At 35.6% G+C, this 72,089-nt stretch overlaps 5 protein-coding genes across 5 annotated transcripts in view; all 5 read right to left on the reverse strand.

Moving 5' to 3' along the window:
* LOC132298107 (F-box protein At3g07870-like) overlaps window positions 1-716 on the reverse strand; it is a 6,036-nt gene extending 5,320 nt beyond the window's left edge. Inside the window, exon 1 of the mRNA XM_059794955.1 lies at window positions 1-716. This exon is cut by the window's left edge and continues 1,266 nt beyond it. Coding sequence (XP_059650938.1) covers window positions 1-392 — 392 coding nt within the window. The 5' untranslated portion in view covers window positions 393-716.
* Window positions 717-34,375: 33,659 nt separating this feature from the next.
* LOC132272928 (uncharacterized) lies at window positions 34,376-35,563 on the reverse strand. Its single transcript, XM_059773993.1, has 2 exons — window positions 35,112-35,563; window positions 34,376-34,913 (listed from the first exon to the last, which is right to left on the reverse strand). The coding sequence occupies exons 1-2, from the start codon at window positions 35,561-35,563 to the stop codon at window positions 34,376-34,378; spliced, it is 990 nt and encodes a 329-aa protein (XP_059629976.1).
* Window positions 35,564-38,764: 3,201 nt separating this feature from the next.
* On the reverse strand, window positions 38,765-40,775 carry LOC132298123 (F-box/kelch-repeat protein At3g06240-like). Its single transcript, XM_059794957.1, has 2 exons — window positions 39,409-40,775; window positions 38,765-39,221 (listed from the first exon to the last, which is right to left on the reverse strand). The coding sequence occupies exons 1-2, from the start codon at window positions 40,406-40,408 to the stop codon at window positions 39,214-39,216; spliced, it is 1,008 nt and encodes a 335-aa protein (XP_059650940.1). The 5' UTR covers window positions 40,409-40,775; the 3' UTR covers window positions 38,765-39,213.
* Window positions 40,776-59,512: 18,737 nt separating this feature from the next.
* On the reverse strand, window positions 59,513-61,367 carry LOC132298627 (uncharacterized). Its single transcript, XM_059795056.1, has 3 exons — window positions 60,956-61,367; window positions 60,568-60,835; window positions 59,513-59,913 (listed from the first exon to the last, which is right to left on the reverse strand). The coding sequence occupies exons 1-3, from the start codon at window positions 60,971-60,973 to the stop codon at window positions 59,759-59,761; spliced, it is 441 nt and encodes a 146-aa protein (XP_059651039.1). The 5' UTR covers window positions 60,974-61,367; the 3' UTR covers window positions 59,513-59,758.
* Window positions 61,368-66,479: 5,112 nt separating this feature from the next.
* On the reverse strand, window positions 66,480-66,971 carry LOC132272938 (uncharacterized). The gene has a single exon (XM_059774001.1). The coding sequence runs from the start codon at window positions 66,969-66,971 to the stop codon at window positions 66,480-66,482; it is 492 nt and encodes a 163-aa protein (XP_059629984.1).
* Between the last annotated feature and the right edge of the window lie 5,118 nt (window positions 66,972-72,089).

The raw sequence follows: 72,089 nt of genomic DNA on the forward strand, positions 1-72,089 counted from the left end.
GTATTCTGAATTGATGGATTCCATAGATAAAGCTCCTCCTGAGAATTGTGCAAATCATTGTAAAGGCACACGAGCCCATTGCAGCAACCGATTATCCTCAAAAAAGGGTCGCTGTGGGTCTTCAGTGGAAGCTCAAGCTCTGCATAATCACAGAACATTTCGTTTTTGCAGAGTAGTAGCGAGTAATGCACTACATTGCCATCATCACCAGAGCGTCTTCGAATTAGAAGAAGGTTGTCGTTGTTGTCCGCATTGAGGTGTGTGGTGATGAAATTAGGGTTCGTGAGCAGAGAGTACCATGATTTGCAGACACAAGCGCAGCGGACGAGGGTTCTGATGGGTAGTCTAGTGAGGACGTCGATGAACACATCACGAGGCAAGAAATCTGACATTTTCGTCCGATTCGCCGCTTGAAACAAACAGAGATGGATTTGAACAAACAAAACCCTAATAACTACTTCAACAAGCAAAGTATTTCCCTCTCCTTTACTAAACCCTAGCAGGGTTTTAGCGAAGAATCAACCACCTCTTCGTCAGAACTTTGAAGACCCCGATTTACATATACAGTTATCACACTGTGTGTGTATATATAGATATATGTATGTGTGGATTGTATGAATGAAAAAATTGAATTTAAAACCATTTATTTGGCGATCAGTGGAGATGAAGGTGAGAATTGAGGGAGAGAGAACGTGTTGGGAACTTGGGAGAGAGAGCTTCACAGAATCAGTGAATTGGGGACGAAAACCGGTTAACCCGTTTAAAACGGGTCTAACCCATTTTAAAATTTAGAACACGTGTTGGCGTTTTGTTAGACCACATCACTTTAGACAAAACTCAAGTATTTTCCGTATTAGTTAATAATAGAATTTCTCTCCTTTTTAAAAAAAAAAAAAAATTAAAATTAAATTAAATTAAATTATTAAATATTTTATTATGTCAAATTAATTAGATATAAATAAGTATATCCCATCAAATGAATTTATTATATACCTTTCTACCCTATTACTTATTCATTGTCAATACATATTGTTATATTTGTTAAATGAATTATATTTGTGTTCCAAAATCCAATGTAATAAATGAATTAAGTGTTTATTGAATTAAATATATTTTATAGTGTAGTTTCAATATCATTTAAAATAAATTAGTGACTTCCTTTATTATTGAATCTTGAACACTTAACATCTAAAATAATTTTTTTTTTTTTTTTCACAATTTACAATTATCGCTTAAAACTTCAGCATTTAAATTCTAGTTCTTAAAATATTTAATTTTTTCAATACGAAATTCTCAATTTACAAATGCCTGCTTAAAACTTTTGTAGTCAAATTTCAGTTTTAAAATTTTTAGTCTTCTCTTGTTCACTTTTTCTTGTAGCCTATTATACAGTTTTTTCTTTTTATTACAAACTTGTTGATGAGAAAAAAATGTTTAAGAAATTCTCAATTTTAAGTTATTTGATTCTTGTTAGGTATAATAAATATGAATATGATATTTAGATTATCTGAAAAATTAAAAATTTTACAAAAAAAAGTAACATGCACAATGTATTACTACACCACCAGCAAGTGAGGTACTTATTCAATTTTTAATTATATTTTTTTTATTGAGTTAAAAAAAAATTACTTAGTTAATAATGTTCTAAACTTAACACAATAGGGCTCCGTTGACGTTGAGGTTAAGTTCGAGTCCATCGGATGGGGCATATAAAATAACTTGTTAAAATTTCATGGATAAGTTATTTTTATTAGATTTAAATAAATTTTTTTTTCTTGGTAAATATTTTACGACAACCAAACATAAAAAAATAAAAACGAGCCTAAATCACAAACTTGGATCCGATAGCAAATATACGCCCTGATACAATATAAAATTAATAAGATAAACACATAAAACATAGTCATTAATATTATTTTTTTCCGTAAGTAAGGATAAATAGAAAAAGAAAAATATACAATTGAAAAATGGGGCATACCCCATGCCCTTACAAGAGGCCCATAACCGGCCCAAAGGTTGCTCAGGCCAAGCCAAAAAACCAATCCACACAACCACGTACAAATAAAACAAAATACAAAGGCGAAAACCAAACATCGCCTTAGATTAAAAAAATAACGAACCCTAACCAGCAACTAACTCAAACTAGAGAGAAGGCATAATTATCAACAGAAAATGAAATATTTCCGACTACTAATGGGGAGGTGGTGGTGGGTGATGGTTTGTAGGAGGTTGGAGGAGGTTGCAGTGTGGTGTTTGTGGCAATGGAAGGATGTGGTTGAAGGTTTGGGAGGTTTGTGCTTTGTGAGAAAGGCCAAAAGGGATTCGTATGTGAAGTTTCATAGAAGGATAATGGAAGATTCCAGTCATTTGCAATGTTTTCTACGTAAGGGTAATCACATTTTTTGATTGAGAAAAGCTTGGTTCGTACAGTGTTAATCACTAAGTTTAGAATCTACAATGGAGGTAAAGTATTGCCTCTAAACATTCTGTTGTTTCTCTCCTTCCAAATGTGATAAATATAGTTGGCTAACACCAGCTTCAGGGTCAAAATTCAGCTCAATTTTAAATTTTATACAAGTCCATTCCTTCCATTTGTTGGTTGAATCATTAGAACATAAAGTCTATAGGTGTCTAAGGATGGATGCATTATTCCATTGCTAAAGATCATAGATGTCTTTGCCCTCCTGCCTTCTTTGAAATGCAAACATTTTCCCATTTGACCTTTGCTCTGAACTTGTTCATGGCAGGGCCATTCCATAGGAACTTCTGAAGAATTTGATTGATTTTTTCACATACTTTGGATGGAAGTATGAAGAGGTTTGTCCAGTAAATATGCATGCTGAAGAGAGTTGCTTGAATTAGTTGAAGTTTGCCAACAAATGATAGTCCTCTTGTTGTCTAATTTGTAACCTTTGAAAGCATTTTGTCCACAAGAGATTGACAGTCATTTGCTGTCAATCGAGAAGTGATGAGTGGGAATCCAATATACTTGACCGGAAGTGTGCTCAAGGGATAGCTAAGAAGGTTGCAAATGCTAGTTAATGTGGAAGTAGAAACACCACTAAGGAAAACTTGACTTTTATTTAGGTTGGGAGCAAGACCAGGGAGTGATGAGAAAGTAGAAATGACAGATTTGAGAGATTGAACAGAATCCAAATTACTATGACAAAACATAATGATATCATTAGCAAATGAGAGGTGTGAAATATTGATAGCATGGCATCTCTAATGATATTTAAACAAAGGATTTGACGAGATGAGCTTAGTGGTTATACTAGATAAAACATCCATTGCAATAATAAAAAGATAGAGGGATAGAGGATCCCCTTGTCTGAGCCCTTTAATATTTTTGAAAAAACCACACAATTCTTCATTCACAGAAACAGAGAAGAAGATAGTAGTGAAACAAGTTTTAATCCAAGAGATGAAAATTGGAGGAAAGTGAAGGAGCTCAAAAGTGTCAAATAAGAACTGCCAATGGAGGGAGTCAAAAGCTTTATGCAAATCAACTTTAAGAGTACATCTAGGGGATGATGAGTCCTTATGATATCCTCTTAAAAGTTCTTGCGCAAGAATAATGTTATCCCCAATTTTCTTCCTTTGATAAAAACATTTTGTGTTTTATCAATGAGGGAAGGTAGAATAGGTTTAATCTTATCTGCTATAAGCTTGGAAATGCATTTGTAGAGGACGTTGCAATATGAGATGGGCCTATAGTTAGCTGGGGATGAGGGGTTTGGTACTTTGGGAATTAAGGCAAGGTAAGTAGCATTAACTTGCTTGAGGATATTACCTGACTGAAAGAATTACTTAATGGCACAAGTGACTTCCTCACCTACAATAGACCAAGCTCTTTTGAAGAAAAATAAATTGAAACCATCAAGGCCAGGAGATTTGTTTGCTTGAATTAATGGAGAATAAACACCTTTTAATCTTATCATCAGTAGGAACGGAGCAAAGGTTAGGGATAAACTCATCATTGATAGTTTTTTAAACAAAAGGAGAGAGTGAGGAAATACGTGGTTAGTAATGAGGATTACTACCAATGAGATCATTGAAGTAAGTGATGAAACAATGCTTAATATCCTCTGGATCACTTGAGGTATTGCCATCTGCCAATGGAACACTAGTGATCATTTTCCTGTTAAGCCTGTTCTGAATACTTTTATGGAAATAACTTATATTGTGGTCTCCTAGAGCAAGCCACTTAACTCTTGCTTTTTGTTGAAAAAGTTGTTCCTAAATTTTATTGAGGCTTGAAAAGGCAGTGATGAGGCATCTCTCCTCATTTCTCAGTACAACATTGTTAGGATCATTGTAAAAGCTATTTTGACATTGGATGAGATTTTCCTTTTTAAGGTTAACCCTACTGGTTACATCACTGAAGGTGTTGTGGTTGAGTTTTTTCAGCTCAGCCTTGAGCCTTTTCAACTTTGTAACAACCCTATACATTGGAACACCTGCAACAGGAAAATTCCAAGCACTGACAATTATGCTCAAAAAATTAGGATGATCACACCAGAAGTTAAATAACCTGAAGGGACATTTCCTTTTTTGTAATAGATAGTCGAATTAATAATCATGGGAGAGCAATCAGAGCATAAGGGAGGTTTGAAAATACAATCAGAATTAGGGAATATGGTGAGCCAAATGGTGTTCACAAGAGCCCTATTAAATTTCTTAGCTATAGTAGCTTGGCCATGGGACTTGTTTGACCAAGTATGGAAGTAACCTGAGTATCTTAAGTCATCAAGGTCTGAGTTCATAAGACAATTATTGAGGTCATTCATAACAGGTGTCCATTAGTCTGTTCCTCCATGAGCCTCTCTAGGCCATCTAGTGGCATTAAAGTCACCTAAAAGAATCCAAGGGCATGTGGAGATATAGGTGGAGATCTCAGTGATAACATCTTAGAAAGGTTTTCTATCCTCTGGAGTGTTAGCTCCATAGATGAAAATGACAAAAAAAAAAAAAAGGGTTAAGATTAGATTGCATAGGGGTTACATGGCAATGGATGTACTAATCAGACATCTTGATACAACTGAAAGTAAAAACAATTGGATTCCAAAGAATCCAAATCCTACCAAAAGGAGAGTGAGCACTATTGGTGATAAGGTTCCAATGGGAAAGAACATTATGGACAAGAGATTCATTAAGAATCCTAATTTTTGTCGCCAAAAGGCAAATAAAATGAAGCTGGTTACCATGAATGAACTGCCTTGAGGGATTATTCATCCCTCTGGTATTCGAAGCAGTAAAGGTCATTTAGGTTGGGTTTGTAGGTCCTCAAAGAACCTATTGTAAGCCTCATTTGATGCAGCATAGGTTGCTTTCATAGCCCTTCTATCATCTTTTCTCATTTTCTTTCTTTACTTATGTGTGGTTCTGGGGTTAGGCATGGTGGTAGTAGGGGAATCACATAAGTGATTTGGTGTGTGTCGTCATGTGCACAGTGTGGCCAAGTTTGAATTTATAGATTGTCATTACTACTACTAATTACTAATATAGCTAGAGTAAGTAGGGATCGTCCTAAGGGAAAGTGAATGGTATTTTTGCTTGGAAACAATGTTAGATTAGTAGGTCGAGTGATCAAAAGATGGTTTATGGTTGAATTAAACTACGATTTAAACTAAGTAAATGCAATGTAAAATAACTAAAGTAAGTAAGGTGTAGAGAATATGAGAGAGGAGTCTTGGGTCATAGAGTTCACCACTAAGCATTACCTTCCTAGACATTCAATATTTGATGGATTAAGGGGGAATATATGTTGTAAATGAAAGTGTGTGCCATTGATTGAAATAATAGTATGGATGACCAAGTAAGTATACATTGTCTAGCCAATATAGTGAATAGCACAACATATCAAATTAAGCCATTAATCCTTAATACACTACTTGCATTTATAAGTATATCAAATACAGATTAGAAAAATACACTACTTGCATTTATAAGTATGGAACATCAAACAACAAGAATGGATTATCCACTTATCTAAGAAAGTAACACAACTACACTACAACTAAGCTAGTGACATGAAAATTAAACTAATTAAACTAAGGATGTGGCACAATCCATCAAGAAATAAGTATGAACCATCAAATAAACCACAAGAGTATTTCATTTAAGCACCATGCCTTGACCATTACTAGATTCATAATTTCAACACACATAGACATGTATTAATGTCACAAAATCTAGAGATAAACACATGAATATCCATTCTAGCATACATAGACATATAAATAGAATTAAATGATCAATTGGAAGTATTAAACTACACAAATCATTGTAGAAATAAGATTTATATATATCAAATATCTAGACAAGAAATACAACACTAATCCCCATTAATTACAAAATATCAAAGTCTAGGAGGCATGTTTAGGGCTATCTCTAGCCCTAAGAAGATGTTTAGCCACTCATTGATGTTATCATCCAACCCTCAAGGGCTATCTCCATGGTAGAAAATGATCTCATTCTTTTTGATAGAAACCCTAGATCAGAGGAAGAACTTTCCCAAAAATGTGTATGTCTCTCCTAATCTCTAGCCACTATTCTTTATCTCACCAACCTCTTTGCTCAAAATAGCCAAAATCCTTATATAGATAACTCAAATGTCACACCCAATGGTCAGCCCTCGTGCACTATGACCTCCAAAATGATTACACCACGAGTATACATTTAATTTAACTTGAAATCAACTTTTCACGCAACTTGAAGCAGTTCGATCGATCACGAGGTTGCTTGGATCGATCGAACCTTGGCAGCACCTTTTTGGATAAGATAAAGCTGAGATATTTTTTGGAAAAGCACAAAAGTGGTAGTGCGGATAAGATCAAAGGGGTTCGATTGATTGAAGGAAATGTTAGATTGATCGAAGAAGATATTTTCCTGAGGATACAAAAGGCTCGATCCACCATGGCATGGTTGGATCGATCACTGTGCGATCGATCGGAGCCTGGGTTTGATCGATCATGGAGAGCTTCTTTCACCACTTTGCTTCCACTTTGCTCCTTTCTTCCTTTAAGCTTGAGATTGCATCTTTTATGCTCTAATTCGACTGAATTAACTTATTTTGGGATAAGTGCCTGAAAAGGGAAATAACACGAAATTAGACTAAAATGAGAAAATAAAATAGATAAAGGTCCTAGAACACTAAGCTTAAGGGGTTTAAATGTGCATTTTTCAGCGCTTATGGTACCCCCAAACTTAAATATTGCTAGTTCCTAGTAATGAACTACAAAGGAAATAAAGAAATGAACAACTATACAAAAATAAACTAGAAATCAATAAATGGAAAACACCACTTTCATAGGGAACACGATTGCATTTAGCACAGGCAATAAGCCTTTTAAACCCCTAGGTTACCTCTAGTAGACACTCGACTTCCAGAAATGATACCCACAAACATTAAGCTCATTCTCACTAAAGAGGCACCAATATTCCAAACAAGCATTGGGAGAAAACTCCCTCAAGTATGGTAGTTTTTCAACCATTTTCAAGCAATTTCCCAAAATCTCAACATCAAGCAAGCAAGTATTGTCCTCCACACATTAAAAAAATGATCATGCAAATCAAAACAACTCTAGAATCCTTTTTAAGTGAACCAGCATAAAAAATGTTGCTATATAAACCAACTAAAGAAATGATCACATCCTTACCCTCAAATTAGCACACAAATCTAGCACCGATTATCAAGACAAAGAATGGACCTTTTAGGTGCGCTTATTTTTTTCACTCAATTTTTTTTTTTTTTTTTTTTTTTTTCCATCCCTAATGATCGAAAATGAAAGCATAGTGCAATGTATTGATCTATTAAGCTTTCTAGTGATCCATGAGCTCAAGCGTTAGGTCAATGACTCCTAAACCAGACGGCTTTAGGGCATTAGGTGTTTAAACACCCCTAAGGACTTACAAGCTCAAATTGATTACGCTAAAAATCAAAACAGCCTCCAGCTAATTATTTCACACTTCTCACCTTTTGGGAGAAGTCCTCACTTTTTTATTTGTTTTTGCAACAACTTTTCTCTTTCTTTTTTTTTTGGTCAAGTTATTAACCTAGAGTTTGGGCCCTCAACCTTTCGGTTCGAGAAATTCAGTATTTGATGAGGCTAGAATCTTGGCTACTCAATGAAAAGGGTTTGTTATCCACCTTTATCAAGAATGAAAGCTTTTAATACACTACTAGCTCAATTAGGATATAACCAAATCAATAATCAACAAAGCATATACCCTACAAATGAATGCTAGTGTGCGCCTGTGCTAGTATAGAATCCTAGAGTGAATCTCAAAACAATCACAAAATCAGGATGATGTGGACCACAAATGCAAGCATGATATCAATCTTTCAAAAAATTTACTCCTAAATAGCATCCACAAGGCAAATAAGGAGTATTGGACTCTTAAGTCAAGCAATTTTTAAATTCTAAGTAATATAGTCTTCAAAAGATCAAAATCATAGCTAGTTATGAACCAATCGTAGAAAATCTCTCAAATACACAAGTCATGCTCAAAATATTGAATTGAATGCAAAGAACACACATTACCCCCAAACTTAAATGGCACAATGTCCTCAATGAGCAAGGAGAACAAAAGAAAGAGGAAAGAATATACCAGTACAGCTATGGCTAGGGGTGACAATATTTGACATGATACGCTAACATGACACGAACACGACACGAGATAAGTAGGTTTGAGTTTGGGCTAATCGTGTTCGTGTCATAATCGTGTCGACACGGATTGACCCACTAACTAAATGTGTCGTGTTCATGTTTGACCCTGTAAACACGATTATGACACGATTAACCCGATTAACTGAACGTGTCAGATAAATGTGTCTTGTTCGTGTAAAAAATGACCCATTTAGCAAAACGTGTAGAATAAATGTCGTATTCATGTCAAAATGACTTAAATGTGTCTTTTTGTGTCGTGTCAAGTTTTGACCCATTTATTAAATAGGTTATACGTGTCGTGTCGTGTTACACATATAATAATCGTGTCGTGTTCGTGTCAAGGGTCTTAGACACGATTAATAATCGTGTCGTGTTCGTGTCAACCGTAATCATGTCCGTGTCGTAATTATGTCGACACAAACACGACACGCCAACACGAATTGCCACCCCTAGCTATGGCACACAAATATCTGAAGTGGGTGGTATAACCCCCCTAAACTTGAGATTAATTGTGGTCCTGCAAAAAATGTCACTGGGATAAAACCTTATCAGATAACAAATGGGATAATAATGGTGCTCAGTGGGCATCCTAGTCTAAGTGGGAAAGTAAATGAAATAAAGAGAGGGAGGAATAAGGGTGGTCCTGGAAAATTTGGGCTGCACTCTCTCACTGAAGTCACTGGAATGCACCTGATAATAGAGTTAGTTAGCAACAGATATATCAATATAAGAGCGAAACATCCAAAATAAGGTACATCACAGTATCGGGCCAACAGACTGGCCGCAAAAATATGATAACAGTATCAAAGTATCAGTCAAAGAACATATATATATATATGATAATGAGAGAAAGAGAGAAAGATATCAAGCAAATGAAGTCAGTCTAGCAGGGCGTGAACCCCGGATATCTCTGAAAATACTCTATAGCGCAGTCAGCACATCCATGCGGAGAGTAGTCACATCGGTGTTGAGAGAGACCGCATCTGCTCGGAGGGAGACTACCGCATTCTTTAGTGTCTGGATATACTCCCCCAAGCTGGCTGTCTGAGTTGGTATGGCGGGATCAGGAAACTGGTGCTCAGCCTGACTCTACTCCTGAGAGTGAATTGGTGACCCCTCGGGAGAGTGATGTGGTGACTCCGCTGGAGGCTCCTGCTCTAAGTCAATATCCATGAATGTGCCCTCAACCGCTGGGACGTCTGCCGCTGCCTCCTCTGCCTCTGCCTCTACCTCTACCTCTACCTCTACCTCTACCTCCTCTGCCTCTTCCAGATCCTCTGCTGTCTGGGCTACCTCCTTCTCTAGACTGTTAATAAGAGCATTGTAACTCTTATTCCAGTCCTTCTTTCCATAGTGGCAAGCCTCAAGTAACGCTGGTCCCGGAAGATCTGAGTAATCAAGTACGCAAAGGGGAGGAACTTGGCCCGCTTGGGCTTGCTCTTGCTGATGTAGTCTGTGTATAGCTTTATCATGACACTCCAATAGAGTATAGGAACTAAAAACCAATGGCTTGTGTAGAAGGCATAAAGAGCTGCCAGAAAATCTGCCCGCCTCTGAATCTTATGCCCTGCCATAAAAAGATTTCGGTATAAAACCAAATCAAAGAACCACGCGGTGTCGGGCAAATAGGTCCTGGTGGCAAAAGTGTTACCGACACTGGCAGGGCCATTAAGAGCTGTGGCCATGTCTGCATCGGATGGTCTCTGTAGAATCAGATAGTCTACATCTGGAGGGCAGACATGTCGGCACTGGGAAGCTGTAGCCAATGTCTTAACAGTAATGCGGATGAGATGACCTTCAATGGTGGTCCACAACTCCACCAGGTTACTCAAGGCCGGTCGGAGGTTCTGGTAGAACAACCGGATGAGCCTCGGGTAAATCGGATTGGCCACTGGGGCTAGGATAGAAGAGATGTTTCGCCGGTAGATATTGTTATATGCCCACTTGGTCAAGATCGACTGGGCAAAGAAGGTTTCATCAAAAACTGAATCATGCGCTACTAAAAGGCGCGAATATCTCAGCTCAACTCTGTCGCGGGCTATACCGGGCTGTGCCGGTAGTGGTACTGGAATAGGTGAAGGAGGTGGCGTGGGCCCAGCCTCTTGAGATGATGATGAAGAAGCAGCAGAAGAGGAAGAAGATGAGGAATGCTCAGATTGTGCGAGAGCTGGCTCCTCAGGCTCTGGCTCCTCTCTCCGTTGCCGCACTAGGCGATTGTATGTCCGGCGAGCCATGGTCTTAAATCGAGTCATGGTCTGTAAAAAAAAAAAGAAACACTTGCAATTGTAGTTAGTATAGGAAACATTATATGAAATACAGAATTAAAATTATAGCAAATAGAAACATGTTTGTCAGATGAAGATAGACAACTCAAAATATAAACACATGAACCTATCTATTCAAGTGGTAATGCAACCAAGTATAGACAATGAATCTCAAATATGTGAAACATGCTAGACATGATAGTATGGAATGCAACCAATGTGGAAAACACAGGCATTGGGCATAAATATAATAGCATGGTAATAGCATGGACACAAATGAGTGTGCAAGGGCATCAATATGCAAAAACAGTAAAGTTCGATCGATCATAGTAAGAATGTGATCGATCCAAGTTCAATCGATCATGATATGTATTGGATCGATCTTGCTCTGAACGATCAGAGCACACTGTTCGTATTTTTCCACAGGTTCGATTGATCACACTATTGCTCTGATTGAACAGAACACTAGTGTGATCGATCGAACCCGTGGAAAAATATGAGCATTCATGGATCTGTGACGTGGACGACACGGGGGCATTCCAATGGTCACTTCAAGGCTCGTGACCCCCTATACACCTCAACAATGCACGAATGGTCACTTAAAACGACATGTGACCCATGAAATCAAATTCGGAAACAAAATATATATACACGAATATACATATATATACACATGCTTGCAAGCTTAAAGATGGAAACAAAATCAAACATGAAAGCTTGAAATCTAAACATGGCAAGATGAAAACACTTTAATCAACTTCAAAAATGAAAATAAAACTAAAAAAATACCAAAGATGGATGAGAGAAGAGGACCGAGAGAGAATAGTAGATCGAGAGCCGGGAATGGAGTTTTGAAACCTTGGGAGGTCGCCGAAGTCTCGCCAGGGGTGGGGAAGATGACGGAGAGACGCCGGGAGAGAGAAAGGGTTTTGGATCGATGTAGAAATCGATCCAAATGACCCTTGGGTCTTGTTTTAAAAAAACTGTTCCCAACATGTTCGATCGATCACATAGGTGCTCTGATCGATCGAACATAGATCGATCATGAAGGTGCTCAGATCGATCGAACCTGCAAAACAATAAAATATTTTTGGAATTTTTAAATTTTGAAAATTTGAAATATTTTTAGATTTTTGAAAAATATATATATTTTTAAAATTTTCAAATTTTTGAGAGTTAAAAATCTTTTTTAATTTTTGGAAATTTTTTTTTATTTTTATTTTTTTAAATTTAAATTTGAATTTTGAAATTTGAAATTTAAAATTCAAAAAGAAGTCAAAGTCTAACGGAAGAACGCAGATCGATCGGACAATGATCGATCAAAACTTGATTGATCTACCAGGTGAAAACTTGAGAAGACTTCGAACGATACACAAAGAAATGATTTTTCAGAGATTCAAAATTTTTTCTAAGTATAGAACTGAGATCGATCCAAGGGAAAACTAAATTAATCGAGGGATTCAATCAGAGAGAAAGTTTGCACGATACACAGAGAGATGAAATATGCAGAGAATTTTTGCACGATGGAACAGAGGGATGGGAATATGCTGAGATGGTGCTCAATCGATCGAACTTCTTCTCAGATCAATTGAAAAGGCACTAAATGCCTAATTTGAAGATGAAAGCACATGCATTCCCTATCAAAGTCTCAAACAATGTATAGAATCCCAAATTATATCTAGACGACATAAGAAAAAAAGGTAAAATACAAATGAGGGAGGAATATGGTTGAAAACCTTACGAATCACTAGTGTTTAACGTCTCTAGCAATACGTTGGGCTCTTTTAGCCTTGATCAAAAATCTTGTTATGCATCCCCTCCTTGGTGGGGTGAAAAGCACTTTGAATTCCACCCAACAAACCATTCCCTAAGGAAATTGTTGGATTTGATTCAAACGGAATTAATGGTCATTTGTCAATAAAATTCTTTGGCTTCCACGCCCTTTCAACACTTGGCTTTAAAACAGCATCTTTTGAAATCCTTTTAGAAGATAACCCCTTTAAAGTTTTAACATCAAGTAAAGACTCATTTTTGGTAGATTCATTTTCAAGACATTTTTCTATAACACATATTTCTTCATGCTTGTCCAAAGAATTGGGGGTTAGATTGAAAATGTTTAATTTCACCTTCATATGCCCAAACGAAATTTTCATTATCCCCGTCCTACAATTTATGTTGGCATTAGTTGTTGCTAAGAAGGGACGGCCAAGGATAACAGGAATTTGGCTCTTGGGATTCGCGACCGTTACCGTGTCAATGACTACGAAATCAACCGAGAAGAAGAATTTATCAATTTTGATCAACACATCCTCAATAATACCTTGGGGCTTTTTGATGGATCGGTCATATAGTTGCAAAACTACCGACATCGGTTTTAAATCTCCGAAGCCCAATTGAACATACACCGATTATGGAAGAAGGTTCACACTTGCTCCCAAATCAAGAAGAGCCTGGTTAATGACATGGTCACCAATGATGTAAGAAGTAGAAGGTGAATCGGGGTCTTTGAAAAATGGAGTTTACTTGCTCAGTCAAAACAACTCTTTTTGGTGATTGGCTCTTGTTCTTTCTCTTAAAGGTGTAAAGATCTTTTAAAAATTTGGCATAAGTCGGAATTTGCCTAATTGCATCCAAGAGAGGAAGATTAATCTTCACTTGCCTAAGCACTTCAATTATCTCATTTGCTCTGTTTTGTTGTTTATCAATAGAGGTGGATCTTTTTAAGGCATCCGGAAATGGAGCCTTTGGCTCAAAAAAATTTTCAAAATCCTTTTTCGAAACATTGTCAACATAAGAATTTTTCAAATCAATTTTCAAATCTTTCTCAACAAAAGGGTTTTTCACATGCAATGAAGGAGGAATAGTATGTGAAATAAGACGGGTGTCAACTTTTGGTTGCACCGGTTCACTCTCTTCATTTTGAATACCACTTCTCAGCTATAGTTCCTAGTTAAAAGTGAGTTCATACCTATCATTACTAGCTTAGATTAAGTACACTCTTCTCATATCTCACTACTAGGTTATAATGAGCACCCACTTCTCAGTTTTTATCGCTAGCTTGAAATTAAGTTTGTTTAGCTATCAATTCTAGTAGCTCATAGCTTTAGTACACACTTATCTAAGTAGTCAATCTTGGTAGTAGACTAATTTGTTTTAAAGAATATTCTTCAAAAACGACTATTTTACAAGTAGTATTATTCCCTCCTACATGAACAGATATGATGTATAGCTCAAATAGCTTATGGTTAAAATGGTTACTCATCACCATCATGTTTTTTACTATCAAGTTGAGAGATAGAACCAACTAACAGTTTTTCATCTTCCTCTTAGGTTTTGTGCACCTCATTAATCATTTTAGCTTATAGCTAAGCTAACTAGTTTGCAACTCAATAACATTTTAGCTTTTAGCTAAATTGTACATTAGAGCTAACTAGCTTGATTTAGCTTGTCTCGGTGTACTTACTTAGTGTATCCATAACATTTTCTATTAAACTCTTTCGAGTTATTGAAAAATCTTCTCTTATTCAGCCCATTTACAGCTATACGTGTCTTAAACACTAGTATAGATCTTTTTCCTTTGACTATCGAAAGAATTAACATAGTTGGACTAGTCAATTTTTGTTTGTTGTATTACATACACAAACCAATCATGAATTCATACAAATTCAATAATATCACATATTAAATAAATTATGTTGTAAATTTGAATTACAATGCACATTAAGTAATTCAACTACATAGTTCAATATTATAGTATCAAATAAAAGTAAACATTTATAAAAATAATATCAAACTTGCATAACAATATAGTTTAATATTATATCACATGATTAATTATATCACATAATGAATTTAAGGAATAATAATAATCAAGAGAATAATTTGCTTCCTTAAAGCTTTGTGGCTCATTCTCTAATAAACATGCTAGAAAATCAGGAATAAAAGATTTAGACGTTCTAGCCTTCTTACTACCTCTGAGTTCATCTTTATTTTCATTGTATGATTTATGCACAAGAAAATGATATGCAGTACTGTTATGAGTATAACATATCAAAAGTTTTATGTAACGATCCACTCCATCACATGGTATGACATTACCTGCTTTGGGTCCGAGCCCGCATGATTTTATTCTTGGGTTTTATCCTAGAAGGCCTCATAGAGATAACACTACCACATAAAAGCACTTAACATTTTTCTTCCCTAAGTGATGTGGGACTGTACACCTGTAGTTTGCCCAGTGTGGTAGCCTGTCGGTGCCTCTTGCACTCGCCCATGGCACACCGACCCATAAGGTTGCCACATTTTAGGTCCTACTTTAACTTTCTTAGGAGTAGGAACTGCAACCTTACCTAGACACCCCCACACTTTTAAGAATTTATAGGAAGGTTTTCGACCTTTCCATAATTTATATGCTGTCACATTATTTTAAGGTATTTTATTAAGAACATAATTTGCGGAAAGCAAAACTCCCCCCCACAAATTCTGAGTTAAACCAGAATTTATCAATATAGCATTCATCATGATATCATGTTCTGAATAAATATTAGCACAAGTGTTTTGATCTTTTTGCTAACCTCATTTTTGTAATGTGTAAAACATTTCTAAGGTTTTATATTTGCTTCGTAGCAAATATACATAACAGTATCTTATGCAATCATTTATAAAATTAACAAAGTACCCTTTTCGACCTCTTGTTGATACAAATTTAAAATAATATAATATACTACATCATATTACAAAATTAAAATAATTCAACCAATATTGAATTATATAAATAATTCAATATTCTACTTATATAACATGCATGAATTTCATATAATATTGAACACATCAATATTTAGCATATTATCATATAATAATGTATATAACATTATTTTATTATATCTCAATTATTAGTATAATCACCACTTTTTTATATCTGAAATAGAAGCATATAATAAATTCTACACAAGGAAGAGTCTGTCTTAAGATTGTTGGTAAATATATTCTTCATGTGACATTTAATATATAACAAACCTTATACTAATATGTCATGAGATAATTAACAATATGCTAAGAAATCATTAATTAAATATGCCACTCTATATTTAATTAAATATGCAAAATAAAATAATAATAATAAATAAAGAACCTGGACCGAGCCTAGTATTAGATATTATGTTCTTAAGACAGATTCGCCCCATTATGGTGCTAACGGACTCAGTGGCTTCTATCTCCCAGGATACAACGGTCTACATCCACCAGTAACAGCATTACAAACTCGTGGATATGGCGAACCTTCTCCGTGTAATACTCTCTCTGACTCAAGAATGCATTTATACTATATAAATGCTAAATTGGGTACAATCTGAACTAAATGGTTCGGACCAATCTTAATATGGCTTGATGAAATTGGATTAGGGTTTAAGTGGTTCGGACCACTTAACCTATGGTTTGAACCCACTTGGGTTGAGTTCAAGTCTAGAGAGGGAGATAGAAGAAAATGAAAATTAATTATTTGCAAATGATCCAAAGGGGGGTATTTATAGGCAACAAAGTGCCTTTTCGGGTGGGTGTGTCTCACAACCATATATATATGTGTCTCTTCATACTGGACACAGCCACTCCAATTGGTTATAATTGTTCACATGGTGTCTGTTCACCAATAGACACATCTACTCCAATAGGTTGTAATGATTTACATGAATAGTTATATCTGTTGGTTTTGAGTTGCAACCCTTTAGAAACAGATACAACTCTTTGAAAAATAAATGCAACCCCTTGGAGAAAAAAAAAAACTAACTTTTAATTTAAATTAAAAAACCAACCACCCATTTAATTAAGCCCAACCCAAAATTAAAAGCCCAATCCAAGATTCCACTTAGTAAAAAGAATAATTAGATTTTATAATTAGGCCTAAGTCCAAGCCCAAGCCTAAGCCCAAATTTGGCTTATTTAAATTTCAGTTGGTTTCAACATTTTTTCCATATGGGACAAACACTTCCCACATTTTGCATACCTATTTAGGCTTATCAAAACACCACACTTTGGAGCTAATTTCTCATTCACCCGAAAACGGATTTGAGAAAGTAAATATATCACGTTCATCTCCTTGCGAAGAGAAACGCGCTCGTCTAGAGATCCGCAAAAAATTATTAGCGGTATCTATTTCAAACCTCATCCAAAGTTTATGTTTTTAATGCCCCCGTTTCCAACATAAATCATGCAAGCTTCATTGGAATTATGATGAGTATGACTAGGGAAGGAAGATATTTGATTCACCAAATTTTGGTTGATCAAACATTTGAGATAAAGACTTGACTTTGGCGGCTATATCTTTGGAATTGTCAACTTGATAGAAGCCGACATTTTTCCGTCCACCTAGAATTCTACCATTTTTGGAATATAAGGATCGATGCATTGAATTCTCGCTCATGCTCTCATAAAGACGCCATACATCGTCCTCATGCCTATCAAGATTTGAACCACCTATGGAAGCATCTACCATCCCTTTATAATTATCCGACAAACTTTCAAAGAAAAATTACACCAATTGCCATTTAGGAATGTCGTGATGTGGACACTTCCTAAGCAAGTCATTTAGGAGCTCCTATGCCTCGTGAAACATCTCCTATTCCCTTTAAGAAAACTCTTAAATTGAGATTCTCATTGCATTGGTCTTTGAAACTGGATAATACTTTTTCAAAAACTCTTGTTGCATTTCTGCCCAAAAGGTTATCGAAAAAGGTCTTAGATTGTTGAACCAATATTTCGCTTTATCTTTAAGGGTAAAAGGAAAGAGTTTTAATCGCAAAACCTCTTCCGGCATGTCCGTGTAATTCATGGTGGAACACACTTCAAGAAACTCATCTAAATGTTTATAAGGTTCTTCACTTGACAGTCCATGATAATTGGGAAGCATTTGAATAGTTTGCGATTAATTTCATAATGGTGTGCTCTAAATGGGGGTAATGGAATGCACATCGGTGCATTATACTCATTTGGCGCGTAATAATCTCTTAAAGTAATGGGGGGATTCACAACTAGTGGCGCTACAGGAGCATCATAATTAACTTGAACTATGGGAGGTGGAGGTGGAACAAAAATTAGCCCAGGCATTCCTAATGGAACATGGCCTTGTTGTTGTGGAATGAAGGATCTTGCATGTCCAATGGTACTTGAATGTTGTCATGATGCACATTAGGGCGGAAGATACCTTATTGGTCTATGTGACTAAGGTCCTCCATATGGTCCTCATTTTAAACTTCCATTGATGAAATGGAGTTGTTCAAATTACCTCTTCCCTTACGAACAATGGATTCAAGATTCAAATTAAGTGGGACAAGAGTAGGATTCAATGACCTACGACCATGTATGCACGAACAAAACAACAACTAGCAAGTAGTAATCACTTCGCCCCCACAAAAATCAATCAACAAACCTCCACATACGATGTTTCCATACTCCCATGCTTTGAACAATATGCAAGAAAAATAAAATTGCCTTCATGCGGGTTCGCGATTTATCTAAGAAAATAAAAACTTGCCTCCATGCGGGCTCAACTAGAGAGAGAGTTAGAAAAGCTCACAAAGGGTCCTTAAGTAAATTCAAATTGTTTTTCAATTTTTTTCTTTGCCTTGCTTTGCTTTGCAATTTTTTTATTTTTAGCTTTTTTTGCTTTTGTTTAGCTTAACTTGGCTTTCTCCTTTGCTTAGAATCCTTTTGCTTCACTTTTCTTGACTCAATGCATCTAGCCAATCAAGAACAAACACAATAAGTAACCAAAATAAAGTAAAATAAAGACACGATCAAAAAAGTACTAATTCCTAATTGTTTCCAAAATACGGCGTTACCTAATCAGTCCTTAGCAACGACGCCAAAACTTGGTGTGTGTCGTCGCGTGCACCAAATTGGTGTAGCGTGGTCAAATTTGAATTTATAGATTACCACTAATACTACTAACTACTAATATAGTTAGAGTGAGTAGGGATCATCCCAAGGGAAAATGAATGGTATTTTTGCTTGGAAACAATGTTGGATTAGTAGGTCGAGTGATCAAAAGATGGTTTGTGGTTGAATTAAACTACGATTTAAACTAAGTAAATGCAATGTAAAACAACTAAAGTAAGTAAGGTGTAGAGAATATGAGAAATGAGTCTTGGGTCATAGAGCTCACTACTAAGCGTTACATTCCTAGACATTCAATATTGGATGGATTAAGGGGGAATATGTGTTGTAAATGAAAATGTGTGCCATTGATTGAAATAATAGCATGGATTGCCAAGTAAGCATACATTGTCTAGCCAATCTAGTGAATAGCACAAAATATCAAATTAAGCCATTAATCCTTCCATAAGCCCACAATCAATGCACACTCAATAAATTAAAGAAATATACTACTTGATTCATAAGCATGTAACATCAAATAACAAGAATGGATTATCCACCTATCTAAGAAAGTAAGGCAACTATACTACAACTAAGCTAGTGACATGAAAATTAAACTAATTAAATTAAGGATGTGGCACAATCCATCAAGAAATAAGTATGAACCATCAAATAAACCACAAGAGTATTTCATTTTAGCGCCATGCTTTGACCATTACTAGATTCATAATATCAACACACATAGACATGCGTCAATGTAATGACCCGGTCATTTTCCTTCATTTCCTTTTTCTCAAATTTTATGGATAAATTTTCTTTCCCGAGTTCTGTTTCTCGTCACTGGGTGTCATCTCGAGTGCTTGAAAATAGTTTCTGAGACTCTTTCGTTTGGATTGACAACTTCCCTTAAGGACCGAGTCATTTTCACATTTTCACTTTTTGGACACTATTCACTTTTCGTCTTTTTCCCGTTTGTCACTTTGTTGGTACAACCTCACTTTTTGTGTTCGGATTTGATTCCGGTTTTGCATGTACCTATGATATTTAAATTCCATGCTATGTGTATTTTTTCTTTCTTAGAAAAGCATGCTAAGTATTTACTTTTCTTGTAAAGGGTATGAATGCATAACATTTTTGTAATTTTCTTAACTTGTGGGGTTTTAGTGTACTTAAATAAAGTAATTATTTTTCGTCTTAAGGACCATTTTGCAATTTAATTTAGAAGATATTTTGAAAAATAACCTTTTTATAATTTTTAAAAAATGTGACAAGTGTCACACTCCTATGGAACCACTTATTGATATTTTGGTAGAAACACTTGGAAGTTTAATCTCTTGACACATAGAGAGTGGAGATTCACCCATTTGTTGACCTAAGATTTGACCACTTGTTGGCTTGGATGGTTGAAAAGTGTAGGTTAGGGATTTAATGTAGGAAGGAGTCTTAAATTAATGACAAGTGTAAGGTTCATTTTAGGTCTTGCACTATGTGTGTGTGAAGACCATGGTGTAGACTCACATAGTTAATGGAGGAATGCTAAATCCTCCACTCACCACATTTTAATTCATCTTCCTCACCACTTTGTTCTCAAACCCTAACCTAGCCTCCATGGAAGGAAAAGCTTGACTCAAGGCTTTGACTTCATTTTTTGGCCTCCTTCCATCCACCTTAGACCATAAAGTTTGTAATACTTTTTTTTCCCCTCATCCTCCTCTATATAACCCTTGAAGGGTTTGCCATTTTATGTTGATTTGCCTTGGATTCAAGAGGAACAATTCTCTTGTGAGGTAAGGAGTGTTCTAGTTTATTTATCTAAGGGTTTTATTTGTTTTTGTAGTGAAATACAAGTTGTATGCATATTTTATATTAATTTGAGAAATTAATGATTAATTATGGCTTGCTTGTAACTCACTTTAGACTTGGTATATGGTATGGCCTTGACTTGATCTTTGTTATATAATTATTTGGAACCATTTGAATGAGTTTTCAAATCTAGAGATTTAATGAATTTAATTTGATTTAAATTCTATTTAATGGTACCTTGCTTGTATTCCATTTTAGACTTGATATATGGCATGGCTATGACTTAGTTCTTGTTATATATTAATTTGGGATCATTTGAACAACTTTTGAAAATTAAAGATTTAATTAATTTTAAATTAATTAACTTATACATGATGATATCTTGCTCATTTTGCACTTTCGATTTGATATATGCAATCACCATGGAATAGACATTCATATATATTATTTTAAGAATTTTTGGGTAACTATTGAAAATTAGTAATTTAATTATTTCTATGTTAATTAAATACCACATGTTTATATCTTGCTCACTTTGTGAAATTGATGTCATATTTGCAATCATCATGGAATGGACATTCACATATATTATTTTGAGAATTTTTGGACAACTTTGATTTTTAGAGAAATTAATTAATTTCTACTTAGTGTTCTAATGATTGGGACATCTATTTCATGAGGCTTTTGCCTTTTTATCATGTATCATGACTTGTTACAACTTAGCTCCATTAATGTAGTTAATGAACTTGCACCCTTACATTGGAATGATTTAATTGCTCAAGAGTTGTTAAACAAATAATTGAATCTTGGATCTTATACTAGTGGTATATTTACATCAATGGGTTCCTTGTGGTATAAATTCTAGTTTATAGTCTATTTAAATGCATACCATGGTTTCTTGACATTTCACATGCCATTATAGTTGAGGACTTAAGGTATGACTTGTGTGTTCCAAAATCTTGGTTGTGCATGGAATGTGTTTTAATGCATTACTTGTATATTGATACTGTTTTGACTTGCACAACTTGTTGATTTTGGAATTTGGGATATCAATTAAGAATTGACATGGCTAGGACTTGGTTCTAGTACGGAAGATAAAGAGCTCCCTACACTACAGTATGCACTAGGGGAGGGTACACACGGGTTAGTAGTCCTAAAGTGATCCCTAGAGTATGGTTTTAATCCGGGCGATATCCGAGTATCCACATTGGTTGATTTCACTCTTTAAATTTTAAGTTGATATTCTTTGAAAATTTAAAACTGGTCGTGTTATGTGGAATGCTCCAATCTTGTTAATTGCATAGATTTTATGCTTCATCTTTGATTTCACTCCTTAAATTTCAAATGTTGCATTCTTGAAGATTTAAGACATCTTCGTGTTGTATGAAATGTTCCAACCTTGTTTAATTGCATAGATGTTATGCATTATCCTTGATTTCACGCCTTGTCCTTGTCGTGTTAATTGAATTGCTTCAATCTTGTTAATTTTCGTAGTTATCTCGTTTCATGTTACTTTATGTTATCATGACTTAGGAATGATCCTATACATGTAACTTGACTTAGATTCTAGGTGGCATGGACCACATGTAACGATTTATATCAACATGCAAAATCTTTAAACCCTTAGATTTCAAGTGTTATCTCTTGAATATCTAAGAACCTTATCGTATTATATGGAGTATTTCCTACCTTGTTTAATTACATAGACATTATGCTCACTTCGTGTATTTAGACTTCATTCAGCATACTTGAAACTGTGCACTTGCTTCTTGTATCTAGATTCCATTTAGTATACTCGTGTCTCATATACTTGCTTTGTGTGTTTCTGATCTCGTTTAGTATACCTATGTTTTGTATACTCACCTCGTATGTTCTCATCTTCGTTTAGTACACTTCTACCCAGTATACTTGCATGTCATGTATCTCATTTCAACTACTTATGTAACTTAGGATGATCCCTGAGTCTCACTTTAACATAGACACTATGTGGCATGATCCTTTTGAATTGTTTCATGTTAATGTAAAAATCTGTAAAAAGTTGAGTCTATGTATGCTCATTCCCTATGAGTAAACTTGTTTACTCATCCCAAAGTTACCAGGTGATTTGTCAGGTACAGATGCCTTGGTTTGGGATGTAGAATATCCCTGGATCGTTTCGATGAATTGAAGTTCTTTAAGTGTATTCTTGTTCATGACTCTTGTAAAGGTTGGCTTGAAATGCCACTTGTAGCCTTTTATGTCAAAATGTTTATATTTGATTCTAAACATGTAATGTATATATAAGTACACTCTTTACAATGTATTTGACATGTATGAAATAAGGCCAGAGGCCAATAACATGTATATTGTATTCTATGTAACTTTTAACTTCATGAAATATTATGAAAATATTGAAAAATGCCAAGTCATTGTCTCACCATGGTTGCATCAGGTGTGGGAATTCCATTTTCATTCTTTCATAAGGTCTCATTAATCATGTATAAAGTGTGGTCAATGGCCAAACGGTAATTTGAAACTATTTCATAATTTTGGATTTCAAAATTTCCATTTCAAGTTCATTTTTGCCTTTTTGGCCGTTAGGGGGTCGGATTTTGCATCAGCGGTATTTTTAAGCCATGGACCATTGTAACACGTCATAATAGGTAAGTTATATTTGCATGCATGATCGTTTTCAAGAAAAACCTCATCGTTGGTGATTTGAGCTTCATATGGACTCATTTTGCATCTTTATTGTATAATATGGTTTAAGGGCATTTTGGGTATTTCATTTGAAAAATAAAAACTTCTTTTGACATAGCATTTTGGGTGTTTCTTCTTTGTATTTTTCCAAAAAACGTCGTCTCGAATACAAAAACCCTATTTCAAATTCAATTTTCTAGTAAAAAAATTTTTGCTTGCTGTCAGCCTTATCTAATTAATTAGATGAGCCATGTAATCAATTAAATGGTCTTCCGTGGGAATTCTAGCATTCTGTTTTGGCATCTAATCGATTAGATGGTCCTGAGTTGCATCTTTTGACCATTTTTCTTCATTTGATCATAACTTTGTCATCCGAACTCTGAATCAAGTGATTCTCGAGTCTAAATTTATTAATTTTTCGTTGTCTTTCCGATGGTATGCACGGTAGCACCCATTTTTTGTTGACTTTCATTTCTTGTAGGGTTTTGAAAACGTTGTTCCCTTCTTGCTTACTTTGAGTCTCGGGAAACCACTTTTGGGTCTTAGGGATGACATTTATCTCTCTAGACTTTCATTTCTTGTGAAAAGACCATTTTGCCCTTGGAGGCATATTTGGCCCATTTTTTTATCTTTTTCTTCCGCGTTGGTTCTCATTGAGTTATGTGGCCTCATGGAAGGTCACTTTGGCGTCTTAGAGACATGATGTATCTCTAGAGACTGTTGTTTATCTTTTACTTCCGCATTTTGGATTCGTTATCGGATCTATGTTCAATTTATCACAAGACGCACTGGCCTAAAAACTAGGGCAGTCATAGGGTCACAAAATCTAGCGATAAACACATGAACATCCATTCTAGTATACATAGACATATGAATAGAATTAAATGATCAATTGAAAGTATTAAACTACACAAATCATTGTAGAAACAAGATTTATATATATCAAATGTCAAGACAAGAAATACAACACTAATCCCCAGTAATTACAAAACATCAAAGTCTATGACGCATGCTTAGGGCTATCTCTAGCCCTAAGAAGATGTTTAGCCACTCATTGATGTTGTCATCTAACCCTCAAGGCTATCTCCATGGTAGAAAATGATCTACTTCTTCTTGGTAGAAAACCTAGATGAGAGGAAGAACTTTCCCAAAAATTTGTATGTCTCTCCTAATCTCTAGCCTCTATTCTCTATTTCACCAACCTCTTTGCTCAAAATAGCCAAAATCCTTATATAGATAGCTCAAATGTCATACCCAATGGTCATCCCTCGTGCACTAGGACTTCCAAAATGACTGCACCATGAGCACATATTTAATTTGGCTTGAAATCAACTTTTCAAGCAACTTGAAGCAGTTCGATCGATCACGAGGTTGCTTGGATCGATCGAACCTTAGTGGCGCCTTTTTAGATAAGACAAGGCTGAGATATTTTTGGGAAAAAGACAAAAGTGGTAGGTGCGGATAAGTTCAAAGGGGTTCGATCGATCGAAGGAAATGTTGGATCGATCGAAGAAGATATTTTCCTAAGGATAAGGACAAAAGGCTTGATCTATCATGGCATGGTTGGATCGATTACTATGTGATCGATCGGAGCTTGGTTTCGATCGATCATGGAAAGCTTCCTTCACCACTTTGCTTCCATTTTGCTCATTTCTTCCTTTAAGCTTGAGATTACATCTTTTATACTTTAATTCAGCTGAATTAACTTATTTTGGGGATAAGTGTCTGAAAAGGGAAATAACACGAAATTAGACTAAAACGAAAAAATAAGATAGATAAAAGTCCTAGAACACTCAAGCTTAAGGGGTTTAAATGCGCACTTTTCAGCATTTATAATGATTAGAACATGCAGTGGTCAGAGGATCCTTTAAGGATATCACAACATTCTCATTTAAAGAGTTCACCACATTCTTATCATCATTGTCATCAAGGTCAGGGCAAGATAAGACCTCAAATCTATTAGAAGAGTGGGATGATAATGATATGGCAAATGAGCAGGGAACAAGACTTGATAAGTAGGGAATTGGGACAATAGGAAATTCCACAAGATGAGGCTCAGAAAGTCCCTCATCTTAAGAAGGTGGTGGGAGGGTGAGAGTATTAGAAGGTTGATTGTAAGAGGTGTGTAGCTGAGGGGGATTGGTTGGGTGGGTGAGGGGTTTATGATGGTTGGTGGTATGTTAGAAGTAGTGGTCTTACTCAGCACAAGAATCCATTTCTTTTTTGTTCCCTTGTGGAGTCTAGCATTAGGGATCACTTCCTTGTTATGAAATGAACATTGTGCAGCAGAGTATCCAAAAACCATGCATAAAAAACATTGTAACGACCCGAACCCGTGGGTCCGAGCCATTAACCGGGTCCTTACCCGAACCCGAGGTTACCTAAGTCAATCTTGTCATATCTAGTGTCAATACATCATTATTAAATCATAATTATCCTTCACAAAGGCTCAATACGAATTCCCAAGACACAAGGTAAATTATACAGGAGAAAAGAGCAAATTAAACCAAGTTACAGCAGTTCGGTCGACTGAAATGGAGCTTCAATCAGCCAAAGTGAACCCCCCCTTGTACCGGTTAACCGAAGTACCCATTTCGGTTAGCCGGTTGTGATCTCTATAGTGGCTAAGGCTACTGGAAGAATCGGTCGGCCGAAGCAAGCATTTTGGTCGACAGAAATGGCTCTACGATTTGAGTTTCAGCTACTGGACTAGCTAAAAATGTGAAAATAGAGAAAGACTTTGAATGGAACCCTGGAAACTGATCTAAATCTGCTCCAAAACGTCCATAAACATGCTTATATTGATAAGACAATGTTCATACATCATAATAAGATTTAATTACATCATTATACATCAAAATAAATTAAATTACATTGAATATAGTTACATGAATTTCAATTTATAAACTCTCTAACTACATATAAGCATGTGAAGATGTTTCATCCACTTTGCCACTTCAAAACCCTAAAAAAAAATTATAAGGAAGGGGGTGACCGCAAGGCCCAGTAGAGAATGCCTAAGTGGCGTCTCCTAGAGTAAGGTAATCAATTATATGTTTTATAAACAATGAATAGGATAAATGAGTCGGGGATCATGCGAGGAATCCTTGCACTACGCATTCAATTTCAAGTAATCTTCACCACTATTCACATACACATGCAATGCGTGATTTGCCCCAATGTAACCACACACCAAACCTCACGACTCACATGTCTACAAACCACCTCCACACCATTATATCCACCCCTCAATTTCCCACAACTCACAAGCCTATAACCACCATGATGCCATGCATATGAAAATGCTTCCATAACACAATCAGCAATTTTAAGGTCACAACAATATCAATGAACAATTATAACATGCTATGAATATGGAATCACTATTTTGTGTGTGACTAACCAAGTACATTACCATAACCATATAAAAGTGGCACATATATAGTCCATTTCCAAATCAAGTTATTAGCATGTCATAAGCAATTCTTATACAAGATAATCATCTAACCACATCATTACATCAATTCAACAACTCAAGTACCAACTATGAACCCTAAAAACGAAATACACCTTTTAGCATCAAATTGACATGCTAAAGTAGGGTAAAAATATCCAATCAACTACCAAATTTAAGAAAATACCAATTAGACAACTGTACCTCAATTTGAAGCAAAAGCCCCAATTCCAAGCCCAATTTTTGAAATCCTTAGGTTGGCCAAAAGTGAAATTGCTTACATCAATACGTAGATCTCGCTGAGCTCTCCGTTTTGCCGTAAACGGCACCAACAAATTCCCACAAATGAGGGAGAAATCAAGGCTTGAATTTGATGAAGAAAGAAAAAGAAAAATGAAGAAGAGAGCCTTTCGGGAGAGAGAGGAAATGAGAGGCCAAAATGGCCTTATGGCCATTAAAACAAATGAAAGTGGTGGGTCCCACCACCAAAATATCTTTTAATTTTAATTTTTACCCCACAGAATTCATACACTCACACCAATTGTATTATAACCACAATTAAACATATTACCACATAAAATACATTAAATAAAAATGAATGTGATGCAAATGGACCCAAACAAAATTCCCGTACACAACCATTCCGGTAACGGGTCTCACTCGAGACCATCCGACCCGAAAAACAGAAAAATGCTGAAATGGCAAGTTTTGCATTTCAAAGAGTTTTGAATTTAATAAAATTCCACAATCCACTCTCGGACACACTCGACACACTTCACGGTGTCCGGCACGCAAAACGAAAAAAGATGAAAATTCCTTTGCGAAATCAAAAAATTCCGAAAAATGGAAAATGATGAAAAATAGAAATATTACAAACATGTTGGTGGTTTCCATTGGTACAAAGCTCTGATAATGATGCAGGTGCCATCATTAAGCTTAAGCTTGAAAAAATCAATAAGATCCTGAGATGAGCTAACCTCAATGCAGATTCTAGCATATGAAAGTCTTGTTTTAGATTCAGTAACATCATCTGCAAAGAGAGGAGTATCAATAGCACTAGCAATGTTACTTATTCCTTTGTTATTCCAATACTCTAGGGAGCATTGTAAAATTTAACCCATAGAGGAATGGTGGTGCAAGGTTTGGCAACAAACTGCATATTCAAATGACATAGATTGAGTATGAGAGGTCTATTTGAGAAAGTCCAATGACCCTCATCAAGAATAAACTTGCAGTCAGATTCACTTTTAAATTTGAAGATGAAAAAACCTGATTCAGTTATAATGGTGTCAAGAAGGCCCTTAGATGACCAAAGCTTTTTGGCAATTTTGTACACCATATTAAATGAGCTTTTCTTGGAGAAAATAACCAATAAGAGTGGTCTTCCGCTCCAAGAGACCTTTAGCTTTAGCACAAGGTGGAGGCTCAACATAGATTTTCCCATTCAAGGATGAGGGCTTGAGAAATTCAAAGGTCATTTTTGGATATTTTAGGGCCGCAACCTCGCACCAAGTAAGTGGTGGTGAGGTGGTATGTGCATACACATGTGGTAAAGCACATGGGGGCATGGAAGCACATGGGGGGTGAGTCAGAGGTGTAGTGCGGTTAAGTGGTATGGTTATATTAGGTCTAGGTGGTAACTGAAAAATTGGTGATCCGTTGTCCATAGATGAGATAAGTGATGGAAAGTCAGACAAGTCCTTCACAAGGTCAAGGGTTGCTTAAGGTTGGCACTCCAATCCTTTGACTATAAAACAACTTTGCTTTTGTGCCTAGGAGAAGAAATGGATGGTAGGTCACATGCAACTGACACATGGGAAACTGTGCCTTGGGCAAGCTGTGGTGATTGGGTGGTGGTGCCATAGATAATGGGTGGTGGGCATTTTAAGGTTGTGGTTGCTGGCATTTTGAGGCTGTGGTGGGTGGAAAGGGAACAGTGGAAAGAGGAATAACTACATCAGAGGCAGAGGAAAGGGATATTACCTTTTTGCAGCTTGTCAAATTCCTTCCATAGCTCAAGAGGATGCCTGTGGTCCTTGTAGATCTGGATTTATCTAGTTAAAAACCTTACCTGTGATCTCAGGCTCTTTGTTTCTTCAGCTTGGTTAATGGATCTTTGAAGCTTAAGTCCATTGTCTATGTCAAGATGAAGCTGTGCCATCTTTCTTTTGAGCAGGGTGTTGTCCCTCTGAAGGACATTAACCACCTTCTCAATGGATGACAACTCACGTCTGAGGGCATTTAGGTGGTTCTTGTAGTGGATTTCCTATGAGACCTCACTACAATCATCAAGGAAAGTATCTGGTATGGCGACACCATCCTCGTGTGTGGTGATCCAAGTCTCATAAGGGGTAGTAGTGGGAGTGTTTTGGCCTAGGAACAAGAAGGATGTGGAAAGGGGTTTAGTGCAGTGACCTGGCTCGGGTTGATAAGAGGTAGATGGAGAAGTGGTGGTGATGGTAGGACTAGAGGTGGTGGGAGTGATGGTAGGAAGGGGAAGGATGGTGGTAATAGGCGGAGGGGTGGTAGGAGAAGGGAAAGTTGGTTGAGGGGGAGGGGGGGGGGGGGGGGGAAGCCATAAGTGTATTACAGTCATTAATTTTTATCTTTAAAGTATCCTTGAAATGTATATTAGTGGCAGTGCGTGCACTCCATGTTTTTACTCTCACTCCATTCATTGTTTTGCTAATGGTGCAATTTCTAACAGTGATGGTTTCATTTTTGTCGAAATTTGTTTGATGGAAATAAGAGAGATTATAGAAGTCTTTATTGTATTGATGTGAATAATATAAGAATAATCATAAACCTTATATGGTAAACCTATACATGGTAACAATATATTTTACAATATATTCTAAAAGCCCCTCACACTCAAGGTGTGTTATATGAAGTTATATTGAGTTTGGAAACAAGATCCTTGAAGCAGCCTGGCGAAAGCGATTTGGTGAAGACATCTGCTATTTGATCATGAGAAGTAATAAACCACAAATGTAAGGTCTTCTGAAGAAGATGATGACGAACAAAATGGTAATCGATCTCAATGTGTTTGGTACACTCATGAAAAATATTCTTGTGCGCAACTTGAATTGCACTCCTATTATCACAATAGATAGGAGTGGCAATGGCAACCGTCACCATTGGACAACACGCAGTCATCTCCGGTTTGTTTGACTGCATCACTAATATTGATCCTAGCCACTTGCACGCGCCCAATGTGGGAATCCATCCATGTAATGGCTATCTTCGGATTCCATCAACGTGTTGTCGATCGATATTCTGTCATTAATACTTAATTGTTTGGGAAGAAATTAATTGTGGAAGTAACAAGAAAAACATTACTTCTAATTTGTGTGTGTGTGTGTGTATGTATCAATCAGCTTACAATGGGAAGTTGTTTGGCACCTCCATGTTGTTTCCAAGCAGTGGTACCATGTCTATCAGTTTTGAATATGCTGGTATCAGGAGGGGCCTTTGGGTGCCTTGGACTAGTTGGCTCAATCTAAATGATTGATGTGGTAGCCTAAGGCCTCTCAATGGGAGAGTCTGAATTGAATTGGTCCGTGAAGAATTAGTTAATGTTCCAGAATTATCTAATAATTTACCCTCACGTAGACAATGTTTAATAAAAAAACCTCTTTTTTTCGAAAATGATTTGTTTTTCAAGAAAGTAATAATAAAAAATAAATTAAAAAAATTAAAAAAAAAAAAGCCCTTCTAACATTAGATTATGTATTGAGAGAATAGTATGAGATAAAGAGTGTTTCTAAAAAAAATAAAAAAATAAAAAGAGTATTTCTGATTTTATCTTATCTAACCGGAGTACAGTTAAGCATCACAAAAATTTTTTGTTTTCATGCCCAAAGGCTTTAAAAAAATTTCTGTTATGAAAGAGTGCGCAAAATATAAAATAAAAAAATTCTTCTTCTATCTTGTTATTATATATTTTATTGATTCTTTCACTAATTTTTATTGTTTAATTCGTATAAAAATTTTAAAAAATGTATAGACTTAATTAATATTATCTATGTTAATATACTAAAATAAAAAATATTTTCGTTTTAAATGTTTTTCGTTAGGGCTCAATATATATCGAGTAGGCCCTGCTTGGACTTGGACCTCGATAGCAGCATTGCAAGGACCTTCCAGGACCACTGGACTAAATATATAATAATCCCCTCCTGGAATCGTCAATGTGCTAGGCTTTGTCGATGCACATGCCTCTCTCCACGCAATTGTTAGAGCCTGAATTTATTCATTTTAAACAAACGAAAAAAATAATAATAATAATTTTAGCTTAATTACCTATATATATATCTCTATATATATCTTGAGTTGCTTGCATTGGTCTCACCTGACTAATATCTCCACCAGCCTTTGCACCATACTTTGTAATGTCAAAAGTGACTGGATCTGCATTTGCAACATGTGATGCTAAAATGAAGAACAGAGAAATTGCCTTAATACTAAGTTTCAAACCCATCTTCTTCTTCTTCTATATCCTTTTCGCTACGGTGTTTATTGAATTTGTTCTTGGAAGCGTGGTGAAAAATCCCATTTTCATTTGAAGCTATATATATACTAACAAATGAAAGCTCACCATCATTTAACTCCTCACGCCAATTTTAAGGAATTGTTTCGAGTCTTATTCTATATCCTTTTTGTTTTTTGTTTTTTGTTTTTTGTTTTTGTGATAACTAAAAATGAGTCAAAAACAAAAACCAAAAAAACAACTTTTCAATAATGAAAACGAATAACAATATGCGTGTCAGAGTATAGGGGCACAGGCTTGTAAAATTAGAAAACAAGAAGGCCAAGTTAGTTATCTTGAGAGAGAGACAGAGAGAGACAGAGAGAGAAAAGTATAAGACAAAGGGCCAGGTTTGTGTGTGTGAGAGAGAGAGAGAGAGATGTTTATCTTTGCTTTTGTTTTGTATATATGTGTCCCTGGTTCAATCTTTCAGAAGGGAATTGAATGTATTTTTTTCGGCCAAAAAACACACAGGTACACACTGTGGGTTCGAATTTCGGTGAAAGCACTTGAATGTATGCATGATTACACAACTCAGTTTAAGATGTTTTTTTCTTATTCATAATATGATTATGAACTATTTTAGCATATTGTAATCTTCTTATTTTAATTAATTAGGATCTTTAAGTTAATTATTGTGGTAATTAAGTACTTTTTTAAGCATCTTTTGGCTGTAAGATCATGTCAAATTTTTATATGTTATATTTGAGAGCAACGGGGCATTGAATTTGTAATTGGGAAAATTTTATTTCAAAATTTGTATTAAATTTTATTTAATCCGAAATGCAGACTTCAGTGCCACCAAACATAATACGATAACAAAAATAAAAATAGAAGACAAAAAATAAGATCAATCAAAATACTACCAGTGCACATTAAAAACTTGGAGATTCCAACGCAAAGCAACACTAACAATTTTTTTAAATAAACACAACTACCAGATGTGGCAATATTTGACACGACATAAACACAACACGAAATAAGAGACTTTGGGTTTGGACTAATCGTAATCATGTCGACACTGATTGACCCGTTAACTAAACGTGTCGTGTTTGTGTTTGACCTTCTAAACACAATTAACCCGATTAGCTAAACGTATTGTGTTCGTGTCAAAAATGACACATTTAACTAAATATATTGTGTTCGTGTCAAAAATGACTTAAACGTGTCTCTTCGTGTCAAATCTTGACTCATTTATTAAACATATTATGCATGTCGTATTACACGTGTAATAATTATGTCGTATTCGTATCAAGAGTCTTAAACACGATTAATAATCGTATCGTGTTCATGTCAACCCTAATCGTGTTCGTATCGTAATCATGTTGACACGACACGCCAACACAAATTGTCACCCCTATCATCTACCTACCCAAAGACAACCGAGTTTCGGCCAGAGAATACCCAAGTGTACAAATTAAATTTTCATATGAAATAAATATTACACAATTATAAGTAAATCAATCACTCAACTGTTCCACAAGAACTTCAGAAAAATATCAGAATTTCTCATGCAGCATAAGCAGATCTATTAATTATTAATGCTAATTAAAACAATTCCACACGCATTTCGAATTTTGTAGAAAAACTACAAAAGTACAAAGATTATTGAAATTGAATAAGCCCATTTCCAATAAAGAACAAAACAAAAACACAAGAAGATGCTACAAAAAAAATATATCATCAAAAAGGCTGAAACACAAGCAGAACATCTTCTAAGGACAACTGCAGCAAATAACATTCAAATATACACATGTATATATATACACACACTGACACAAACACAGATATAGAAAGAAACTATGAGTAGTAATAGTAGCTTTTGGAAACCAATCCACCAGACTACTCACATTTTGTACTTGAGGCTAAGGAATAGAAAGAAACTCAAAAAAGATGGATCATTGTTGTCCTCACTAGCAAAACAACAATGGCATATAGAAGTGAGACATTTCCCTTTTCTATTGAGAAAAACTAAAGAGAGATTCCTATTCTGAAGGATCAAACAGACTGTTATAGACACTCTAGGCCTACTTCTCCCCTTGCAATCTGTACGCATTCCAAACCGACTTCAGAGAGAATTTGCCATGCTTCCTGATCCTGCTCGTTGCTGATCTGAGTTCTGTTAAATGTTAATAGAGGTGATCATGTTGTTTGGAAACGAGTCTTGGCACTGCCTTCTACAATCACAAATGATAGATGAAACAAAAGCAGACTTATCAATCCTTCTACATGCTATAGCCTCAAACATGTCAACCAATGATCCTTCCATCACACCAGGGATCACACACTAGATTGAAAGAATTACGTGACCCCACTTTGTACGAGCAATGCTCTAACATAAAAGCTCTAACATAAAAGCTCTCACATCTAGTATATGTCTCCATACAGCTGACTGATTCTGCTGGACTGAAGTTTGCCAAAAATTTGATGTTTGCAGATACTTGGCTGTAAAGAACTGCAACGAAAGCTTCTCTTTATTCGGAATAAGTCCCAAGCAAGGCTGCATTTGGTTGAGAAATCAATATCAAGTAATTTTCTTATTCCAAATCCATCTTCTGCAGTAGGCATAGAAAGCCTCTTCAAACTCAACTGATGCAATTTATTTAGGTCTTCGTTACCACCTCAAATAGACAGCCTCATCTTCCTATCCAACAACACACTGCAATTCCATATAAAAATTTAGGCATAACATCAATAGTACATAAAGGACATGATTGAGGATCTAACTTGCTCCAACCCTACCAGCAAGAGAGTTGAATAGCATTCCGAGTAGCTAATATGTTAGAAATCCGACTTTTTTAAAGCTTTGTTAGAAACTGGAACACGAAGATATTGCAGAGGGAAAGAACCAAGTTTGAAATTCAAAAGGTTCGTAATTATTCTCTTCCTTCTGAGAACCTTGGGAAAAATTAAGCATACTCCAGTATATCCCTCGGAAGAGCAGGGAGGAGAAACTTAATCACTCGGATGCAGGGTCAGAGGAAGTGAAAGCCTCGACTTGGCATCTTCGGGCATTCAACTCTACAGCTAGAAGACAGTTGGTGGAAAGGTTCGACGAGGTTGAAACCGATTTTTCGTCTTTCATGACCGGTCTTTATTTCCTCAGAGGCTAGTCAATATCCTCAAAATGGCACTCGTCTTTGTTGATCTTTAGACCAGTGGCAGTTTGGAACTCCCCAAAAACATCTGAAATAGCTTTAGCAGTCCCAAAGTTGGCCTTAACTACCAAGAATAAATCATCTGCATAAAATACATGAGATATCTTCACACCAGCCCTATCTGCTGCTTTAGAGAGGTGCAACCTGCCACTGTTAATCTCATCTTCAGCCAATCTACAAGCATTAAAATACCCTGCTGGAACTCCATTGAAAAAGATAGAGAACTTAGCAGAGGATACGAACTCATGAACCCAACCAAACCATATCTGACCAAAACCATAAGCTTGCATGATCTGAGAGATAAACGTCCAAGAAACAGTGTCATAAGCCTTCTGCAGATCAATCTTCATAGCCATTGTACGATCACCTCTCTTGCAGTTGAACCCCTTCAACAAATCAGAGACCATAATGATATTATCATGAACAGTTTTGTTCTTGATAAACGCCACCTGCTCTTTTCCAATCACTGACTGAAGGACAGTACAGAGTCTAGTAGCAAGGCATATAGTGATAAGTTTCTACAAAAAGTCACACAAGGAAATGGGCCAATAATCGCCAATCTTTGTAGCTTGATTCGTTTTAGGTATCAGAGTCAAGGAGGAGGAATTCAACCTCATATGAAGCTTAGAGTTACTAAAGAGAAATTGAATTGCATTAATATTACCTAAGCCCAATATATACCAATACTTATGATAGAATCTGGCAGGTCCATCAGGGCCAGGAGCCTTGTCTGGATTCACACTCATCACAGACAATTTAATCGCTTCTGCAGTGACCTGTCTATCTAACATGGCCTTATCCTCCTTAGAAATATATCTCCTAGGACTTTTGACATGAGAAGGAATAGAATCTGGATCTGTGTAAAGCTGTTTATAAAAATGAACCAACCCCTCCTTCATAACATCATGGTCCTCAGAGTACACACCGTTAGTGCTTTCCAAAGCTGTGATAGAATTCCAGCTTCTTCTTTGCTTAACTTTGTGATACAAATAGGAAGAGCATCTATCTCCCTCTCTAAGCCACTTAACCCTTGATTTCTGAGCCCAAAGCGTCTCCTCTTTACCAAACAAATTCTCCAGCAAAGACTTAGCTTCCTTCTGCTGATAAATCAACTGTTGTCTGCTGATTAAGAGGATCATTCTGGATCGTCATCTGAATTCTAGTTAACTCCTCCCTTTGCCAAGACTAGTTGATCATTAATAGTTCCCTTGCTTTTATTCCACTTCCTAATTTCCTCTTTGACAGCCCTTAACTTCATCATAACCCGATGAGTAGGATTCCCTGAAGTATTACAAGCCCAGACCTACCTCACAATATGCTCCACCTCAGCATCTAGGTACCAGAGGCAACAAAAAATATATGACGAGTAGGAATAGCCCTCACCTTTAACAACATAGCTTGAGTTTGTTCACATATAAGAGTAACATCAAAAACTCTAGAATCCCAACCTACCCTAATCTTAACAGTTGGGTTTGAAGAGTAATTTGCAATCCAGTAACATCCTCCTCTAATCCTTCTCTGAATTCAATCAAAATTCTCGAACTTAACTCTAGTCTCAACCAAAATAACCAAAGAGAATTGACTTTGAGACACCCAATTACTAACCTCAAACTGCATAGAAGGTCTATTAAGGCCTCTAACATTCCAACAACCAATCATTGATTGTTTTCAGATGGTGGATTAGCTCCACCTGCAATCTTTCCACTCGTTACTCTATCAGTAGCTGGCACCATCACCTTTTTCTTCCCTTTGTTCTTCTTCTTATGACTGATAAAAACATCTCAAAGGAACATTAAGATCAGGGCTACCACCAACACTAACATCAAGCACTTGACCTTCTAAGACCTCAACACAACTATTAGATGGCATAGCAATAACATCAACCTGATCACTTGAGACTTCCTCCGCTATCTGGGCTACAGCAAGAAGATCACCTTTTTCATTAGATGTTTCAGAATCCATAGGCACCAGAACCTCTTTCAAAACATCCCCCATAACGCATGAACCATTCTTCTCATCTACTTTAGGAGCACTCCAAACAAACATGGCCAAATAAGTAGATACATTGGCATGCTCACCTACAACATCAATAGCTTCATCATTGGCATGCTCACCTACAACATCAATTGCTTCATCATTCTGATATGGACCATCAAATTGATTCTTAATATGAATATCATCTGTTCACAAAGTCTCCTTAGTCCCATTAGTCACCACAGGGACTACGTCCTCCTCCACCAACTTCCCTTTGACATTCACCATCCATTTCCCCACAGGTTTCCCTTTCTCCTTAGAATCATCAATTACCTTCCTTGGACACCAATTCAAGGGATGATCCAAACCTTTACAAAAGGAGCAATACTGAGGTCTCCATTACTCCAATCCCACCTCACAATCCTCTCCATGAATATTAGCAGCTGCTTATTTGGTAGATCCTCGACCACATCCAACTCTACCATCACTCATATAAATTGCCTATGATTCTTAGCCACACTAGAATCATCAAGGAATATTGGTAGAGTTGAGGTGGTTAGAAAACCGATATTAAAAAAGAAAAATAAAAATAAAAATAAAAATCTGAATTCTCATCTCGATCAATGTTATCCAACTGGAGCCACAATCACCAGTCTCAATAGTTCCCATGAATTTTTACATTGTAAAACATGCTTCATAAACACAAAAACAATTTGCCTTGTGTAGATGAATAGACAGCAAGAAAGAAGAGAACAAACCATAGGATTTCATCAATCAATAGATAAGATTGATGCATTTTGTTTTCTACAATGTCGAGGCCGAGGGGTAGGTTCCCAATGCCCAAAAACTCAGTTCCGAAACACAATAAGACTTGGGATTTTCTCAAAGGCTTTCAAAAACTCTATCTCAAACATAAAATTCATGGATATATTGAAAATACTAACCCGTATAAAAGCCTAGCACACCATCATGACACCACTACAAACCAAATACTAACCATTACTAGAGCCTAGTACATCATCACAACCTCACCAGAAACCAAATTTATCCAACTAAAGAAGATATAACCAGCCAATTACAGGAACTAAATCTCAACTTTATAAATGTAAAAAGATCAACTTTAAGGCCACTATAGAAATTGCTAAGATATGTAAATGACACAATAGAAGATGTATGCAAAAGCTTTACCCTCCACGTCAACAAAATTAGTAGGGAAAGAACATATACGCAAACTAGCAACCTGGGAGGTGCAGCTCCAATTAGAAGACTAAAAGCACAAAGTTATGAGCAGTTCTAGAAGTGGGCTTCACACACATGAAAATCAATTGATTTTTATTTGTGAAAATGAGACAGTTGAATTATATTATCAACAAACTTTTATGAAACAAAAGAGGATATTAAACAAACCATCACAATAAAAAATTAAAAATAAAAATAAAAAACCTGCCCTGGCAGATCATTAATGTTATTTCCTGGATAAGTTGGCAAAAACAAACCAAGCATGGCTACATGCCCCAAGAAAAAAAAATAAAAATAAAAATCATGAATTTAAAATAGCCATCTGACTCAATTTCTCCAAATAGAAGATAACCAACTTAGTAGTCCAAAGGGAACAAAACAAATTCATGGGCTATTTATAACAGCCCTATTCGTTTCTAGTTGACTAGAATTTTAAGATTTGTTTTGCATTTCTTATATGAGCTATATCTCCTCCAAAGTTTTGCCTTCCAATAGGGTATAAGAGTAATGTAAAAACTAAAGCTGTTAGGTAAGGCAAAAAGAAATGCTTGAAACTTAAACATGGTAATAAGTGGAATGAAGGTCATATATTTTCTTAGTTGGTACTCACACACACATGCCTCAACTGAAGCTCGAACCCCTGACCTCTCTTTGAGAAGTAGGGGCCTGGTACCGCTAGGCCACTGGCCTGTTGGTAATGAAGGCCATATATTGTGTTGCAGTCACATCACATTAAATCAAAGGAAGAGCAGAACAATGAAGGGTGAACAGCAGTGCTCTTGGAATATAGAGGTTAGCCTTTTCACCAATCAGAGGTGCTAAGTCAGTGGCACATGGCCCATAAATAGGGGTCAAACAATTAACCAGTTCATGTACAGCTCAGGCTCAACAACGCAAGAGTTTAATCCATTTTAGTTAGCACAGTACACCAGCATACATTATCGACCCATTAAGTAAGCAAGCCAGACTTGAATAAACCTTGCTTCACTCATTCAACTCAGAAACATGTTAATAAACTGACAATCATGAACACAATCGTTAAGACTAGTGAACATGGCTCATTTATTGAGCTCAGTTTGAACTCAAGATTGGCTAGCAAGCGAAACAAGCCAACCTTAACCTTGGCTAGCATAATCTGAGCCTAAAGGAAAACTAGCCATGATTTCCTACAAAATATTACCAACCAGGGACTTCTAAATGCTAGGCGACATCCAGCAACTCAACCTAAAGAAGCTTTCCTTAACAACTTAATTCATATAATATAATGTGGCTCATACCCCAAAACAAAATTTAGAAGATACAATGGCATAATGGATAACAAATACTTTCAGCAGAACATCTAAAGCCATATCAAGCCCAAAAGATACGAGGGTTCAAAAGCATCAAGGGTAAGTTAAATATTGCCTTCTAACTACATCAATATACCACTTCAACTCTTTCAACAGTTCTCCACCATTATGCACCACAGGCAAAGTAAAAGTAACAAAAAAACAAGGAAAGAGTTCACTATGCCACTTCCAGTCTTTCAGCAGTTCTCCACCCTGTCTGGCTTCCTCATTTTGATTTTCCACCCTCATCACAGCCCTGAAGAATTCCTTGCACATCAGGTACAAAAAGATATCAACATCAACAATAATTTTAACTCAAATATTAATATCAATCAGTAATTGTAGGTTGAGCTTTTACATTGACATGTAGCAAGCAATAGAATAACTTAGCAATAGCAATGGCAAATATAAGAGGTAAAACTAAGTAAAATCATGCATCTTGCCTGTTCTTTCCCTTTCTGGTTTGATTTTGCTCATCTTTTCATTCTTTTCTCTTACTTGTTTCTCCACGTATTGTTTTTTCTCTCTCATTTCTTCAAGCAAAACAGGTGACTCCTTACAAGTGACTAAAACTAGGCTCTCAGTATAAGCATCTGCATAAAATGAATCCCCATCCCATGAATCTGTTGATCCTCGAAAATGAACATGCATTACTTGTTCAGTCTCCGGATCATAAGCTACGAGATGCCCAGTTTTTTTCGCAAATAGAACTTCGCCTTTCCTTGTAAAGCCAGCTACACGATTGCCTAATCCTCCACTTAAATCAATATTGAATAGGTTCGTCCAAGACTCCGACACCCCATACTCCTTCATCACCCATACGTAACACCTATTGGCACCAGTATCCATATCGATCAGAGAAAGTGATTCTTGAAATTTTGCAACACGATATCGTTGCAACCAGTTGTTATGAACAATGCTACCAGGCGCCTTGATTTCGCTAAAGACCTCATCACCCATGTGGAATGACACAATCAAGTTGACGGATTTGCTCCCCTTCGTCAGATTGCAAGCAAACCAATGTGTAGCCCCATTCAGAAAAGCCTGGGAAGCCCGCTCCCAGATGGTATGTTGAAGACCCAAATGGCTGATGTTCCGCCATGTGCCTGTGCTCAGACTGAAAATGTCAACTTCCGGAGGAGTTTGAAAACCAAAGCCTCCGTCATCCAGAAACACAATCCTGACAACCTTGTAGTCATCAGTCTGGGAATCGAAGCCAAATCCGATGCTATGCATAAAAGGACCGTGTGATTCAAAGGTGACACGTACTGGCGGAAGGGCCATCGTCTTCTGAATCGATGGATTCCACAAGTAAAGACCGTCCATGTAACAGGACAAATCATCAGAAAGGCATACGATCCCATTGCAGCTACCGATTATCCTAAAATACTCGTTTGGAAAGCTATACAGTGGGAGCTCAAACTCTGCAAAATCACATAACATTTTGTGTTCACAGCGTAGTAGTGAGTAATGCTCTTCTTCATAATACCCCTTTTCATCACCAGCACTGGAGCACCTTCGAAATAGTAGAAGGTTGTTGCTGTTGTTCGCATTGAGGTGTGTGTGATGAAACTAGGGTTTGTGACCAAAGAATGCCACGATTTGCAGACACAAGCACACCGGACGAGGGTTTTGACCGGTAGTCTAGTGAAGACGTCAATCAACACATCACGAGGTAAGAAATCTGACATTTTCTTGCAATTCGTCGCTTGAAACAAACAGATAAGGATTTGAGCAAACAAAACCCTATATTCTTCAAAGCAAATGAACGAACCACGGCCGACTAGGAAGATTTTAGTGACAGAAGAGAAATACGATAATCTGATATTACAGTTGGCGGATCAAACTTTGCCAATTTCGACTCAAATCCAACCCGATAACCCAAGTCCACCAAACATGGTTGACACAAGTTCTAACTTTAAAACAACATGAGTCATTAAATGAATTATTTAATATATTTTTCAACTCGTTATTTAAAAAAGTGTCGAGTACGAAAAATATATATAAAGTATGCGCATGGACAAAGATCTGCTCTAGTTAACTGGAGCAGATCCAGTGCACATCTAATGGCTGAGGTGAAACCACCTCAGTTCATTTGTCAAGTCACCATTCAGTTAGCACTCAGTCAACATTTATTTAAAAAAATTACTGATATAATATTTTCATTTACCACATATACAAATACCCCATACACTTATACTAATACACCTTACACTTATACATTATACAAAATCATAATACATAATTTACAATTACATTTAATCTTTTTATGTTAAAAATTACCTTCAACTTTATCTTTGGGGATAAAATTACGGAACCATAATCTCCCTCGTCTGCTCGTCGTCTTCCTCGCGTCCTGTGAAGCCGAATTCCATTGTTCTTCTTCGTTCCAACTCCTGTAGTCTCCTCTTCGTCTTCGTCTTCGTCTCAAGTTGGAAATTTCAAAATTTAATGGCTAGGTTAAAATCTATAACGAGGAAGAAAGCCAATAAACGTACGTTCCAGGTATCTAAGAAGAAGAAGTCAATTTCTACTAATGACACTAGAACAGAAAACGTCTCACATGAAGGACAAACCTCAGGTGAAGGACGAAGCAGTGTTGGTATTTCCAGTGACGAGCAGGATTTGGTGAACCGGCCTCCCACAGTGTTCTTAATGTATAGGTAAACATTGATTATGTATCGGTTTGTTTGTTTAAGGGTTTAGAAATTTATTTCAGATTTTATGGTTGGGAATGGTGAAAATGAGTTTTCGAAGTTAATTTATTAAACGTGTTAGCTAAATATTATGATGGTATATGCAATTGATATATGATACATGTGTTAAAAAGTTCTGATAATAATAATTTGTTGTTTCCGAATATGAAATCTTCCTACATATAGTGAAAGTGTTTGTGGTTGTGATTATTAATTTAGGAATTGTGAGATTGAGTTGTGGAAGTTAATTTTTTTAAGTTGTTAGGTCAATATGTTGATTCAATAAAAATAATAAGTTAAATGCATACATGATACATGTTTAGATAAGTTGTAAGCATAATAAATTGATCTGTCCAACTTTTGTATTGTATTGCATTACAAATAGTAGATGATGAAATATGCAAATCTTCGTACATATATGTTGAAAGTATTTGTGGTTCTTATTATTAATTTATGAATTGTGAAACTGAGTTGGGGTAGTTAATTGTTTTAACGTGTTAGAAACATATGTTGATGCAGTATGGAATTAATAGATGATACATGTAAAAATAAGTTGTGATAATATGCAATGCATACATGAAGGGCCGAGTGCATTAGGAAGTACCGACAAGAGCACTTAAAACATGACAGGTTACCGAAGGCAATGATGCTTGCGGTGCACAAATCTGCTAGACAGACATGGAATGCAAAGTCTGCGGCTGATAAAGAGCCATGGATCAGGGAGTGTACAAGACGAAAGGAAGAGTGCGACAAGCTTCCTGAAGAAAGAAAGGCCCCAAAAAAAGAAAGGGTGATTAAATTTTAGAGTAAATATTTTATTTGATGACAAAACCCAGAATGTATGCATGATGTGTTATAATCATATGCCTTTGAAGCAGAAGAAAAAGGAAAAGATCAATCAGCCCAAGGTGCCTAGCACAGATGCTCTCTTTCCAAGTTCCGTAAAGCAGTGTCACAGCTTGATGAGGAAAAGATAAAGGCTATTGAGGAGCTTGGATTTAGAAAATTGCTGGAACTTAAATGTTCTTTTTTTTTTCCCGGGAGTTATGTATGTATTTAATAAAAAAAATTGACTCTGAAAAATGTTGTATAAAAGTTGAAGACATAGGTTATATACCCATCCATTCAGCCGATATCCACTCGATCCTTGGCATACCATTTGGTGTTCCAAAAGTGCCGAAAAATAATCAGTATCTTGATTCTAAGTGGATAGATGAAGGTGGTTATAAGGAAGCTGGTTGAATGCACCAAGATGTATTGTTAGAGCATGTTTTAACCTGTAAAGGGAATGGATGAATTCAAGCGAGCGTTTGTACTCTTTGCTTGCAGTACTGTACTCAGTCCCACCGGTCGTAATAATTGTCATTGGGGCTTGTTGAAAACTGTGGATGATGTGAATGCAATTAGCGGTTACAACTGGTGCGGATATGTCCGTGATTGTTTGGTGAAAACCCTGGAACCATCTGGAGACGGGAAGCTGAAAAAGTTATACGGTGGTTGTATGATTTTTTTTGCAGGTATTCTTGGTCATGATTTTTATACATTTGCCTTTAAAATGTGTGTGAATTACATATTGATTTTATGAAACAAAAGAAATAATTACTTTAATTATTGGTCTTTTAAATCAGTTGTTTTATCTGATGCGTTGTGATATGCAATACCGAGCTTATCCTGAGGGAGATATTAAAAGCTTAGGTTTTTGGACATCAGAGGTTGTACGATCACGAATCAGATGGGAGATGGGTAATGGAGGTTTTGGACATGGACAGGTAATTATTTTTGTCATGTATGGACAGGTTTATTTACGAATAGTATTTTGTATTATTGAAAATAGTTATATATATATTATAATTTGATGATAGAGTAGTGTTATCTAAATATGGAATGGAATAGTTGATCCCTTTGAAGCCGAAGACATGTAGCAGCAGCAGCAGTGGTAATGATGTGCCAACCGAAGATGGTTTTAGTCCTTCTTTAAACATTGATTTTGATGATTATCATTTTTCTGACTCGGATGTGGAGGTAATTGTGTTGTAAAATACATTATCTCTATTTACAGGATATGTTTGCAAAAGTTATGTGAACTAATTGTCTTTAATTTTCGCAGGCTTGCATAACCAAAGTGCGAATGGACATACAAATGGCTAAATTCAATGTATTAAAATCCAAAAGAAGCCTAACAAAAATGTTATCTGCCTTCAAGAAGCGGGACATGCGAAAAAAAGCAAGACTGTCAAGGGAGAACAAAGAGAAGAATGATGGGTTAGGTGGGCACGAAGTGATGTAGATGGTAATGATGATGATGTTGACCGTGTTGAGGAATCGGGTGGGGATGAAGAAGTTCAGGATGAAGAACTTGAGGATAAAGAAAGTGAGGATGAAGAAGTTGAGGATAAAGAAGTTGAGGATGAAGAAACTGATGGTCAGGATGAGGAAGATGGTGATAAAGAAAGTGATGGAGACTCTGCGGATGGCAATGAAGAAAATGAGGAAGGTGAGGATGAAGAAAATGATGGAGAGTCTGGCAATGGCAATGAAAGAAGTAAAAATAAAGAAACTGATCAAAGAAGTGAGGACGAGTGTAATGATGATGATGAGCAGGAGCAGGGTGAAAAGTATGAGACCTGTTCTACTCCAACTCACAGTCTTCTGCTAAGTACTGAGGAAAATAATGAGTTGAATGCTACTGTTGCGGCCAGTTGTCGAGACAGTGAGTTAATGGAGAATGAAGGACTTACATATGTTTGCATTTAAATAATTATTGCATTTTTTTATATGTAACGTGTGAGTATGATAATTAATTTACAAGTATTGTTGTGAATTGTCTCTTCAGTGAAATAATCGTTTCCATGTTTGGTCTCACTATAAGTCGACATCAGATTCAAAGTGTATTCCCTGATAGGTGGTTGTCGGATGATGTGAGTTGAATGAATTTCGCACATTACTATTGCATAGATGGTATACAAATTGAATTTTTCTAAATTAAATATACTTATTTAAAAGTGATTAATTTCTTTGGGAATATACTAAACATGGAGGAAGGACCTGCTGGGGAGAAGTACTGCTTTAGTAGTAGAGCAGTACAGTTCATAATTGATTTCAATGTGATGAAGATAAAGACTAAAGCTAGACGCTGGCCTGTCCTACAGCAAGTCTGGTCAAAATACATTAAGGATTCTGAGATGACTTTTCTTCCACGTCCCATGCAAGCGCAGTTGGTGAGTATGTCTTTTATTTATTGGATATAAATTTTTAAACCTTGATTTTTGTATGATTAACTTTATACTGATCTTGGTGCAGTTATTATTCCCGTTATGCATAGATGGGCATTGGTTATTGTTTGTGGTAAATCGTCGCAAGCGAATGGTGGATTACATTTGTTCAAAGGGAACAACCCATACATGTAAATGATATGTTAATTTGTTGGTACGTATATACAGTTTCAGTTGATATAAAGAATTTTTAATGGCAATATATTTAAAAAAAACTTGCTTTGATCAACAGAAAGAGTTTACTAGGATTGTGGTTGGTGAAGATATGACAAAATATCGTACATACATACCAAAGAAAATACCCCAGCAACCTGACAGGTATGTATAATTGAATGTGTGTTTCATGTAAACGTGAGGTTATACGGTTTTAGCGGGTTAGTTATAAACCAATTGTAATACAGTTGATCGGTTTGACTTGTTTTTTTATTTTCATTTCAACGAATCATGTGGGCTTTATGTGATGAGGTTTATGGAGACGTGGAATGGGGAATGTTTTTTTCGTAAATATGAACATGTAAGTAAATATGTTGATAAGTTTTACGTGCAAGTATATTTAAATTAATTTAATTGATACTTATATTTATTCATACAATATTGATAATGTTGCAGGAAGACACAAAAGTAATGCGTTCTGAGACGCTACTGCAATTGATTGATGACGATAGGAATGAAAAAAGATATGATTTGTACTCGCTAGCCGCATCTCTTCCATGAATGAATGTAAAACAAAAAAATCAATATTTGTTCATATGTTACCATTGATGGCTGTATAACATTAATCAGAATTTGGTAGTCACCATTAATTAGTATTTTTGATGTTAGTTAGTAAAAACATGTGATAAATAGAACGTCTGTTCATTTATTGATAGAAATTTTATGTTATAAAAGTGTTCGTACAGTATATGAAAAATATTTGTGATGTTACAGTTGACATATAATGATATTATAAAACATTTGTTTGTATGACAATTAAATTAATCAGATAAATGCAGTGAATTATTTATATGATATTTATATGACTGTTTTGTTATAAATATGTTTCTACACGACATGAAATGTATTTGTGATGTTGATTTATAAAACCCTATGATGTAAGCGAAAATGTATAATATTATTTACATCAATGTTACGTTAAACATATATTCATACAATAGATATAAAACAGTTGTGATTTGAGTTAGTAATACAGTATGATGTATGCCAAATCAGATAAAAATGTGTTTGTGATGGTATATCCAAGTAACAGTTAACATATAGTGAGATTATAAAACATTTGTTTGTATGACAATTAAATTAATTAGATAAATGCAGTGAATTATTTATATGATTGTTATGTTATAATATTATATATATAAATGTTCTGTTATAAATATGTTTATACAGTAGATGAAAAATATTTGTGATATTAGTTACTAATACAGTATGATGTATGCCAAATCAGATAAAAACGTGTTTGTGGTGGTATATCCAAGTAACAGTTAACATATAGTGACATTATAAAATATTTGTTTGTATGACAATTAAATTAATCAGATAAATGCAGTAAATTATTTATATGACTGTTATGTTATAATATTATATATATAAATGTTCTGTTATAAATATGTTCATACAGTAGATAAAAAATATTAGTGATATTAGTTACTAATACAATATGATGTATGCCAAATCAGATAAAAACGTATTTGTGGTGGTATATCCAAGTAACAGTTGACATATAGTGACATTATAAAACATTTGTTTGTATGACAACTAAATTAATCAGATTAATGCATTGAATTATTTATATGACTGTTATGTTATAATATTATATATATAAATGTTCGATTATAAATATGTTCATACAATAGATGAAAAATATTAGTGATATTAGTTACTAATACAGTATGATATAAATAAGAAGAAAACACGCAGAAATATAACTGCCAATGTAATGCGATCTGAGATTTCATTAATGCAATTACATAATATATCACCCCAGTACAAAAGTAGTAGTCCAAATCAGATTTCATTTATGCAGCAAGGTGATGATAAGTAAAAAAACCGTCAATCCAAGGAAGACCATTGCTGCAACAAAGATGATAAAGAAAGGTTTTGCAATTGACAAATATAGATTAAGAAGATCGGCGTCTGGAGCAGGAGTAGAAGTAGTTGCACGACCAACTAGGTTTTGAACAGGTGCTGGTGAATCCACCCACACAAAAAAAGAACAACATCTTGCTGCACAATTGAAGAATCGCCTCCCTGGATTTTCTTTTATGTGCGAAACATGCAAAAGACTCAATTCTCCACAGAAACATTTTGGGTGTGCCACTTCACCCCTACGACGTATTCTACTGTTGCTGGATTCAGCCATTAAAGACCCATGTCACAAGGATACCATCCAACAGAAAAAAGACCAGGCTAGGAGTTGGGAAATAAGTGTGTGTATTTGTGTGCATGCGTATGTGTGTGTGTGTGTGTGTGTGTGTGTGTGTGTGTGTGTGTGTGTATAAATGTGCTCTGTCAGTGTTGTAACGACTCCTGACCTTCAGACTTAACGGTTGTATTGCAACAGTCAAGAATTTTAAAATTGAAAATTATACTATTATTCATAAATACAATATTATAATTATATTGTTTTATAAATATGAATATCTATTTAGGTGGCTAAGCTATGTTTGGCTATAATATAATTAGTAAATTTATATATTTTATCCATATATATGAAAACAATTCTATAGTGCCCCCCTCAATTTTGTAGTTCCTAAAATTTTATTTTTATTTTCTCTTTTATTCTTCCAATTCCTTAAATTTCCTAAATAGATAAAGTCAAAATTTCCTTAATAGATAAAGTAAAAAAATTCCAAAATAGCCTGATATTTCACAGTTACGGTTGGGTTTGTGTTGAAAAATATGAACCCATATATAATTGGTGTTAGGTTTGGATTTAAGTGGTAGCAACCTGAATCCGTATTCTAAATTATTTTCATTTTATTATGTACATTAATTTTTTTTTCAAAATAAAAAAATATCACTATATTTCATAATCCCAAGTTCATACTAAATAATATTATAAATCATTATCTTTATTGAAATAAAAAATAGTGTAAAAATGTAATATAAATCTTTTGTTATTAATTTGTTCCTACATTATATAAAATATATTTGTGATGTTAGTCAGTATAATAGTATGATATATATTTTTTTTATCGTAGTTACTTGTAACAGATACCTATATGTAATACATAAAACAATATGTAATATAAAAAGTACATATTTCACATTTCATATTTCATGCAGTACGCATGAAAGTAAGTTCCTTATAGGAACTACAAAAGGCTTGCAAAATACATGGATCTATATATGACATAACAAAAGACTTGAATTGCCGGCTCCTTTCTACGCATCGTCTGGGTTCTAACCTTCATTTAGAGAAGATATGGGAGATGGAAGAAGGAGCTCGTTCATTTAGGCATAGTCGTGCTCGGTTTACAGCTCTGCTAAGCGACGTTCCACCCAGCACAGTTCTTTCTCCATCCTCTGCATCTTCTTGATGACACGGGTCAGCTTACCCATCACGGTATTTGGAAAGTTAGGATGGTTCATATCTAACTCATCAGTCTCATCTGTGCTTGTTTGAGGATGGGGAACTGGTGGTAGAGGAGATGGATTAGGTTTCCTTTCCATCTTAGTTGTGCCTATGGTTAGACAAAGTATGGATAGTTAGGTTTTATAGGGTGGAAATGTAACTACCATATCTGACCATACATAAATGCATTTAGAGATGCATCAGAGATGTTTGTGTGGCAGAAGGAGAGATGCACCTGCAATCAATTACTTGTTCGTCAAAACAGAGTGGAAATGCTGCATTCAATTACTTATTCGGCCAAAAAGAGATGCAGCTGCATTGCATTAATAACTAAGATATTTGTGTAAAACAAGTATACTTAATGAAGTTGTTGGGTATAAATGAGAAATTAATAGTGGCCAACTACTAATTACTATTCAGTTTACTAAATATATCTAAGGCAGCTTCTTGCAAGCCAAGAAAAATTTCAAGGCATAAAATTGCAACCCGAGAAGTTGGTGAGTTTTCCTATCTTAACTATACTCTTTATTTATTATTATTATTATTATTTTTTTATCTTAACTGTGTATATATAATTTATACTTGTCAGTCTGAGCACTGAACTAGTCAGTTTTGTGCACCTTCTTTTCAGACGGCATTCGCGGCATGGTTTCCATTATTGTTCACTATGGTCGGCATACTGGTGAAATAAAAAATGTGAACCTAGAAAATTATGGTTACCTGAATTTTTTAGAAGATTTGTGTGGACTGCCATTCATTCGTGCTATTCCACATCCTTTTGCCATGAACGTATATGCTTCTATCCCTGACACACTCGACAGAATGGTGCTCCGCAGCAATTCAGATATGGCGACGATGTTTCAATTGAAATATCCCTGTAGAACGCTGATTGTTTTCTTTGAAACAGAGGAAATAGGTTATCCATTAGCTACCTACTTTTGACACATGTTATGTTATGTTATGTAGCTGTGACACATGTTTAAAACATAAATAAAGTTGTGATGTATGTTATGTGATATGGGAATGGATCCTCTATAAGGAAAAATTTACATTTAAAGCATATATGTATATGTGTGTGTGTGTGTATATATATATATATATATATATATAGAAAGAATATATTTATAAAAGGTTAGTGTGAATTCATACCTTAAAGGGTAATGGGACCGCTGAAAAAAAAGGAAGGATGTGAACAATTCACATAAGTAAAAAATTAAAATTTATAGAATGAAACAGTACTACCCAAATATATTTATAAAAAAAAAAAAACAAAATTAATAAAAACTACCCAAATATCCATACACAAATATCCATACATAAATTAAATAAGAATTACAAATATTAATGAATAAAGTCCATTGTGATGTGCCGAAAGTCCACACACAAACCCAATAAAAATGCAGAACTACCCAAATAATCCTTCTATGTGATGTTGCGAAAGACGACCTTGCAAAACAATGATATTTAAATTACACCAACAACGATTACAATTGATGACATCCTCGTTTATGATCCAACAATGCCAATCAATATGGTTGCCTTCGGGACAACATTTTGGAACAGTCGAAAAGAATGACCGATTGCAAACAAAACTCCTCTAAATAATTGTTAACATCTTTCTACGGGTAGACTTGATAGAAGGGCTCAGTATTGAATTTATTCTCAACAATGTTAACAAATTAATCCCCGCCTCTTTGTCCGCTTCACTAGAAAACAATAATGTAATACACATAGGATAGAGGGACGGGTAACCATTTTTATAGAGGAAAGCCAACCCTATTTTTTCATTGTAAACAATTCAATCAACCTGTGCAAATTTTTTTGCATGTTAGACCTTAAAAATAAATAAAGTGTAATGCGTAAAAGAGTACACATGATCTTACTATACATACCACTCCCCTAATGAACTTTACAACATGATCCCTAGATTGAAAACATTGTTCCAGGTACATACGTCTTGCTGGGATACTTTCATCTGGTCCAATACGTGCAAGTAAATCAATTGTTGCAGCGTACCACTGTAGACCTATCGTCCATGGTCCAGTACCCAGTTCTGTCGTTTCCCTGCATTTTAAATACGAACAACACCCATATCCCTCACTTCAGTAATGATGACCTATAACCCGATAATGCATGTAAATTGTAAAGTATAAACATAACTCATCATGCATGCTTCTCCGCACTATTTGTAAAAGCTATAGCCTCAACTCGTCTAACCACATCTTCAATCGCAGTCTGTAGAACAGAATCCATGGCTTTCGAATACATGCACCGACTAGATATGGCGATATAAATAGACACATGAATTAACCGTTTATACTTTGCCTAGGGCAGTTAAATAGTCAAAACGTTTCAATATAACAACGGTTAGAAGGGTAAGGTGGAAGTTCCCACGTCTGGATCATTTAAACGTTTTTTTAAAGTTCATTTATGTTGTCCAGGTGTACACGTGTACATTATAAAATAAATTTTTATCTGAACAGTAATTTTTATTTTGATTTCTGTTACGAAATAATTCCTACATTACATATAAATTAATTACACAACACATATGAAATAGTTTTGATGTTATTCCCAGTAATTTAATTAGAATATAAGTATTACAATAAAGGTACAACTCCATAAATAACATTTGTTATATCCACTTACATTAGAAGGGTAAGATGGAAGTTCCCACGTGTCAATCATTAATACGTTTTTTTAAAGTTCATTTATGTTGTCCAACTGTACGGTAATTTTGTTTTGACTTATGTTATGAAATCATTCCTACATTACATATAAATTAATTACGATTAAACATATGAGATCGTTCTGATATTATTCCCACTAATTTAATTGGATAATAACTATTACAATAAAGGTACAACTCCACAAATGATATTTGTTACATCCACTCACATTATTTCTTTCTACCATGTCTTGGAGGTGGAATTACAAAGTCATCATCTGCTGGGTCTGAAAAATCGGACATTTCTGAATCTGATTTTAGGTCTGGGTCAATGAAGATGGTGGCCAACTGTTCTGCCGGATCTTCGTATGTTTCTTTAGCATGTTTCATTTTCTGGAACTTACGCCATCTCACATATAGTTGCTGAATCTCGCGTTTGATTTGACCAATCACGGAATCCATATTTGATGTACCTGAGAGCTTCATTTCAAGTGAATGGGGTCTTAGAATTGACAGACCTTGTCTTCTGCACTCTGCCACAATTACACCCCTAGCATTTGTTAACTCATTATACCTAATACGATGTTGTCGCTCACTGTCTGGATCAGGCGGATGTGGAGGTGGACCGCCTTCCACAACTTGAATATCGTCTTCTACCACACCAATATCCATGTTTAACAGTTCACCATGGAAGTGGGCATTCCATCTACCCAGGGCTTGAACAGCTTCTACATGAGTTTTGTATGGATAATACCTTGCATCAGCATACCCTCATGTCTGTGCCTTTGCTTCCGCCAACTTCGTGTATATACCAACATTCCAGCCCTTCACTACAAGGTAAAACCGACGGCCAACCATTGCTTATACTTTGAAGGGCTGTCAATTTAAAAATGGGATGGGACGACTGTTATGGAGATACAGATGCCCAAAATATAGATCTGAGGCATAGCGTAGGCTGAAAATAATAAGTAGGGTCTTTAATATTCTAAACAAACCATTCAATTGCAATGAAGGCAAGGAATAAATGGTCAAATATAAAGTGTTCAATATAAATAGGAAAGGGAATGGAGTGACTTAAATATAATATTTTTTACATAACAAATATACTAGAGTAGAAGATATCATGTACAGTGACACCCCTACAATATCTTGACCACTCAGCAAAATAAAGGAAGTGCAACCATGGCAATAACGAAGAAATCGCGATGAAGTACACTTATTGTACCTTGCTACCATATCATGGTAATTCCTGGAACCCTTGTTGCTCAAATGTAGAATTCATGTTTGGCATTTGGATCATTGGCGAGAAATTTGTGTCACGTACAACATCTACATCAACTCCCTTTTTATATCACATGCATGCAAAAATAGGTCGTTAAATTTCTTAAATAATTTCATGAGTTTAATTAATTTAGATGACATCACATACCTGGTTATTTAATAGAGTCATGGGCTGACCAAAATAAGTAGCCGGACTGTTATCCCAATCGTGGCCCTGTGTTGAACATATTGGCATATAACATTCATCGGAGCAGAAAAACTCTACTGGTATTTTAGCACCCTTCACCAAAAATCATCACTTCATCAGTACGTTAGACTATAGATCAGGTAGGGGATATATAAAACACAAAACAAGACTCACATTGTTTAAAATATACGTAGGGGTTGTCGTAGTACGACTGCGACCTGGCACAATGGCCTTTCTCTTCTTCGCAGTGGCTCTCTCCAAAGCAGGTATGAGCCTGCGTCTTCTTCCTTTCAATGTATCTTTCGTGGCAATCCCTTTTGGAGTTAATCCTTTTATGGTTTGCGCATGACTATTCAGCTTTATATTTGTAAAGCTGTTTCCCATGGCATTGGCTCGTGCGTTTTGGTTACATGCAGGCCTGGGATTAGGTTGTGCTCCTTGAGCAATCTTCTTCAAACTTTTCACCTGCACCAAAACATTGTTGAATCCCTCCTCGCTCACTGATGCAATGGCAAAAATTTCAGTTAGATAACGACAAAGGATCCTGTGTCGTCGCCTAATTTCTAATCTAGGATCTGTAATAACATCGCTGCTAAGTATGTCTTCCACCCTGCCATCCTTGCCATTTCTAGTCCATCTTTTTAAAATATAGTGGCTGGGTATTTCATTGGCATACATCACATCTTTAAGGACTTTCAGAGTGTGGCTGCACATGATACCCTCCATTTCAAAATTTCCACATGAATATGATAATAAATCGTCATCTGTCCTTGTGATGACCCAATGGAAGTTATCATTATAAACCGCAACTTCATATGAAAAAATCCCATTACCAAGGTCGTTGCACTTTCGGACATTTTCACTCATGCCAGCTACTATTAACTGTTCCTGAAAAAGGTCAAAGATGTTAGTAGTGTATAGATATCCGAATTGATCTAAAATAGGAGACCTTGCTTTCAGCCTGGGCATCTTATGCAGCAAGTCATACTCAGCTGCATACTCTTTGTATCGCTTGTCGAATAAAAGCGTTCAAAATGCTTGAAAAACTCTGGCAGTGCATATTGTTTCACTAAGTACTGTTTTAAGCGAGCATTGAAGCTCTCACTAAGCTGTGTGGTACGCATACTAGCCGACCACATATATTTAACGTATGCCCTGGCCCATACATGTTTCAAACCAAATAAGTTGGCCAACCACTTGTTATTCTCTACAGCAAATTCCTTTTCCATCCACGCCCATTCCAGCAAGAATTCTTCCTCACCCTCAATCTCGTACATTAATTTTGATATCACACTTTTTATGCCTTTCCCACCAACAGACAAATTCCCAAGATGTTTTTGGGCATTCTACATTAGGTGCCATGTACATAGAAGGTGTTTTGTATCGGGCATGACCTGGACTAATGCCTTTGCCATTGCAGCGTCTTGGTCGGTCAAGATCGTCCTTAGTGTTTTATGGGACATGGCATTCAAGAATGTATTGAATAACCAACCAAAAGAATCGGTTGTCTCATCATACATGAAAGCTGCTCCAAACATAACTGTCTCCTGGTGATGGTTCAACCGAGAAAAATTGTAAAAGGCCGATTCCCATGAACAAGTTTGTACGTGGTATTAAATGTCAGCATATCTCCAAAATGCCCATAATCTGATATCATTTTTGAATCGGCTCAAAATATATTTGTTATCATTGCACTGCTGTCCAATTGCACGGCATAGAAGAATGATGGATCTTCCTAACATGGTGTCTGGAAATAATTCATCAGCCAATTTGTATCACCAAGTTCAAGGTCGTTCTGTCTTCTCGTCCGAATATAATTTTGTACATCAACGTTCGTGAAGCCAATACTTTCTCTACCACCAGATTGCCTCGAACTTAACTCAAATGCTTTACGAAATGGTATTCCACAATCGGTAGCCAACTCCACATCAATAGCTTGCACTGACTTTATTTTTCGCTGCGATGGCATCATGTGGACACAATCCTCACTGATGAGGGGATGGTTGTGAGTATCTTTAAAATCTTTGACAATGTACTTACCAAATTCCACATTAAAGGCAATAAGCATGCGTGCACGACAATCGGTGCGTGTTTCAGCCCTTTGATTCTTTATTTTCCTGTCCCTCTTGTCCTCACCTCTTTTTCCTTCCTTGTAACACACAAAATTTCTAGATGTTAGTTTTCTATCCTTCCGACTGTTATTTTTGTACTTTCTCCGAATACTAAAACCCACTCTGCCACCATATTCATTGTAAAAATCATAAGCCACTTCTTCAGAATTAAACTGCATATCAACGCGGGGTATCCATTCTACTTCAGGAATTTCGCAAACTGAATCACTATCTGTCTCTTCAATGTTAATAATTGCCTCTCCAATAGCCATAACTATAATAGCAAACCTACAAAAACACGACAAAAAAGTAAGTATATCTTAACAGCACAACATTTATATGACATATGTTAACAGTTTCACAAATACAACATCACATCTTTCACCTAACATATCCACATCAAATTTACTTCTACACTAATATCATGCATTACCATTCATGCATCCATTTTCTAACATGTGCCATAACAAATACATGCAACATACTACAATTGTACACTGCTGTGAAATACATAAATACAACATCACATCTTTCACCTAACATATCCATTGAAAATTTAATTCTACACTAGTATAATGCATTAACATGAAACAATAACTTTCTAACATCTGCCATATGTTGCCATAACAAATAAATCTAACACCATTCAAGTGTACACTAGCTATGCAAACAACTGGTTGCAAATATAATTTCACATTTACAGCACAACCTGATTATAGCATATGTTACCAGTTTAATAAGCACAACATCACATATTTAACATAACAAATCCATATAAAATTTAGTTGTACACTACTATAATGAATTAACATCCAGCCAAGAAATTTGTAAAATGTGGCATATGTTGCCATAACAAATACATCTAACATAATTCATGCTTAAATTAGATATGCAAACAATTGGTGGCAAACATAATTTAACGATCACAGCACAACTTTTTTATAACATATGTCACCAGTTTCATAAATAGAATATCACATCTTTCAGCTAACACATTCACATAAAATTTACTTCTACACTACTATGATGTTTTACCATTCATGCAACCATTTTCTAACATGTGCTATATGTTAACAGATCAAATTCATATAACAAACTTCAACTGTACATTATATGTCAAAACAAATGGTGTCAAATATAATATCACTTTCTCACCACAACTTTTATATAACATATGTCAACAGGTTTAGAAATACAACATCACATATTTGACCTAACCTATCCATTAAAAATTTACTTCTACACTACTATGATGAATTACCATTAATGGAACTTTTTTTTAACATGTGGCATATGTTACCATAACAAATACATCTATCATAATTCAAACTTAAGTTAGATATGCAAACAATTGGTGGCAAACATAATTTGACCTTCACAGCACAACTTTTTTATAACATATGCCAACAGTTTCATAAATAGAGCATCACATCTTTCAGCTAACACATTCACATAAAATTTACTTCCACACTACTATGATGCTTTACCATTCATGCAACCATTTTCTAACATGTGCTATATGTTAATATATCAAATTCATATAACAAACTTCAACTGTACATTACATGTCAAAACAAATGATGTCAAACATAATTTCACTTTCTCACCCTAACTTTTATATAATATATGTCAACAGGTTCAGAAATACAACATCACATATTTGACCTAACCTATGCATTAAAAATTTCCTTCTACACTACTATAATGAATTACCATTAATGGAACTTTTTTCTAACATGTGGCGTATGTTGCCATAACAAATACATCTAATATAATTCAAGCTTAAATTAGATATGCAAACAATTGGTGGCAAACATAATTTAACCTTTACATCACAACTTTTTTTATAACATATGCCAACAGTTTCATAAATAAAATATCACATCTTTCAGCTAACACATTCACATAAAATTTACTTCTACACTACTATAATGTTTTACCATTCATCCAACCATTTTCCAACAAGTGATATATGTTAACAGATCAAATTCATATAACTTTCTTCAACTGTACATTAGATATCAAAACAATTGGTGTTAAACATAATTTGACTTTCTCACCACAACTTCTATATAACAAATGTCAACAAGTTCATAAATACAGCATCACATATTTGACCTAACATATCCATTAAAAATTTACTTCTACACTACTATAATGAATTACCATTAATGCAACTTTTTCATAACATGTGGCGTCTGTTGCCGTAACAAATACATCTAACATAGATATGCAAACAATTTCTCGCAAACATAATTTTACCTTCACAACACAACTTCTTTATAACATATGTCAACAGTTTTATAAATACAATATCACATCTTTCACCTAACATATCTACATACAATTTACTTCTACACTACTACAATACTTTACCATTCATGCTACCATTTTCTAACATGTGCCATATGTTAACAGATCAAATACATCTCAAATACGACAACTGTACACTATATATGAACACAGTTGGTGTCAAACCTAACATATGTACATATAATTGACTTCTACACTACTATAATGCATTACCATTAATGCAACTGTTTTATTACATGTGGCATATGTTGACATTCACAACACAACTTTTTTATAACATATGTCAACACTTTCATGAATACAACATCACATATTTCAATATTTGGGATATACAAATACTATTCTACAGTTTTATTCAAACTGAAAAGTAATAAAGTTTAGGATTAGACAAGGCTAAAACAGATGAATATGGACATAACATTGGTACAAGAACAAGCTTCAAAATGATATATGCATATACAATCGTAAACTTCTATTATAACTGATCACTAATATAATTCATTCACAAATAAAGTTATTTCACAAAGGCTAGAACAGATAAATATGGACATATAATAGGCAGAAGAACAAACATCAAAATCTGGTATATGCATATACAATATAAAAATTTCTTTGTTCAGTGATGACTAATTGGGTTCATTCAGAAAAAGGCTAAAAAAGATAAATAGGAACATCAAATACGCACAACAACAAGCTTCCCAATTCTCGGGTTGCCTGAAAATAAGAAACATTCATGCTCATCAGGACAAATAACCCAGCCTTCAGATTTTTGGATTACCAATAATCACTACCGGATTTCATATATCATTATGAATAAAGTTACAAAAAATTCAAAATAACAACCTAATACTTATAATAATCAGAGCTTCTAGCCGGACTGGTTGATCGAAGCTTTAGTTGATCACCGGAATGGATGATCGGACATTCACCTTGTCGCTGGAATCCTTCACCTTCTTGCCGAATGGATGATCGTAGCTTCAGCATCTCGTCGGAAGGTAGATTAAGAAGTTCAGCATGTCGCCGGAATGTTTGGCGATTTTTCCCAACCGAGGTTCTGAACTGGGTCCTTTTTATGTTCAAAAATCTTTATGTGCCTAAATCCTTGACCTTCTCTTCATAAATCTTCATCTTTATGTGTTGGTTTACAGAGCAGAGGCTTCGATTTTATGTGTTGGTTTACAGAGTAGAGGCTTCGTGTCTTCGTTTTCAGTTTATAGATCAGGCCAAAGAAACATCACATATCAGAGGCATATATCTGTATATATATATCAGATCAGTTTTGGCTCCAACCTTAATTTTGGTTTTAGGGGGAATTTTGAGTTCAAAATGAAATACAGATTATAAGCAAAACGTATGGCTGCAACAGAGTATAAGCAAAGCAAAACGTATAAGCAGGTATCCGAAAAACTACAATGCTTCTCCCTTTTACCTGCCTTGCCACCTCAGCCACGGGTCCCACAACTGGACCGGCTCCAGTGAGAAGCGACTGGAGACGATTTTTATCCTATGCGCATATCACATCCCTCATAGTTTACGTACAAAAATTATTCTTAAAATTTAAAATTTAAATTGACTAAATTACTTTTAACTAATCATTTTATAAAATATATAAAAATAAATAATTTTATAAAATGATCGAAAATGACATTATTAGAGGATGTCTTTATCGTGCATAAAACACCTTTAAAGTTTTAATATAGTGCAAAAAGGTCTCTTTGACAAATTTAAATCTTAAGTTAACTAAATTACGAACCATTTTATAAAATATATAAAAATAAATAATTTTATAAAATGACCAAAAATGTCACTATTAGAGGACACTGGCAATGAACAAATAAAAATAAAAATAAAAATATAAAATAAAAATAAACGTTGAATTGGGAAAGTGAGATAATCCCAAACCTTGGGTTAAATTGACCTCCCTAGTGAGGAGATGCAATACAATACTTCCGTTGCACTATAGAGGATCTTGACCCTCTTCTTAGAGCATCTCCAATGGTAAAAGCCATTTTGGTATGCCAAATCTATATTTTGACAGATGTTACAGTGTCAAAATGCTACATTTTAGCAATTCTGCTCCAATGATGCATTTCATGCAAAATGTTATTTTTTGACACAACCACTATTCTTTTTCAACTACCATAAACTTGACCATATCCTCCACCTCCACAAGTTTACCTATGTGGGCTGTATGTATTTAGGCCAATTTTTGTCAACAAAATCGTAGCATCTACAGACATTTTCACAAAGAAATTGGCGAATTTGCTCAAACTGCTGTTTAGCTAATTCACATCAACAATTGATTCATAGGGATCACTTTCTCCAACACTTTCAAACCAAAACTTTCAATCACGATCGCATAATGCTCATTTCTGTTCTTGTCACAAACATTACTGTTTTTCAGGTTGAATCATCATCACTAATGATCCAACAAAAGGAACCAAATAATTTACAAGAATAAGAAGTATGAGTATTAGCAGTAAGCTCATCCCAATTTGTGTGGAATTGAATTGGTGCCCATGAAATTTTCACCATAGGTCCATAAGCCAATTAACAAACCATTGCACAAACGCAACTCATCTGAATCGAATCCAATGAAATTCTGCTCATTTTGGCAGCTACGCCGGACTGGACGTGCTTTGACCGTCACCATACATAAATTTCCAAACACAATATCACTTTGGTTTAACACATTCAGAATTTCGAATAGTCTTCATTTCCACTGGAAGGTTGACGATCTTGATGATAATTCTTCATATTAGAGGACTTCTTCGACCTTTCTCTGGCCAACCTTTTTGCCATCCTTCTCTGCTTCAGCTTGTTCTGATTGGTGAAAGCAATTGGCTTTCCTAAACTACCACAAAACACACGCAACAATTACAATCCAAAAACATATGTGACGATTTAAAAGCTTAAAGTTTAAATCTAAATGCGTCTTAACAGAGGTTCAAGTCAAAGCTTTTTGTAATTCTTTTCGGTGCTAAAACCTTATAAATTACAACAACAACCAAAGCCGATTCTCACTTATGTTATCATTTTGCTCTATCTACGACTGTGGCCTCAGTCAAACTGTCTGTTACCATACCTTCCTACTTATGTTTTCATTCTGCTCTATCTACGACCGTGGCCTCAGTCAAACCGTCTGTTACCATACCCTTCCTTACCAACCTACCCACATTAACTTTGGCCCTCCTATTCCCTTAATATTACCCTCAATGTGGACTATCTTCATAACTGTTGCACTTAAAGGTTTTCTTTGAACATGTCAAATCTATAAAAAATCTATCTTCGTTTTAGGAGGTGGTAATGTAATTGCCATTTTTGTTGCCCTGCAACTGTCCAATGAGCAGCTCATTTAGAAATGAGTTTAATCAAACAGCTCTAGCAAATTCCGATGTACACTCTTTCGCATTTCAAACACTCAAATGCATTTCATGATTGTTTTTCAACTTATAAAAACAGAAGACATATGTTCAATGGCATGACATCGTCAAAAGCCTTACCTCCATTGTCACTCAGTCTCTGGTTCCAAAGCGGCATTTCGTCAAACATCTGGTGGTTCATTTTTGACATGATTATTTTCACCATCACAATTGATATCATCACTTGCAGTAGGTAGCAATGGCCCAATAATTTCTTGGCGTCGCGAAGCGGCTCTCTTGAGTTTCTTACTCCGAACGCGCTTCCTCTGAGCCCTTGTGAGCTTCTGAGCATCACTTTCGTCCTCATCATTGCTTGGTGACGAAGAGCTAGTCTCTTCCAATTCATCATCTGAAATTAAAACCCACCAAATACTAATTGATTCCAATATATATACACATATACATAAATTCAGATTTCAAAATCAATTCTTGAGGCATATTTATGTGTTCTATAGTAATGATTGGAAACCTGAAAAACGATCCGCATTCAAACTCTCCCGTAATTTGTTCAGTGCTTCCTCCCGTAATTTGTTGCCGCCGTTCTCCTCTCTCTCTCTCTCGGTCTCTCTTGCCCTACATAGGAACGAAATATCAGAAATAGTAAGTGTCATTTCATGTGCTAGAATTGGCGAGGTTAAAATTTGGCAGGCCAAATGACATTCTTTTGCAGAGCCTATTTAAAACTCATCTGCTATAATTTACAAATAGCATTGGATTGGAGATGCTCTTATTCAGTTGAAATGGGAAAGTGAGATGAGCGAACTTCTTGGGAAGGTTTCAACAATTTCAACAATGAATAGATATATTATATATTTAAAATTCTATTTTACTAATTTTTGCTCATTAATCAATATTGAAGAACCTTTGCTATAAAAACTAAGAAAAAACCCTTTTTACGCAATTAATTTAGGGCTCATTTGACAACCATTTTCGTTTTTAATTCACTTTGGTTATAATCAATGCAATGTTTATGTTGTGTCATTATTTCCGTCAAAAGTAGAAAAAGTCCATTTATTTTTAAATTTTTTAAAACATGAAAAAATATATATATATATAATTTGGTAACAAAAAATAAATAAATAGATAAAATACGTGTTAAATGTTCACTAAACTAAAGATGTGTCATATATTACAGCCCTCGCCACATGCACCATCACATTAAAAAGTTGTAGAGTATTAAGTAAAATTTAGTGATACGTTTGGATTGGATAAATTTGGAGGAACAGGGAGACAAAAGAAAAGAAATAATAGTGAGATTGTGTTTAGTTGGTTAAAAATGAGAGAAAATAAAAGTTAGAGAGAATAACTATTACTCCTTGTCCCTCGTTTCATGTTTTTCAAAAAATGAAAAAATAGGGACAAAAAATATAATGTTTAAGTAATATTTTCATAATTCTGAAATTGCCTTCAATAATAAAAAGGAGGAAATTATTATTCTATTCATATCACATCCATTTAAAAGAATACGGTAGTAATTTGATTATTATCCATCTCTTCTTTTGTCCCCTCTATCATATCCAAATAAGAATACTATAATTTCTTTTGTCCACATTCATCCTAATGGTCATTTGAGACAATGATTGAACTTGTATATCATAAATTGGGAGATTATCCAATAAATATATGGATTTCAAATGCATCAATCCATCATCTCAAAGTATAATAGGAAAAGAAAAAGGGCAAAAAAAAAATTACTCCTTTATGCACAAACAACCGGTAGCACCTGGGCACAAAAACACCCGAGTTTCAATAATATGTGTAATTTGCAAGTGATTCCACGTATCCGAGATAAACACGTTGCAATCATAAGTCCAAAGGACCAGCGATTGGAAAGGTTCCACGTTTCCAAAAAATAAATAAATAAAATCTGGTAGCAGTACTACCTAGACTGGACAGTGCAATGCACTAACAAGCAATCTCCATGAGCTGGACTAAAGACTACATAACTATTGTACAGATATAAAGATAGAACAAAAAAAGAGACACAAATGAATGAATAAACTACAGAATTCAACAATTAAAAAAAAAATACCAGCAGCATAACAGAGCCAAGGGAAAGTTCTTCTATATATATATTTGATGTTCATGTTCAATGTATGATAAAAGATTAAAACCCACAACTGCCATTAAAGTGTGATCAGCGCTCACAAGAAAGAAAACAAGGAAACAAAACTCGCTCCCTCTCTCTCTAGACACCATCAAATCAAACAAAACTACAAACATTTCTTGATTTGTAGTAGATTTACAAAAACCCTGAAGCAAACATTCATAAAAATTAAAGATTTGTTAGGGTTTAGTTAAAATAGCATGGAGATTTGATTGACACAATAGATATCTTTTTCAGAGTGGCAGAAAGCGAGAAGAAATAGAGAAGAGAGTGAGAGAAACAGAAGATAAAGAGTGTAACCTGGACGATTCCAGCAATGACAACGGCTATTCTTCCTTGTTGGCAGTGGAGAGTTTGTGAGGGAGTGATCAGAGGAGAAGTGAGTTAGCGCCAAACTGATATGATGGAGAAGCAGTAGGGTGATAGTGAGAGTTTCGCTGGTCTCTGTTGTTTAAGACAGAGTCCATGAATTTTAATGGCAACGTAAATAGCGCATCAGGCATATTATTGCAACACTTCTATTAGATCAACAATTTTTAAAAATAAACACAACTACCTACCCCAATATAAACCAAATTTGGGCAAGATAAAATACCTACCACTGTGTATAAATTAAATTTTCATATAAAAGAAATATCACACAATTGCAAGTACTAAATCACAAAAACTATCCCACAAGCACTTATGGAAAAAAGTTCAAATTTCTCAGATATAGCATCCAAATAGAACCTTAACGAGCTAATTTGCTCACAAAAATATGTTTTAAGCAGAGTTGAGGTGGTAACTGGTAAGTAAAATCACACACACACAAAGATCTCTGAATTCTTCTCTCGATCAATGTTATGCAACCTGTGCCACAATTCATGAGTTCAATAGTTCCCATGAAGTTTTACATTGTAAGCCATGCTTCATAAACGTAAAACAATTTGCCACATGTAGATGAATATACGGCAAGAAAGAAGATTAAACAAACTATCGGATTTCATGAATCAACAATAGATAAGATTGATGCATCTGGTTTTCTACACCATCGAAACCAATGGGTTGGTTACCAGTGCCCTAAAACTCTGTTCCCAAATACAATAAGACTTGGGATTTTCAAAAGGTTTTCAAAATTTCCATCTCAAACATAAAATTCATGAATATGTTAAAAATACTTACCATTATAAGAAACTAGTACACCATCATACCACCACTATAAACCAAATACTAAACGTTACTAGAGCCTAGTACGTCATCATAACATCACCAGAAACTAAATTTATCCAACTAAAGAAGGTATAACCAGCCAATTACAAGAACTAAATTTCAACTTTATAAGGGTAAGAACACAAATATCACGATCATTATAGAAAATTGCTAATAAATGTAAAATGACACAATAGAAGACGTATGAGAAAGCTTTGCCCTCCTCATGTTAACAAAATTAGTAGCAAGAAAAAAATACACAAGCTAGCAACCGGGAGGTTTAACCATGTCTTTGAAATTTGGAATTATTACTCAAAAGAAAAGGTTATATATATATTTAACTATTATCAAACATGAAGTCATATAATGGTTCCACTATCAATTAAAAAAGTGTACTGAAGCAAAAAAGGTCTAGCACCTGATGGTACCATCAAGAAACACATCATATCAAAGATGTTATTAATCAAATAACAGGACATAAAACATGTCTATGACATACTGAAAGAGTAAAAGAAAAGGCCAAAAAGAAAACACTTATATTGCATCTATCAATGAAGATATTTAGCTCTGATTAATTACTGCTTTAATCAGATGCAAACATTTTTTTTAGCTCAAATTAGAAGACTAAGAGCACAAAGGTATGAGTTCTAGAAGTGGGCTTCACACAGACATGAAAACTAATTGATTTTTATTTGTGAAAATGAGATGGTTGAATTGTATCATCAACAAACTTCGAAGAAGCCAGTAGAGGATATTAAACAAATCATCACAATAAAAAAGAACCTGCCCGGCAGATCATAAAATGTTATTTCCTGGATAAGTTGGCAAAAACCAACCAAGCATGGCTGCATGCCTCAAGAATTAAAAAATAAATAATAATAATAATAAATCCAAGAATTTAAAATAATCATCTGACTCTATTTCTCCAAATAGAAGAGAACCAACTTAGTACTCCAAAGACAACAGAACACATTCATGGGCTATTAACAGCCAGATTCATTGCTGGTTGACTAGAATTTCCAGATTTGTTTTGCACTTCTTATAAGAGCTAGATGTCCTCTAAAGTTTTGCCTTCCGATAGGGTGAAAGAGTAATGTAAAAACTAGACAATTAGATTAGGGAAAAAGAAATGGTTGAAACTTGAACATGGTAATAAGTGGCAAGAGCCAAGAAGGCCATACATTGTCTTGCAGTCCCATCCCATCCAGTCAAAGGAAAAGCAGAACAATGAGGGGTGAACAGCACTGCTCTTGGAATATCATTCAAGTTAATTAATTTACCACAATGTCAGATATCTAGAGGTTAGTCTTTTCACCAATCAGAGGTGCTAATCGTACTATGTCAGTAGCACATGGCGCATAAGTAGGGGTCAAGCAATTGACCAATTCATGTACAGGTCAGGCTCAACTACACGAGCTATATCCGTTTTAGTTAGCACAGTAGACCGGCATAATTTAATCAACATTTTCAACCTCATTAAGTAAGCAAGCCAAACTTGAATAAACCTTGCTTTATTCATTAAACTCACGAACATGCTCATAAACGGATAATCATGAGCAGACTCGTTAAGACTAGTGAACATCGCTCATTTATTGAGCTCCAGTTTGAACTCGAGATTGGCTACCAAGCAAAACAAGCCAAGCTTAACCTTGGCTAGCATAATCTGAGCCAAATGGAAAACTAACTATGATTTCCTACAAAATATCACCAGCTAGTGACTTCTATATGCTTGGCACGACATCCAGCAACTAAACCTAAAGAAGCTGCTTTTGACAACTTAATTCGAATAATATAATTTGGCTCAAAAGATGAGCAATAATGGATAACAAATACTTTCAGAAGAACATCTAAAGACATATCAAGCCCAAATGCTCCAACAGTTCAAAAGCATCATGAGTGAGTATGCCACTTCCAGTCTTTCAAGTGTTCTCCACCTTGTCTGGCTTCCTCATTTCGATTGTCCACCCTCATCACAGCCCTGAAAGATTTCCTTGCACAGCAGGCACAAAAATATATCAAGATGAACAACAATTTTAACTCGTCAAAGGTGAATATGAAACAGTAATTGACAAAAAATAATTAAAAAATAAGTTTATGCCAGGTTGAGGTTTTACGCTCACATGTAGCAATGACAAAACTTAGCAATAGCAAATATAAGATGTAAAAGTAGGTAAAATCATGTATCTTGCCTCTTTTTTCCCATTCTTCCCTGGTTTTGCTCTTCTTTCATTCTTTCTTTTCTCCATGCATTCTTTTCTCATTCTCGTTTGTTCAAGCAAAACAGGTGACTCCTTACAAGTGACTAAAACTAGGTTCTCAATATAAGCATCTGCATAGAATGACTCCCTATGCCACGAATCTGTAGATCCACCAAAATGAACATGCATTACTTGTTTGGCTTCGGGATCATAAGTTACCAGATATCCATGTTTTGTCCCAAATACGACTTCACCTTTCCTTGTAAAACCAGCTACACTATTGCGGCTAGTATTGCCTAATCCTTCACTCATATCAATATTTAATTGTTTAGTCCAAGACTGGATTGCCATACTCCTCCATCACCCATACACAACGAGTCAATTTGAAATCAGCACGCTGGATATGAATCAGAGAAAGTGATTCTTGAAACTTGGCAACACGAACATAATCAAGATGTGTCATGAACAATGCTACTGGGCACCATGATTTGGCTCAATCCCTAGTCACCCATGTGGAATGACACGATCAAGTTGAGGAAATTGTCCCTCTTTCTCCGATTGTAAGCAAGCCAATGTGCAGCCCCATTCAGAAAAGCCTGGGGAGCCCGCTCGCAGATGGTATGTTTAAGACCCAAATGGCTGATGTCCCGCCATGTGCCTGTGCTCAGACTGAAAATGTCAACCTCCAGAGGAGTTAGACAACCAATGACTCCGTCGTCCAGATACACAATCCTGACAACCTTAAAGTCATTAGTCCAGGAATTGAAGACGAATCCCATGCTATGCATATGACAACCGTGTAATTCATAGGTGACACGTACTGGCAGAAGGGCCATCATCTTCCGAATCGATGGATTCCACAGGTAAAGATTGTTCATGTAAGAGGACAAATAATCAGAAAGGAAGCTGGTGCATAATATCGGGACCCAATTACTAACCTCAAACTGCATAGAAGGTCTATTAAGACCTCTTACAATCCAAAAACCAATCATTGATTGTTTTGAGATTGTGGATTAGCTCCACCTGCAATCTTTCCCCTCATTACTCTATCAGTAGCTGGCACCATCACCTTTTTCTTCCCTTTGTTCTTCTTCTTATCATTGATAAAACATCCCAAAGGAACATTAAGATCAGGTCTTCCACCAACACTAACATCAAGCTCTTGACCTTCTAAGACCTCATCACAACTATTAGATGGCATAGCAATAAAATCAACCTGATCACTTGAGACTTCCTCCACTATCTGATCTAAAGCAAGAAGAACACCTTTCGCATTAAATGTTTCAGAATCCATAGGCACTAGATCCTCTTTCAAAGCATCCCCCATACTGCATGAATCATTCTTCACATCTACTTTAGGAGCACTCCAAACAACCATGGCCAAATCAGTAGATACATTGGCATGCTTGCCATATAGAACATCAAATTGATTCTTAATCTGAATATCATCTGTTCGCAAAGTCTCTTTAGTCCTATTAGTCACCACAGGGACTATGTCCTCCTCCAAAAACTTCCCTTTGACCTTCGCCATCCATTTCCCCACAGGTTCCGCTTTCTCCTTAGAATCAGCAATCACCTTCCTTGGGCACCAATTCAAGGGATGATCCAAACCTTTACAAAAGGAGAAATACTGAGGTCTCCATTCATACTCCAATCCCACCTCACAATCCTCTCCATGAATATTCGGTAGATCCTCGACCACATCAAACTCTACCATCACTCGCATAAATTGCCTACGATCCTTAGCCACGCTAGAATCATCAAGGAATGTTGGCAGAGTTGAGGTGGTTAGGAAAACGACACCAAATAAAAAAAATAAAAAATAAAAATCTGAATTCTTATCTCGATCAATGTTATCCAACCGGAACCACAATTCACGATTCTCAATAGTTCCCATGAATGTTTACTTTGTAAGCTATGCTTCATAAACATAAAAAGAAATGGCCTTGTGTAGATGAATAGGCAGCAAGAAAGAAGAGAACAAACCATAGGATTTCATGAATCAACAATAGATAGGATTGATGCATTTTGTTTTCTACAATGTCGAGGCCGAGGGGTTGGTTCCCGATGCACGGTAACTCAATTCCCAAATACAATAGGACTTGGGATTTTCTCAAAGGCTTTCAAAAACTCTATATCAAACATAAAATCCATGGATATATTGAAAATACTAACCATTATTAGAGCCTAGTACACCATCATAACACCACTACAAACCAAATACTAACAGTTACCAGAGCCTAGTACATCATCATAACCTCACCAAAAACCAAATTTATCCAACTAAAGAATATATAACCAGCCAATTACAGGAACTAACTCAACTTTATAAGTGTAAAAAGATCAACTTTAAGGCCACTATAGAAATTGCTAATAACTGTAAATGACACAATAGAAGATGTATGCAAAAGCTTTGCCCTCCACATGTCAACAAAATTAGAAGGGAAAGAAAATATACGCAAGTTAGCAACCTGGAAGGTGCAGCTCCAATTAGAATACTAAGAGCACAAAGTTATGAGCAGTTCCAGAAGTGGGCTTCACACATACATGAAAACTAGTTGATTTTTGTTTTTTTTTTTTTGGTGAGAAATGAGACGGTTGAATTATATTATCAACAAACTTTTATGAAACAAATAGAGGATATTAAACAAATCATCACAAAAAATAAAAATAAAAATAACAAAACTGACCTGGCAGATCATTAATGTTATTTCCTGGATAAGTTGGCAAAAACTAACCAAGCATGACTACATGCCCCAAGAATTTAAAAAATTCATGAATTTAAAATAACCATCTGACTCTATCTCTCCAAATAGAAGAGAGCCAACTTAGTACTCCAAAGGGAACAGAACAAATTCATGTGTTATTTATAACACCCATATTCTTTTCTAGTTTACTAGAATTTTAAGATTTGTTTTGCACTCTCCTCTAAAGTTTTGCATTACAATATGGTATAAGAGTAAAGTAACAACTAGAGCTACAATTAATAAGGCAAAAAGAAACGGTTCAAACTTAAACATGGTAATAAGTGGCATGACGGCCATACATTGTGAGCAGAACAATGAGGGGTGAACAGCACTGGTCTTGGAATAAATATCATTCAAGTTAATTAATTTATTATCATGTCAAATATCTAGTGGTTAGTCTTCTCACCAATTAGAAATGTTAATTGTACTATGTCAGTGGCACATGAATAGTTCATTAAGTACGGGTCAAACTATTGATCAATTCATCTACAAGTTAGGCTCAGCTACAGAAGAGCTCTATCCGTTTTAGTTAGCATAGTATACCAGCATAATTTAATCAACATTTTCAACCTCATTAAGTAAGAGAGACGAACTTGAATAAACCTTGCTTTACTCATTAAACTCAGAAACATGTTGATAAAGGGATTATCATGAACAGACTCATTAAGACTAGTGAACATCACTCATTAATTGAGCTAAAGTTTGAACTCGAGATTGGCTAGCAAGTGAAACAAGTCAACCTTAGTATAATCTGAGCCAAAAGGAAAAGTTGCTATGATTTCGTACAAAATATCACCAGCTTATCCAGTAACTAAGGAAGCTGCTTTTGACAACTCAATTCATATATTATAATGTGGCTCATACCCCAAAACAAAATTTAGAAGATACAATGGCATCAAAAGATAAGCAATAATGGATAACAAATACTTTCAGCGGAACATCTAAATCCATATCAAGCCCAAATGCTCCAAGAGTTCAAAAGCATCATGGCTGAGTTAAATATTGCCTGCCAACTACATCAATATACCACTTCCACTCTTTCAAAAGTTACCCAGCATTATGTACCACAGGCAAAGTAAAATAAAAAAAAAATAAAACAGGGAAAGAGTTCACTATGCCGCTTCCAGTCTTTCAACAGTTCTCCACCCTGTCTGTCCTCGTTTTGATTTTCCATCCTCACCATCATCCTGAAAGAATTCCTTGCACATCAGGCACAAAAAGATATCAACATCAACAATAAATGTAACTCCTCAAAGATGAATATCAAACAGTAATTGTAGGTTGAGCTTTTACATGACATGCAGCAATAACAGGACTTAGCAATAGCAAATATAAGAGTTAAAAGTAAGTAAAATAATGCATCTTGCCTGTTCTTTCCGTTCCTTGTTTGGTTTTGCTCTTCTTTTCATTCTTTTCTTTTACTCGCTTCTCCACGCATCGTTTTTTTACTCTGGTTTGTTCAAGCAAATCAGGTGACTCCTTACAAGTGACTAAAACTAGGCTCTCGGTATAAGCATCTGCATAAAATGAGTCCCTATTCCATGAATCTGTTGATCCACGAAAATGAACATGCGTTGCTTGTTTGGCTTCAGGATCATAGTGGTCCAGATTCGATAGAGGCTCTGATACCAATTACAATATGCGGAAATAAAACAGACTGACACTGATGGTTTACAAGAGAAAGAAAACAGGTAGACAAAAACAGATGCCGAAACCATTCTGGGGTTACGGTTTAAATAACATTACAAAAGGTAAACAGTTCCGGAGAAGATAAGAAGGAATCTTTTCTTTTACTGTTTGAAAAAGTGATTGTTGGCAACTTTCACTATTGATGAATAGTATGTCTGCCGCAAATGGTTACTTTAGCTTTTGGGAAAAGTTGTCATGACAGCTCTGCTTGTTGTATGCTGGATAGATTGCAGTTGGGCGAAGAAGAGTGTCGGCTATCCTTCCATTGCGTTGATGATATTATGGAGTTCATATTCATCAAGTGGAGGGTGCTAGCAGGAGACTGTACGTCGGCAATATCCCATTCAAGATTGAGTCGTTCTGCGCCATCTTTGACACGAGAGGGGATATCCAATGTAGTCATGCTAATGATTTCACGTAGAAATGCTTTAGCAGTGTCAATGCGATCTGCTGCATTGTCATCACCATAATAACAATTAACTGTAGTAACAAATAGTCTGCGTCCATCACAACAGTATAACACGGGTTCTTGATTGTGATAAGAACCATCAAGAAGGCGTCGAACAGTGTCTTGTAAGTGCAAGAAACTGTGAATTTCAAAGTAATATGGACTAATGCTGTTGGCAATTTCGTCCGAATTTAGTAGACGCTGATGCTCGTACTCATCATGTGCGGTGAGCTTGAGATACCATATTTGATAAGGTTAAAAAAATCGAGTTTTTTCTCGACTACCAATAGTACTGGAGATCCAAAAGGTAAGGTGGCGGCTATAGTTCCAGCGCCGCTTACTTTGTAAATCATGGATTTTATCATGGCAGGAAAATTTTGGTATGAATCATGAGAGGAAAAGGTGAGTTTGTTCACAAATCCCCAATCAACGGGTTCCATGGACCAGCCTAACCCGGGAAGGATAAAAAAAGCAAATTTAGGGACTCTTTTACCAGTGTAAAGCATATCAAAGGTATTGATATCTTCATGTAATGTTTGAAAATAAAATCGAATGATATCATAATGATCTTCAATCTTTCGATAAAGCATGCGAAAGAGATCTGGAGGAAAAATGTCTCTTGATTTTTCAAGAAGACAGATACGATTGATTTTTGCAAAAGTATTTTGTGAAAAATCTTGTTCTCCTACCAACTGGACGAGTTTAAGAAAACAATTTCTCTGAGAGAGAGAAAAATCTTTTTCCCAGTCAATAATAAGCTACGAGATACCCAGATTTATTTGCAAATAGAACTTCGCCTTTCCTTGTAAAGCCAGCTACACGATCGCCCAATCCTCCACTTAAATCAATATTGAATAGTGCAGTCCAAGACTCTGACATGCCATACTCCTTCATCACCCATACGCAACAAGTCAATTTGAAATCATCATGCTGGAGATGGATCAGAGAAAGTGATTCTTGAAACTTAGCAACACGAACTCCCAGCCGGTCGTCATGAACAATGCTACCGGGCACCTCGATTTCGGTAAATACCTCATCACTCATGTGGAATGACACGATTAAGTTGCTGAGGGAATATGCTCATATGTATCCGACCTTTAGCAAGCCAATGTACAGCCCCATTCAGAAAAGCCTGGGGAGCCCGCTCACAGATTTTATGTTCAAGACCCAAATGGCTGATGTCCCGCCATGTGCCTGTGCTCAGACTGAATATGTCAACCTGCCGA

The sequence above is a fragment of the Cornus florida genome, unplaced genomic scaffold, assembly GCF_030987335.1.
Source record: "Cornus florida cultivar Cherokee Brave unplaced genomic scaffold, ASM3098733v1 CherokeeBrave_3.0.0_Hap2_Chr01, whole genome shotgun sequence".
NCBI lineage: Eukaryota > Viridiplantae > Streptophyta > Magnoliopsida > Cornales > Cornaceae > Cornus > Cornus florida.

What these genes read in the sequence shown, in the direction of transcription:
- LOC132272928 (XM_059773993.1), bottom strand. Translation starts at nt 35,563, where the DNA reads ATGATCCTCTTAATCAGCAGACAACAGTTGATTTATCAGCAGAAGGAA. An exon ending in CCTGCCAGATTCTATCATAA is followed by an intron (nt 34,914 to 35,111) that starts GTATTGGTATAT and finishes CCTTGCTACTAG; the next exon opens with ACTCTGTACTGTCCTTCAGT.
- LOC132298123 (XM_059794957.1), bottom strand. Translation starts at nt 40,408, where the DNA reads ATGTTATGTGATTTTGCAGAGTTTGAGCTCCCACTGTATAGCTTTCCA.
- LOC132298627 (XM_059795056.1), bottom strand. An exon ending in GAGACTGAGTGACAATGGAG is followed by an intron (nt 59,914 to 60,567) that starts GTAAGGCTTTTG and finishes GTGGTAGTTTAG; the next exon opens with GAAAGCCAATTGCTTTCACC.
- LOC132272938 (XM_059774001.1), bottom strand. Translation starts at nt 66,971, where the DNA reads ATGATTGGTTTTTGGATTGTAAGAGGTCTTAATAGACCTTCTATGCAG.